Here is a 72089-nt window from a genome sequence, read left to right on the forward strand (position 1 = left end):
GTACTGTTGTGGTATTTTTGCCATCTAATGGTACCTACCATGGCAACAATATTCAACAGCCAATCAAAATCAAGAATTCCATGGAAGTTACCACTGGATGGCAAAGTTACCGGTACTTTAAAAGTTACCATGGCAACTTTGCCATCCAATGGTAACTACCATGGCAACAATACTCAACAGCCAATTAAAATCAAGAATTCCATGGAAGTTACCATTGGATGGCAAAGTTACCATAGTAACTTTTATGCAACGGACCCTGCTGATCTCTCTCCCCTCCCGCCAGTCTCTCTCTCCCTCCGTAGCTCTTGCAGCTCTTCCTGATGATCCTGTCCATCATTTTCTTGCGATTACATTTATTTCTCTATAGAAATTTCACGTATGAAAATACCAATGTGAACCTAGCACAAACAAATGGAAAAAAAAACCGCAACAACAACAAACAGTTACAGAAAGCCAGGAGGGCACAGAGACACACACATACTAAAACAAATATTAGAGTAACATAATAGGTAGGGTCCAAAGGTGTTCCTGAAAAGGTAGGTAGATCAGTGACTGGGTTAATAACACGGAAGTGCACTCCCCGCGCCCGCGCCATTTTTGAACTGAAAGCGCGCTGAGCTGAATGATCCGTCGAGGGACTGTCGCATTACGTAAGTCCTATCAGAAAGAGAGAAAGAAACACATTGCAGTTGTTTGATTGCGTGGCAATTGCCCCGATAGGTGCAACGATAGCTATAAATATCTTGAACTAAGACCTATTTTTCGATATCACCTCTATCAAAACCTGAGCTGAAGACCGTTGAACTTGTCTTGAAGAGGAGTGTCATTACTGTAGTCCCACACGTGTTAATATGTGTTGGTAGTCCCACAAGACACGCTGCTCTGTTTACATTTAGTGTAACTTTTGTTATATCTATGGTCTACAGACTATCTATAGAGTAAGCCCCTAGCCTAGAGATCTAGATAGTCTAGATCCTAGACGTAGACACAGATGTATTGTTAGAGCCTCTCTATAAGCGAGTGCGCTAGTTACGCTAGATTATATTAGGTCTATAGACAAGCGTCAAGACCATCGACCATTCTACACATCCACAACTCACAAACAAGCACGAGTAAATATGATAACTTAGGGTCTATACAAAGCAGTAAAGACCCAAGTGGTGCATGCCATATGATGTTCTAGCCATGCTAGTGTAGGCCTATCAATGATATGATATTACCATTAGTATCAACTATTATCACCGTGACCATCTAATCCAGAAATTGTTTGGCAAAAAGCAGGGATCACTGCCCCCATGCCACGGCCCGGGCCACCCCTGCCATATTTTGTTGAGGGAGGAATGACTCCCACTCCAAGTTATACTGCATAATGTGGGTTTATGGGCCTCATCATCACAGGCACACTGTTTCTCCTGTGAGCTGTGTCATGCCTTGAAACTTGTCTCTCTCTCTTTCTGTATTCTTGGTCTCTGTCACAATGCAGTGCATGTAGGCTGGACCTGTGTTTTATCATTGGCTGCTGAGGGCACCTTATCAAATACTAGACATGTCAAGCAGTCTCCAAAAACTCTGTGGGGGACACCACTCCCTCGCCAGGACATTCCTCACTGCGACAAGCATACCTAGGTGGGTGAAATATGAGACAGTCGAGGCTACAGCCACCCCATCGCTGACAGAGATGAGGCAGTCACTCAAGAGCCACGGTTGCACAGTTTCAACGGGCTACACGTGCCTCAAGACGGCATGTCCCTTCTGCAGTGACCATCCTTCCACATCGGAAAAAACTGCAAAGTCTAGAGAAAAGCTCCTGTATGTGAATATGACCACAGGTAGGGCGCCAGTGATCTGTAATATTTGCAAATGTTTGCAGACACAAGTATATTGGTGCTTAACATGTAGTGAGCAGGCAACTTGCTAAGATTCCCCTAAGTGCCTTCCTTAGAGCAAGAAGGCAACTTCTTCAACTCATGTAAGTTTTTTGAGAGGCAATTTGTTGAATTGAAGAAAACAGCATGAAGGCAGCTTCCCCCAACCTGGCCAGCAGATTTGATCAGGAGTCAAAGGCAACGAAGAGCCTTGTTGAGATTTGCTGAGGTACCTTGTTTATGACAAGAAAATTAGAAAGCAACCAATTTAAACTCGCCAAGGTGCCTGTTTTTAGGACAAGAAGGTAAGAAGATAACTTCTAAATTTGCCCCAGTTCTGTTCACAGCAAGGACAAATTATGGCCAAACTGAAACTTGCTGACATTTGCTTAGGTGCTTTGGAATGAAAATGTCACTCATTAGAACTCGCTCAAGCACATTATTCTTAGTGTAAAAAAAAAGAAAAGAAAATGAGTTCTGGTTCCACTTACTGATGGACATTACTACATGTATATTTCTCTGTAGTAAGGACCTTTTCTGACTTTGATTTGAATTTGTTTGGATGACAAGAAGATTAGCCCATTACATGAGATTAACTCAATATCTGTGAGAGTCTGTGAGTTTTTCCAGTTGCATGCCGTATCTTGCAAATGCAAGCCTCCACCTAACAAAACTGAGCAAGTCTAAATGTAGCAACAACAATTATTAATCATGGAGACAGTATACACATACAGAAAGTTTTGCATTATAGACATGATGTACCGGAAGTGCGAGCTGTATGAAGGGTATGACATTGCCATTAAGATCAGTACTTGTAGTTTAAGCATCTTGTAGATTGAATTTTGTCCCTTGTTTGCGAAGAATTGTCAGTAATGCCAGCAGCAGTGAGATGGCAAAACAACGTAAGTCAAAAACTCATGAAAATTGACTTTAGTCACATACTTCAGCTTATTTTAGTATAATGTAACTCTTGACCAAATCTTGAATTCAGAACCGGTTCCGTTACTGAGATATGACACTCCCTCCCAGTGGAAATTGTTAAAGTTTTGTTGGCAAAACAATGTAAGCGTTGATACGCTTGCCCCTGCTCAACACACGTTGGGCATGGACATGGCAAAACAACGTATCTTATATGCAACACATTGTTTTGCCATCTACATATTTATGCAGTAATAGGCTGCATGCTGCGCGCGGCTACGGAAGTGCACGCATATTGACATTGTAGGACATTATATATGATCGAGACTTACATTGTTTTGACGTACCAATGGCAATAGTGTGGTTATGTTGAGACGGCAAAACAATGTATGTTTTGATTAAATGCAAATTATTTTAGAAATAAAAGGTCTAGTGAAAACAATTTGCATTCACTGTATTACTGATACTACTGGCCCTTCTAGGGTAAGATATGAAGTGTTTAAGGAAAACAGAAGAAGGGCTGTAGGTTTGCGAAACTTCAGACTTGATTTACTGGAAATGATGTTGGATGTAGATACGTTGTTTTGCCATCTCAAGGCCGCCAGGTTGCAGTGTGCCAACAGCTATCAGCTGAGCTGAATATTATCTTTTCAATTGTCCTTTATCTTTCATGTCTCTCAGGCCACAGTCAGTGTCATTGCAGCCAAGTGTGCGGCAGCTGGTCTTACCTCGCCGACAGCCTCGCCATCGCCAAACGACAGACAAAGAAGAAGGGCGCCCTCGCCCTGCCCGAGGAGAAGTCCTGCGACCAGGAGTGGAGGTCGGAGGTTGACGAGGCACGAGCGTTATGGGAGAAGAGCGTCAAGCTTGGCGAACTTCGCAGCGATTCCCTGAGAAACATCAAGAGCAAATTCTCTGCAGAGGTATGCAAGCTGCTGACTTTTGTGTTCTGTAAAGTTTGCAGATAAAAACACACACAACCAAACGGCTGCCAGATAGCTGATTCCAAAATGCACATTAATCTCATGCTCACTGCTATAAATGAATCCAGGGATGAACCAGTCAGCACTATGTACTTGTACATCACCATACCAATTCTGAAGCTTGCACTTTAACATACAGTGCCACTGCATTCAAGTTCACATCATTGAGTAGAGTCAACTTAAGTGTGTAGAAGTCGCATTACGTTTTGACATAGACTTGAAAATTGATCTACTTTGATATTCCCATGTTTACAGAGAAGTGATAGCAATCATGAACTCATTATGCACATTAATTCTTTATGTGCCACGTATCTCTCTATTGACATAAGTTCAGAAAGAGTCAGTTTTATATATGCTATCATTGGGTCATGGTGATTCCACATAAATCTATTTTCAACTTTTGTTTTTATATGACAGTTAAATTTGTTATTTTCTGAGCATAGACTGTACACCCAGCATATTTCACTGTGTTCATATGAATTTTTGGGAGTTGACTTCTACTCACTCATGGCTTGCATTTAACAAATGCTCTGTATATTGTATCCGAAATGTGAAATTCCTAATTCTGCTTCTTGATTTCATTGCTGATTCGTGATTGCACGTCCACTACTGGCAAAATTGTCTTGCAAGCCTCAAATCTTAAAATACTTTGCTTGCAAAATATGTTGCATGATACTGTGTGTGATATATGAATCTATTATTCATATTTCTTTATTACCTCCGCCAAGGGAGGAGGTTATGTTTTCGTTACTGTTGATTTGTGTGTTCGTGTGTTAGTTAGTTTGTCCGTGTGCAAAATAACTCAAAAAGTAGTTAACAGATTTGGATGAAACTTGCAGGAAAGGTTTATACAAGTAACAGATGATTAAATTTTGGTAGTGATCCGAGAATTTTGGGGGAATTTATGAAGGATTTTTGACATTTTGGCAAGTAGGGTCAATGAACTTGGGAGTTCAGGCTGCGCGTATTGAGGTTTGCATGCGCTCATTAAAATGCGTGCTCTCGTTTCTGCTAGAGCGAGGCGCGCCGTGCAGCTGAGGGTTTATGACGTAACAAAGGCTTCTATATTGGGAAATTGGGCGACTTCAGCACACAATGCTATAAGTACGTATGGGTGGAAATCACTGATATCTCTATGGAAGAACAAGATCAGTGGTGGAAATGAGCTGCATGCTTGGCAGAGGTCTGCGCTTTCAGAGTGCTTCTCTAGTCTCTTGATTATTTGCCTATTGTCTTTGTTTAATGCTTTTATCATTCATTTTACAGCCAATATCGTCAGAGATATTTGACAAATTTGGAGTGAGGACAGATGCCAAGCGCAAAACCCTCCTCTTTCCTCAGTATGGTCCAGAGAATCAGTTTAGGGGTGCATGTCTGGTAGAACCGTGCAAACTGGACCCTGATGAGACAGAAGACCAGGAAGTAAAGAGTGTACAGGGTACAGTCATGCCAAGGTGGGTGTTTACACAAGGACAATTTCACAAGGTTTATCACTGTGTTGCTATGTTGATTCATTGCCTTATAAAAGTAATGGTACAAAATGATCATGATGACTTCAAGTAATTGAAATTCACATTATAAAATATGAAGTTTCATGCCCAATTTTCCTTGAGACCATCACTGTATGAAAGCTATACCTTTTCATATCATTCAGGAATAGTAAACTTCGAACAAAGACTGTGAATGAGTTGGAAGAATGCTGTGTTTCTGTAGTAAACCTGTGACCTATTTTAATTTTGCTAAACAGTTGCAACCACCCTGCAACCTAAAGCTATCAATGAACATGCACATTTTTATAATGTGTTGGTGAATTGTTCTGCCTAGTCATTAAATGTTCCTGGCTTTGGATGTATATTGTATTCTAATTTCATATTTACCATTAATACCAATGTTCTTTCTGAAGACCATAAAGCTTGCTGTGTGGCTTGCCTGACGTAGCAATAACAGCTGTACGGAAACTGAATTCCATGGATGTAAAGACTTGATAAGATGAGGTGAATTGAAAAGCTCTTTACAAGGTCCCCAGAAAGAAATGTCCATGTATGGAAACCATCATAATGGAAACCATCGTATGGACCAGTCTGGTCAGAGGACAATCCTAAGAAATTATGACTGGACAAGAACACTTGCTCGGGGTATTGGTATAGTCTAGTGTATTGTTGTGACTTTGAAATCAAAGTACTGGAAACATGGAAACTTTCCTGTGATTGATTTTTGGCTCAAAGCCATTTTAGTGAACTTCACTTGTGTAAATTTTGCAGGAAAAAGTATTTCTTGACCTATTCAAATTGTATATTCAGGAAAATGTTCATGTGCTTTTATTTTTGTGCAAGTTTAAGTATCAAATCATTTCATCTGGACATACTGTTTCGATTCCGAGAATGGTTTCACGTCCTATCCTGAACGCTTCATCAACTCGTCTGAATCTTAACAGTAAGTCCAGATGAATCGATTCAATTTTGTACCTTTATTGAATGTTACCTGGATGAATCAGAACTTACACCAAGTTTAGGTGAGCACAATCTTAGAGAAAAATTTCCACATGATGAGGAGGTGTATGTCTTCCATTCTGAAGTAAGTTGTCATATGGTCTTGAAAACTGTTGGGTATGAAGAGTAGGCATGATGTTGAAATCATTTCATGCTAGACTCATCTCTTCTTCCATTCTGCCCATGATACAGAGACTTTTCTCCCGGTCTCTTCGGCTACCACCTCATCCAGCCGCACTTTGCCGAGGTCATCATAACGTCCAGTGAGCTGGATGCCATGACCGTTAATGAGGTGACTGGTCAGACAGCAATAGCACTGCCCAGAGGGATATCCTACCTACCCCAAGAGGTAAACTACTGATATCATTTGCATGGTCACCATCATCACTACTAGTATCATCTTCATCAACATCTTCAGCATCATCATCCATCATCATCATCATCATCATCATCATCATCATCATTTTCATAATCGTTATGATTACCACTTTTATTATTTTAATTGTCATAAGCATCATCATTATCATTACCATTACAATTACCATTACCGATACCATTACCATTACCATTACCATTATCATTACCATTGCCATTACCATTACCGTTGTTATCATCATCATTATCATTACCACCATCAAAACCACTATAAAACAGAAGCTCATGATTCCTTAAGAATGATGATTAAAGCTCAGATTCTCTGACAAGATTTGTACACACAATGTCCCCTTTTACCCTATTGTAAATCATCCAGCATAACTAATAGCAATACTAAGAAGCCACCCTGGATCTATGAGGTGGTACAGTATATAATGTCTTCTTTATCCAGGGTAGCCTCTTCAGTGTTGCCACTGCTCTACTAGAGGGCCCTGCCATCATTATTATTATCCTAGTGTTGCCAGGTACCCATTTATACACCTGGGTCGAGAGGGACATTGTGGGTAAAAACATCTTGTCCAAGGAGGTAAGCACTGGGCAGGAATCGGACTTGCATACTCCAATTGGGAGTCAGGAGTCTTTTCCGCTATGCCACAACACACCCGCCCCCCCCCCCCCCCCCCCCGCCATATCATAAGTTACATTATTAGCAGCAGTGCCAAAGCCAAAAGTTTATGAAAGGAGCTTGAATACTGGATGTACCGTAAATGAATTAGGGAATTATGTTTTTGAGCTCGTACTGTTGTGCAGCCTAGATATTACACAATCTCTTGTTTTTCTGTGTCCCACAACAGGTTTTGCCGCTTCTCGAGCAGTTTCACAAGATTGTGCTGTGGTTTGGGAATGACATGAGATCGTGGGAAGCAGCCAAGAGCTTTGCCAGAAAGCTCAATCCCAAGCGATGCTACTTTGTAAGGTAGAGTGGACATTATCAATACATGTGCGTTTCCATGCTATGTCAAAGGTGACAAATGTACACAATGGTAATGGTTTCCTCAAGAGTGTTACCTTCAATGAGAAAGCTATTGATTTCACAAATCAGTAATATCAGTCCTACATCTAAATTCACAAAATTTGTCTCCCCTATTTCATTCGGACAGACCCTTGGACTCCCAGCCGAGTCCTCTCCGTGCCCTCAACGAGGGGCGGAGCCTGAAGAATATCCTCCGCCAGGCCACGCCCATGAGTCACAAGTCCATCGTCTCCTTCCGCACCCTCAGGGATGAGGTGTTTGGGGAGCTGACACACGCTGAGCAGGTGGCTGGAGTCAAGGTGGGCATTTACCCTATAGTCACGTCACTTAACATTAAATTCTGAGAGTACCATTACAGAGCGGATAATAGCACCAGATTTGGAGATATGATCCCTCAGGACCTACTCATTGATATTAGATTAGGAGCCTAGTGGAATTTTTTATTTTTATGGTATAAATGCTGAACTTCATATCCAGGAATTTTTGCTTACATAAAACTTGTGCAAATTTTACGAGGAGCCAAGATTTGCGAAAGCAAAATGCCTGCGATTGTACACAATGCATTGAATGTCAGTTGCAATTTGCAAAAGCTTCATAATGTGAAAATAACACTGTTTGCATGTATTCGAGGAAGTACAGTAACAAAAAAGAGGTTCAGATTTGTTGCAAAATTTTTACTTTTTTCTCATTTTTCTCATTTTTTTTTTGGTCATTTCTTGTAAGGCATGTTTGCTGTTTTTTTTCTGAACTGTGATTGCTGCTTTTTTCGTAAAATTACTTGCTTCTCTTATGACTTTCAGATGTTTTTAGAAAGCATCACTAGGGATTTGTCTTTAAATCATTTTCAGTGGAAGCGCTTCCCGCTGCTAAGCAAACATATGAAGGGTCACCGGAGGGGCGAGCTGACTGTCTTCACTGGTCCTACAGGGTCGGGAAAGACCACCTTCATGTCGGAATACTCCCTAGACCTTTGCATGCAGGGGGTGAGTGAGTTACCCTATAAATCTCAAGACAAAACACTATTTCTTAAGGTTCTTTTAAAGGTGCATGGTCCTGGTGTTTTAGTCAAATGCGTACCCGGGCGTACGGCGCAAGTTTCCTATAGAGACCTACGCTATCGACTCCTCTTTAGCGCTTACGCTTTGGTCCACTTCCCCGAGTCCGAAGAAGTCCGATCCACTGTAGTCAGTGGTCCGATCACAGTGCGGCTCATGATTCGGCTGAGGAGGATGACAGCTTTAGCAAACTTCTTTTGTGATGTCATAATAACAAGCACATATGCACGCACCCTGGCATTACTACAGACTGCGCGATGCGCAGAGAAGACAACGAAGGCAATGTTACTTAGCAACACCTACGCACTTTACTCTTGATGACAGCTCAACTTTGGTAATCTTCGTATCAATGCTAACGGTGATCGGCAGTTTCATCAACAGTGCTCTCTACACTACCGGGATTATGCCCCTTTAATAGTGAAATCATGAGCTTTCACCAAGTTGAGTATTTAGCCTTTCCAGAGAAGGGCGTCCCCTTACCAGTTTTGTTGATGATGTTGACTATCAGAATGGTGTTGACTAATGTGGATATTTGTAAAGGAATCGTAGTCATGAGGAAAAATGATGATGAAGAAGATGATGATGATAGTGGTGACGGTGATTATGATGATGGCAATGTTTATTGTGATGATGATAATGATGGTGATGATGGTAACGATTATGAATACGATGATGAAGAAGAAGTTAATGATGGTGATGATTGTGATGATGATGATGATGATGATGTTGATGATATTGATGATGATGATAATGATGGTTTATTTGTTTATGTTGCACATTTTTCTCCCTCATACAGGTTAATACTCTATGGGGCAGCTTTGAAATACAAAATGTACGTCTGGCGAAAATCATGCTGACACAATTTTCTCAGTAAGTAGAGATTTCCTCTTTTGAATTTGTCAACACTCAACTTGTAATGCAGCATTGCCTCCCTATGTGCTGTCCAAATTTCATTGTTTCATTATGGGCAAAATTCATACATATATTTTTTTTTAAATAACGTTGATAAGCATGTTTAAGGGCAACATATCTCACAACGTCTTCAGCAATACACCAACCCCACTGGGCCTAGGTGCAAAGTCCCTCACATTGAAAATTATGTCATTTGTCAGTATGCCCGTGAATAGTCCATGCCTTTAAATCCATATATTTTGAGATGAGACCATTGCTGTCATGTTAGTTAAATCATCGACCTGCCAAATGTTCGTACTTAGAGGGGACAGTCCTGTTTTCAGGTATAGATGTAATATCTTACACTGTAAATTCACGTCAGGGTTCCAATTTTCATGAACATCATTTGATAGTCAAATACAGTTGTATGGGATATTGATGAAAACACCTATTTTAGCGAATATTATTCCCAAAATAGTCCTAATTCATGGGAATCAAGGTCAGCTTGTGTTGAATGATCATCAAAGTCTAACTTTAGAAACAAATAAAAAAGAATCCTATGCTTCTGTCCCTGTGCTTCATCCAGGTGCAGCCTGGAAAAGAACATCGACAAGTTTGACCGCTGGGCGGACAAGTTTGAGCTGCTTCCGCTCTATTTCATGACGTTCCACGGACAGCAAAACCTGAAAACTGTCATCGACGTGAGTTTGAATCTTCTCGATGGCATGTTACGGTACTCAGGTAGTAGATAAATAGTGTTGGAGGTAATGGAATACTATGTTGCTGAGAGGCATTCAATATATGCACATAGTTACATTGGCTGTGGTGTGTTTTAAAGTGATGATCCATTACCATGTTGATACCTTGTCACACTATAATTTGAGTTGTCCAAAATATTCATGTGTTGCATTATAAGAGGGCTGCGCTATAAGAAGTATCCTTTCTGTCAAATGGTTATTGAGATCCGATTCCTAAAAACTTTAAGACTTTTGACATTTACAGGATGAAAGCTTGTATTTCGCCTCCATTAATATCCAATTTGCTACAGGATATTGTTTCCACATCTTTCAAACCCTATTCAACACTAGTTTTTGCTGTTACGGATTATTTCATTTTCAGACTAGCAGTTGTGGGCTGTTAAATGAGTTGCTTTCTTTGCTGACAAAATAGAGTCAATTCTTCTAGAATGTTATTAATACAACTACCAGTAGATAGACGTTTGGATTCTGACTGGTGCATTTCTCTCATAAAAGTTTGATTATGTTATGAATTGCGACTGCTCACATCACTCTTCAGCCTAATTTCACCATAGCATGTAGTCCTCTGAAGGGGTTTAGTAGGTCAGAATGCTACATCAAACTAAAGCTCATGAGAACAACTACTAAATATCTTAGCAAAGAGATCAGGCAGAGTTACATGCCACATGTTTTTGTCATTGAAGGCGATGTCGCACTCGGTCTACGTCCACGACATCGAGCACGTCATCCTGGACAACCTGCAGTTCATGGTCGGCTTCTCTGACCGCCAGACAAGCATGGACCGCTTTGCCATCTACGACAACATCATCGCCGCCTTCCGAAAGTTTGCCACGTACAACAATTGTCATGTGACGGTAGTGATTCATCCAAGGAAGGTGTGTTACCAATTAAAGGGAAAGGATATCTTATCAGCACCCATCTCTTCCTGTTCATTACTGTTTGTTTGTTGGCCATGTGCAAAATAACTCAAAAAGTTGTGCATGGCTTTGGATGAAACTTACAGGAAATGTTGAGAATGACTCAAGGAACAGATGATTAAATTTTGGTAGTGATCTGGAAATTTGTATGGATTTTATGAAGGATTTTCGATATTTTGGCAGGTCGGGTCAATGAACTTCGAGTTCAAGCTGCACATTTTTGAGGTTTTCATATGTGCACTAAAGTGCGTGCTCTGAGTTTCTGCTAGGGCGAAGCGCGCCGTGCGGCTGAGGGTTTATGATGTAACAAAGGCTTCTATATTGAGAAATTGGGCGATTTTTCAGGATGCATACGTATGGGTGGAAATCACTGATCTCCATGGAAGAGCAAGATCATCAGTGGAGAGTAGCTTCTTGGCGGAGGTCTGCACTCTCAGAGTGCTTTTCTTGTTCTCTTTTATAGTTTGTAGACTAAAATCTCAGGATTCATTTTGACCAAGCAAATCCATCAAGAGCCAAATGTGATGACTTAAGGAAAATAATTGTTTGTCTTGTTGGATGTTACTGGAAGATTTGAGAATACAAAAGAGGAAACTTTCGAGTACTGAATTAAAAACTAATTAATTTATGAGGCTCTAGATATGAATATAATTTTGAGGTGGTTTGTTTTCCTGCTGTATGTTCTGTAGATAGGAGGTTATAATTGTTTGAAACAGAGGATTATTTGTTCTTATTAATTGTATTAGTATTGCTAATAGTATACAGAGCTATTCATTGTACAACACCGGTGCACATACAGGAACTTGTTGATATGAAATCATCATTTCAAACATTCTACCATCTCAAAAATAGTAAGGATCAAACACTGTTTGTGTATCCTTCACTGAAATCAAAAGCTACCCTTGGTGACTGTGCATTCATGAACAGTGTATGCTGCCCTGAAATTAAGGAATAATCTCCCTCTGTTGGTAAGGCAAGCAGCTACAGTTAATGAGTTTAAGACCAGGCTAAAAACTCATCTTCTGAAAATGCTCCTTAGGTTTCAATTATGCATGCCATGACTACTATTTTGTAATGTGCAGTAGATTCTGTTATTATGGTAGCTCCACAATATACAAATCTAAATGCCCTTTATTAGCATGATTGTTTAATTATTTTGTCTGGTTTTCAGGAGAAAGAGTCAGATGAGCTCCAGACAGCATCCATCTTTGGCAGCGCCAAGGCCAGCCAGGAGGCTGATAACGTCTTGATTCTCCAGGACAGGCGTCTAACCACTCTCAAGGGGCGCAAGTACATACAGGTGGGCCAGAAGAAGTGGGGGCAGGCAATAAACCGTATTATATGGTCTCCATTAAAGCTGTTTGGTAATTGGTCATAATGTAATCCATGTGACTAATGTAGCGAAGATAGAAATTGTTATAATGGTGAGCAGTGACTTTATGTCAACTTTGTCTGTTGTTATAACATAATACTTCACAGTCCCTTGGAAGTTATATTTTCCCATCAGTACAATATTTTTCTTAGTGCTGCGGGGTTTGGGAAAATATAATCTCGGGGGGGGGGGGGGGGGGGATGTAGCTCCTGTGAGGAAGTTAAATGTTATATTGCACTTCTAATAAGGCAATACATGTACAGTAAAATGTTGGCTCAGTAGGTAGTTAGGCAGGAGCTTGTATTAAAGTTGTAACAATGAGATCTTCAGTTCAAATCCCAACACTTTATATGAATTCAAATAAAGTGTTTAAGCAGCAAGCTGAGTTGATTACTACTTTGCTTGAATATCATAAAATGCAACTTCATGTTCTAGCTGACTTTTTGTTACATGGAACAAGATCAGAAGGTGGCATGTCACATGTTTGTTTGTTTGTTTGTTTGTTTTTAAATAAACCATGATAACCAAATGACTGAGTTGAATCTCCTTAACCTGTTGAAGACTAGTCATGAGTATTCTCTGGCTGGTTTAAGTGGGAAATGCATGTTATAGGAAAATCAATCCGTCTTCAAAGGGTTAAAAAAGACAGCAGCAAACAAACAGATGTGAACATCAAAAGCAGAGATAAATATTGATCGTGTGATGAAACATTTCATTTTCATTCAAACATTGCTTCATACAGGGAGTTAAAACAAACTGATAACAGCAGAAAAACAAGGTAACAATCAAAAGTTAGTTTTAATAGAAATAGTTGATGAGATACAGAATACACAGCTGCAGAAATACTAGTTTGCTTATGAATAGCAGAACAGATTAATTATGGTACAGTAGTTACATATATGTAAATGGTGATAATGACGATATACAATACATTGATTCTTTCCTCAAATAGGTGGTCAAGAATCGTTTTGATGGTGACCTCGGCATTGTACCCCTGACCTTCAACAAGGACACCTTGACCATGTCCTCGCCAGTCAAGACCAAGCAGAAGGTCAAGCGGTCATCAAAGACCGATCGAGGTGATGCGGAGGGAGCGCCCGGCACCAAGACCGAGGGAGACGCGTACGCACTCTTCGAGGGAATGATGTTGAAGAGCAAGACAGAGGATGAGATCGGAATCGGAGAATGAGGCGCGCGTTCATGGCCTCGAGATGGATACTGTGTGGCTCTGCCAACAAATGAGGTGACTCTTACTGCAAGCAAGTTTACCGTCAAGTTGGGTAAGGTGACCTTCAAAGCACACAAGTACATTGAAGATGGAGATTTTCTGCTTAGCCCAGACATAGCAATGAATAATTCAATTCGCTTGTTCCTGCAGAGTTCAGGTTGATATCTAATCTAATTTCTGTGCATTATTTGCTGCTGTGCTAGGCAAGTCCTAGTTGAGTCCAGAGCAAGCTTTCTGGTTCTCAGGACCATCCTGTATTGTATACGTATACTTGCAGTTAGCAAGAATGCTAGTAAACCAGTCATTTTTACTTGGCACGTGTGCTCTCCTCATGCCATATTCCTTTCTAAATCTTTTTTTTTTTTTTTGTTCTCTTGTATTTAAGTCTTGAATAATTGGAATCATGAAGATTATTCAGCTCTGTGGAGCAGCTATTCAACAAGGGGCGTTGTGGCATTGTGGATAAGACTCCCGACTCCCGATCGGAGGACCCGAGTTTGAATCCCGCCCAGCGCTTATGTCCTTTGACAAGATGTTTTACCCACCATGTCCCTCTCGACCCAGGTGTATAAATGGGTACCTGGCAACGCTGGGGTAATAATACATGTAATAGCAGGACCCTCTGGTAGAGCAGTGGCAACACTGAAGAGGTTACCCTGGGTAAATAAGACCTTATTGTTATTATTATTAAGACATATGCTTGCATTTCAATCATAATCATTGATTCCAAGCTCTCCTCTCACTCTTTCTCTCTCCTTCTCTCTCTCTTTTCCTTTTTGTGGTTGTAGAAATCTAAGATTGTGCACACTGTACCTACAGAGGGCGCTGTTGTGTTATCTCAGGGTTTTTCTGTTCTTCTCTGTTGGGTGGCAGCTTCCTTTGTGTTTCTCCCAACTCTTTATGTACTGAACACCTACCAGTAGTTTGGTGCTCAGTTTCTGCCTTCAGAGTCTCCTTTTCTTTTCAGAAGTAGAATCAAACTTCCTTGCATTTTTTTTTCCTTCAACTCTAAGTCATCTTGCTATCTTCTTGCACTCTTTTTAAGGTGATTATTCATCTTGAAATATTTGCTCTTCCTTTTCTGCAACAAAGCGCTCTCTTGCCTTCAGTCAGTTTAAGTTTATCTAATGTATTGGAAAAAGTGATGTGTGTTGAGGGTATGTATATTGACAGTTCTTAACATGTCATACAGTGGACTTGTTTGCAGTCTGTACATATGACCATGTACCCCCCACACACATGCATACATAAAGATACATACAAGAGAGGCTACCATGCTCTGTGTGCCATTTTGTACAAATGTTTGATGGATATTATTTATGCCCGACATCATTACTAAAAGGGATACTGTTAACTACTATCTGTATTGCTAGTAGTGCAACAGACATCATTACGCTACCTATTGGGATAACATGTAACATCCAGTCCCACAGGTAGTGTACATTTCAGGGATAGATTACCGTGTACATAGGACAATGGGGATGACAGTACCGTCATAGCATTACACTAGATGCAACTATAGCAACCATTTGCCATTTGAATTTCTTAATGGTAGTTACAGTTGTTGGAAGGTACTGTAGTAGTAGTGCTTTATGTGATGGAATATGTTATGCTGGGTTGTGTTTCAGAGATGTACTTGTGATTATTATGTTTGTATGGTGTGAATTCTTTGTAAAATAGACATCAGAATGTTTCAGGTGTGGTGTAGCTGTACCTTACTCGAAAATTTTGTTATTATGGAAAAGCCAGCATTTGATGTAAGGATTACTTTTTACAAAGAGATATGTAGAAGTGTGAAGATGCATGATCTATGTCAGGTATTATTAGGTTTTAATTTTTAGGTATTAATTTGAACCATTAAGTTGTAGGGGGGAATAATGAATAATAAATAATGTTCATCTAGGTACACTGGCAACTATGAAATCCTCTGATTTTCTTATATGTAGGACAAAGATTAGGTGGAACTGGTTAAATTCATTATATAGGCAAGAAACACAAATCAGAAAAAAAATGTGCAAATGTTTTCAAATATGGAGGAGAAATAAAACGTGAAATTCAAAAAAGTGTTGCCAATTTTAAGAGTATTTTTTTTTTAAATTCAGCAACCAAGGTGCTTTGAAAATTCTTCCACTAAAACTTACTATTACTTATGAGCAACAAAGAGCTCTTTTTTTTTTACTCAACCCTATGAAATAATAGCAATGAATTATAAAACTCATAATAAAATGATGCGCCAACAAACCAAAGAAATGTGGGTTTTTGAGACTTGATGGGTTCAACATATTTTCATAACAAGACAGAACAATTGATATGTCATATTAGGTTTCTGTATAATTGTTTATGTGTGATTTCAGTTTTAACAAGGGTCCCACCGACACTGTCACTTTGTATGTGTGTGTGTGTGTGTTTTGTTTTTTTCATTCAGTATTACCAGACGTATATGGGTCAGAATTTTGAACGATGTACAATTGAGCCAAAACAAGGCAAAATTTAAAAAGTGGGAAATTCTCCAAATCATTTATCTTATCTGAAAGAGTATAAACCAAGCTTTAATATGAACCCAATTATACTAGGATTTTCCCAGAGGAACAAGTTTTTATTCACCGCGGAAGTTTACCATGTCCATAGCAGCGAACGTCCGTAAAGAATAGTACTGCACATATATTTGAATACCATTTAACATAGTTTGCAAAGATCTGATTCAGTTCAAAATCGTAACGAAATATCTTAAGGGACATGTGTACGTGTTGGCAGAACATAATGGTAGACAACTGATGATTTAACCAAATTCGTCATTTCTGTTGAAATATTGCTCTTCCGCTACACACTTTCTCCACTTTACGCGCATTTTACAGAAACTCAATATTTTGACCTCTTATTTCACTATCCCATACTTTAATCCTCACCCCCAAATAATAACATACCTTTTTAAGATGTATCTGATCTAGGCAGTCTCTATAACCCAACAAACACAGCATAGTTTTCATCACGGAGGTTCGCATATAGCTCACGGACGTTCGGAATGAACAAGATATTGAACAATGCAGCTCTCTTGAGTTGGAAACGAATTCTACTCACAACAAACAGCAATTTCATGTCGAGAACAAACTCCTCTGCAAAATCCTGAATAGATATTACCAATTCTCAATTATAAAAGCTTGTTTATCTTCTTATATTGAGGAATCAAAGAAAACAATTTTTTTCCATCTCTCGTAAATGAACGTATACAAACGTGCGTGTAATCTCAGTGACATAGTCCATCCTTGAGAACGAATATATTTATCAAAATTCTGTTATCAGGAAGTAAAGATTCAGGCCCTAAATTTGTTATCTAAAGTCTACAATGCAACATTTGCTTATAACGAACATGATCACGGCTAAATATGACAAAGAATTAACAGAAAAAACAAAAGAAATGTGCTCCGTTAATATAGAAATACGAAGTTTAGCTGGGGAGGGCAAACGAATACGTTAGGAAGAAATCCCTCTGCGTTTGCTCCCTGTGTTACACACTGTTACCGAGGAAAATTTGTGTTGTTATATTAGTCAGAAATGATATTAGGTTCGATACTGCGAAGTTTGGCCCTAACAAGACACAATAAGTCCATATAACTTGGATGGATGGTTGTGACCTCGATATCGTACATTATGGTTTGTTATAACAAAAATTTTGTAGCGCGTCATTTCGGAGGCTCGTTATTCATACAGGTTGTCAATCCGAAAATTGATAGATTTCGTATAATCATGAACTTTTTTTATTTGGTAAATGATAGGAATCTCCGAAGGTTAATCGAAAGGTTTATTAATATGGAGCATGAAAAATCAGGTTCGCTTATCCAAATGTGGAGACACAAGTTAACAACCAAATCCTCCAAATTTCAAAACCTCATGATAACCGTTTTTCACCTAAACGAATATCATGCCCATTCCACTTTTAGAAGAACGGACCTAAACATAATGAACAATAATATATAACTTTCGGACTAACAAACTTTGGGAGTAAGAACATTTTTAATACGAAACCTCCTGAATTAACTACTAAAAATGTTTTCCCATTTTTGGAATAACAAACCTTTGGACATTCGGAGTAACAAATCTTTGGAAGAGCGAACGTATCAAAGTGCAACCTTAAACCTATTCTTAATCATTACTTTTTTCAGCATGTGTTTTCAAAGTAAGCACAAAAGCACCAAACGAATTGACGATCTCTCTATCTCTTAAATGTAAAATAAAAAACCAAATCTTGGAAAGAATTACAAATTAACATTGCTTTTCATTGATGAGTATAAAAAACACCATGTCATGATAAGCGGAGGATTTGCGTGTTTTTCATCAGACAATAATTGTATACTGCTTTATATTTGTTCGCTTGTGACGGCATTTCGATGAATGAAAAAATAGACCCCCCCCCAAAAAAAAACTATTCCAGAGGAATTTGGTATAACGGGAGTGCACTGGCAATTCTTTTCTCTGTGTGTTGGAGCTCGATCACTCTCTATTTCTTCTCATTTTCATTCAACTGCTTCCACGTCCTTTCGAAACTGTTCTGTTTCTTCTTCAACACATGCCCATTACAGACTTCTTCCGTCATTATCCTGAATGTGATTGCGTAGCACTTTTCGGATTTGTTTTGTTGTGTTGTGTTGTGTTTTTGTTTTCTGTTTTGTCGCAGCATGTTCAGGCTACTTAGGGAATGAGAGAAAATCGTTGTGAAGAGAAAAATAAGAATGAATTAAGGCATTTAATATCATGGCAATTACAGCGAACGTCCGTTATGGAGACAAAACTGGATGTGATCTGTTTGAGACGGGAGGTGCCATACTCAAAAGATAAACACTTGGAGCATCTGTCACTAAAAAGTGGCACTGTTCTTCTTTCTCCTACTACGTAATCCATTGACTTATTCTACCAACGAACATCCGTAAACGTTTTCCGTTTGTTATTACAGGTAAATTTAGTGCTGAATGTTATTCACTTTTGGGTATGAGCGACTAGGAGATTTGGTAATATTTTTAAGTAACAGTAACTTAATGTGCAGTGATATATTTGTAATTATCAGAAATTTCCTTTCTCGGACAGAACGTCCGTGAGCGAAACTTTCAGAACCTGTAACAGTACAAATTGTCTCCAGAACCTCATTAGAAAGAAATTTAAATGCACAGAAATTACAGATTATGCAAAATTCCATTTTCCTATAACTTTGTTTTCAGTGTTAAGCTGTTTTTGTATAATTAGAGGGAAAACAAGCGTAAAATTGTGAGTAAATTTTCAACTGTTTGTTCATCATGATCACATGACGCCTTTAAAATTCTGACACTACTGCTCTAAACTCATTGTTTACTTTGTAAAACTTTATTTGTCGCTATTGGAGCCAAAAGTTTTAAAGAATACAGGACGCTTTTGGGACAAGTCATCCCTATCAGTGGGATTTCGTACGTCACGGACGTTCGCTGGAATTGTCACGGACGTTCGTTCTACTACTAGGGTCATGTTCCAGGACGGATAACTAATCGGCAGAGAGTACCTAGCCTTCCTAACTCTTTCAAAAATTTGAAAAGGTATTGTCTATGCAAATTATAAGAAATTTGACATCCTTACAACATATGTATTGCTCAGAGGGAGATCAGGAGGTGAATTTTCGGAGAAAATATCAATTATTTGCTTGGTTTTCGGTGAATTGCATGGTTCAAAAACTGTGGACGAGCGTCAGTCCGCTCCAAAAATGACAGGCAGCTCCTCGGCTAGAGAGCCATAGGTAAAATTTACCTTCGCCATCAAAGCAAGATGGTGTCCCACTCGAAAACGTTTTAATAATCACGGACGTACTGTTTTTCTCGGAGGTTCGTCTAAAATTACAATTTCGGTTCCTATTTGACAAAGGATGGACAGAAACTCAAAACAAACATATTATCGTGTGGGTATATCTTAGTTGATTACGACTCAGAACAATATCGCCAATAACATTTCATGAGCTACGATCTTTATTAGAAAATAGCGGAAGCACGTCCGTGACTAAAACTGAGTATAATTTTGCATGAAAGAATGTTACGTCCCATGTACAGCCAGCAGACGTACAATTTTTGCAGAATATGTTCATTAGGTGGAACACCAAATTTTCTTATACATTACAGTTGGGACAACAAAGTAGAATTTGCAGCAGCGATAGAAATAAAAGCATCACGGACGTTCGTCTGTTTAGGACTTTGATATTTCAATTGTTCTCTGTAATTTTATACGTGCTCATAAAGTTCTTATAATTTTGTGGTACATGCCCATGATATGTCAGATCCAAAACATGGTCCGATATTAGATGCCACGTACCATAAAAAAGGCACATCATTAGTTTGAAAAACAAAAATTATTGTGAAAATAGCGTTTTTACCGTATTTTTCCGCTTTAAGTCCTTGTCAAATGAAAATTATTAGTCAAAAGTCAACCAAACCATACATTTCCTGAAAGGAAATTTACCAATCTTTGAGATGACAAGAAAAAATCTGGTTTCTTAGATCATCCCGGCGTGTTCTGTGGGAAAGAATGTCATAAGGTGCGAAAATTGGCAATTGTACATAGTTCAAAATTCTCACCCATATATATCCAGACAGACACAGTATCTATTAATTAGTTTATTGTTGTTATAGCCTATATATGCCAAATAAAACATCTCTTTGTAATGTAGCATAGTGAATATATCTTCAATATTTCTAGAATATGTTTAGGAGGGTTCCATGACATTTCGTCGCTGGGGTGACAAGACCTTGTATCTGCAATTCTGGTGAAAATGACTTTTTTTGCATTAATGGTCAGATAATCACTTAAGTGATATCCTGTCCAAATCCTAGTATCTTACCCCCAAAAACGAAGCCACCATGGCATGTCAAAGGAATGTCTATCCCATTGGATACAGTGCTTTGGCTGCCATGTTTTTTAGCTCTCCTGAACATTTGCCATTTTGTAGATACGAGGTCTTGTCGCCCCAGCGACGATTTGCTCCTGCGATAATTGCTCCCATGAAATATCTGCATGCTAAGCCAAACATAAATCATACCCACAAACATAACCCTATCCCTAATCCTTATCCTCACATCAAACCAAACCTCGAACCCTGTCACAACCCTAACCCTAGCCCTAAGAGCTTGGAGAAAATGAGACCGGAGCAACTGTCACAGGAGCAAATGTTGTGTCACCATGTATGGGATTTATCCCTCATTTGAAAAGTATTGTTCACAGAAGGTCAAATTTGGTCCTATGTGAACTCTTTATGACATCTATAATCTTGTCACATTCAAGGCATAATCATTGTAATGTAACCTTCCCCAGACTAAATGGACTTGAATGTTACCAGGGTGAGCTGATGACAGCTTATAGAATTGAAAGGACATGAAGGAGGTGCAAAATTATGATTTCACTTGTCAGTACCATGTTCTGAGAAAGTAAGAACCTGAATTGATAAGTGTTGTTGAAAACCAAAGTCTCTTTTGATGATATTTGGTGAAAATTGGAGGACATTTTAAATGGGTGCTGGCAAATGGTAAGCTGGAACCACAAATGCTCTATTTGGCAAATTGAGGTATTAATCCTCATGCACTAGCTCACACAACAATTACACAACAGTGACCACCATGATGACCACAATTGCTACCATTGCTACCACCGTCACCACCACCACAATCATCACCACTATCACCACCATCACCACCCTCGTCACCGCAACTATCACCACCACCATCAACACCAACATCATCACCACTACCACCACCATCACCACCATCACTATCACTATCTTCATCACCACCACCACCATCACTACCACCATCACCACCATCACCATCACCTTCACCCACCACCACCACCATCACCACCATCACTGTCATAGTCACGACCACTATCACCACCACCACCATCACCACCACCACCACCACCACCACCATCACCACCATCACCATCACCGTCACCACCATCACCATCACCATCACCCACCACTACCACCACCATCACCATCACTGTCATAGTCACAACCACTATCACCACCACCACAACCACCGTCTCATCACTACCACCACTGTCACCACCATCACTATCTTCGCCACCATCACCATCACCACCATCGCCATCACCATCACCACCACCATCACCACCACCATCACCATCACCACCACCACTGTCACCACCATCACTATCATCATCACAGCTACCGTCGCTATCATCACCACCATCACCATCACCATCAACACCACCACCACCACTCTCATCTTTTTCGCCTTCATCACCACTCTGCTACATAATGGACAGAACTAGCCAAACAGTGTTATGGACGATTTTGGCACATTCCTCAATCTGTTTAATAAACGGCAGATATTCCTTGCTATTGTCTGCTGAAGTACTTTAATATACCTCCCCCCCCCCCCCATTTGTATATAATTATTCATATCGTATGTTAGAGATGGTATGATGTAGATGATTTGCTTCTCTCGCACGAGCAGGCAAACAAAATGTTTGATCACCCAGGTATAATTTGCTATCCACAAGTAGATATTCATATTTATTCTTTTTTTTTTCTTGTCAGTTTGAGTCATGTTTTTTGATGATCTCTGAACTCTATCGAGCTGCCAAACGTTTGTGCAATGTTTTTGTCTTAACTCATTTGACAGATTTGTGAAGGGAATTATATTCCTTGCAAATTGGTTTATCATCACTGCTTGCAATTTGTCAGAAACTAGTTTAGGATAATTTTTGTCATCACTTCAGCCAGTTTAAAGAACTCGAAACCAATTGAAGCTTCTGTGTTTAACAAGATGAATATTTTTCATTCATTTTATGAAGGTGGCTGTGTTACACTGTACTAAGGTGATGTAAAGTATATTGGTCATAATTTAATTGTCGAACGTGCTTCTTCTGTACTAATCATGTTTATCATAATGCTTCCATTAAATACTGTTTTTTTATATTATGCTGCTGAGTTGGCTTCATTCTAAAGTATATTCTAAGTGCAGTACGGAATGGATTTATGGCCACTAGCCATATTCGCTGAAACTGTATTTGTTGGTAGTTGAATGGGCGTGAACGGGGTGTGTGTCTAAAGTTGCATTTGAGGAATGTGATGTACGATGATCGAATAGGTGGATTTTTGATTTGCAAGGCAAGCATGTTTGTCAGTGGGTGTGTTGTGTATATTTGAACACTGTAGGAGGTATGAGGCTAGAAGTATTTACATAGTATACGGGTTTTTGAATGTGTGTGTGTGTGTGTGTGTGTGTGTGTGTGTGTGCATGTGTGTGTGTGTTTGTCCTAAGCATCCTATAGCATTCCCAGTGAAGACAGAAAATACACTGCATTCATCACTTTGGGAAAAGATATATATATATATTTTAGCATCATTTCTTTGTAGATGTCGCTGTTACACGCTTAGTAAATAATCTATGAATAATCAAAAGGCTGCCTACACCCACGTGATTCTCCTTACACTGGTACTTAACACAAACTCAGACACATGTCAGAGTTCAAGTTAACTTCAGTAAATTCACTTGATTTAAAGGGATAGTATACACTTTTTGTAGTATTAGTTGAGGTGAGCATTCAGCTTTTTAACGTTTTGCGAGATATTCAGAAACCACTCTATGAAATTTTAAAGAGCACACAATTCTATAAAGGGGAATTGAAAGTTTATTTGATGAAAATCGGTTTTGAAATGGCTGAGATATCCAAAAACAAGGTGAAATAAAGAGGTCCTAATAAAAAAGGTGGGACCCACCTTTCATTAGGACCGCTTTGTTTTGCTTTGTACTAGAATATCTCAGCCATTTCAAAATCAATTTTCATCAAATAAACTTTTAATTCCTCTTAGAATAATTGTATCCTATTTAATATTTCATATCAGAGCTTTTTAATTATCTCACAAAAAGTTAAACGTGAATCCCCATCTCAATCAAAACTTGACCATCCCTACAATATGAAACAGAGAAGATTCGTGTTTGCAGGTCAATGAAAAAAATTGTGAGGCAATGCCCGCTATCACGTTAAAACAGTAATTTGCGTTTGGTTTGCGACTTACGTCAGTGTTTCGTGAAAAAGCGTGAAAGTTTAAATTCGGAAACTTTTTTTTTCTAATCGTATTTCCAATTTTGATAAAACTTATATTAGTATACGTGTAATAATTTGCTTTATTTCGTTAAGTTCATGAATTCTTCCTTGCCCATGGAGGGTGATTTTAGAAATTCTAAAAAAGTAGGACGGGCAGAGAATGTTTGAACATGTTTCCAAGTGAATGAAAATAAAGTTGTAATTAGAGGTCGAGCTGTCAAACTAAAATTTCAATTTTAAGTTAGCATGTCTCTCTACGAGACTCCACCCTTTCTAGGTTTCTACATGCCTCCTTGTTTTTGATATTTTTTTTTCACTGAGTATACTTTTATTGTACATCTGTCTTTTTTCAAAACAATCATATTAGTCTTACTAATATCACGATAGTGGCTACGGCTCTTAGCACCTATCCGATTTCGGTAAAATTTCCACAGAACGAGGCACCACAGCATTTCATTTCATTTCATTTCATCCACACAACGTGTTGTATTTGCAACGTCCATCCATGACAATGTAAAGTAACACATTAATTATAAGTTCAGTAAACAGAGACTAAAATAACATTTACATGACACAAATTCAGAATTGAAATCATTGTTAAGTACATTACATTTTATTCATAATGGGGGGATAAAATTGTGTGCGATGAGAACCTACATAACTAAGAATCAGGAGTAAATGCTCAAAACTGATTTTACAATATGACACCACCGACTCAATACCTCGCCTCCTTCCCCAAAGCGAGTTAATGCTTTTTTTTTTTTTTTTTGCTCTGAAAATTAGTGAAATATGCTTCCAGAAATCTTTCACAGGACACCGTATCATCCCACAAGACCGACAACCACGAGTCATACAGCCCACGAGTTCGACAGATACAACACGGAACTTAATGTGTCGATCTCGTGGACCTTGTTAGCTTAGTGTCGAACGCATGGGCTGTATGACTCAAGAGCTGTATAACTCATTGACTGTATGACTCGTGAGCTCTATGACTTGTGGGCTGTATGACTCGTGGGTGTCGGTCTCGTGACGTGCACCCATATTTTCAAACGTCATGAGACACAGATTTTGCATTCTGCTTATTTCATTTCTACCCTTGATATGATACTAAGCGCCACGCCCTCTTAAAGCGACATCATACAGTGGAGTTGGGTGTACATGTCATGAAATATTATATCAACTTTTTCTTACACGCACCAAAATAAATGGTTGTGATTGACCAATTATCCACTGGTTTGCTCATCATACGTTTCTATATATTCATAATTGCATTATGTCCGAGATTATGTCTTGAATTATCACATTGCACATGAATTAAACTTGGTCTGTTCTGCATTTCTTTTCCCTTTACCGTTTAATTGAAACATTTCCATACTAGAAAAAAAAAAAACACACACCTAATAAAGATTCTTGTAGAAAGTGACAGCAACGAATTCAGTGAAATTCCACTATTTGTTTCAACATCAACAGCACTAGATTTGGCATTTTGTGCGTTTGGACAATGATGTAGCCTATACACAATAATGACGTAACATTAATGACACAACATCGATTGACAAATCATCAAATTTGTCTGAATATATAACATTTCAGGTAACTTTTTGTCAGTTTTTCTTTCTAATTTTTACTGACTCTTCCCTGAAAAAGTAGAGTATGCTAAATAGTTGTGCGTTTGGAAGCGTATATATGGACGTTGATGCAGCCTATAGTAGTACTGTATACATGTAGTTGACGATGACATAACATTGATGAAACAATGGACAGAATGATAATACGGTAATACATAGAAGAAATTAAACTATGCATGTCAATTGTTGAGGGCGCTGTCATGAGCTGACGCCACTATCGCTCCGTGAGGGATTTTGGACTTTTTTCACCTTTTTCCATCCATTTGTTTCACGATTTCAGTTTGCTGCACTGGAGTAACAGAATTTGTCAGACTTTGTGTGTAAACTGTGTCACATTTGAAGTACATTATCTCATGTTCGAAATGTCTTCTTGCCAACTGCTTGCCATCACGACTCTCATGTTACTGTTGTGCGGGAGTACGCTGAACCACTTGCCCGACGTTTCAGTGCAACCAATGGTGAGCCACAGTCATCACACGGTGGCGGCCATGATGGAGCGCTCACAAAGAGTAAGTTCAACTCAGAGTATTTACAAATACACACTTGCGGAACTCTACAGACTAAGAACCTCAGCCAAATTACAACTGCCTAGAGATTTCTACTTTGCTGCTCATGAATGTGGCATTTATAGACGTCGTGGAAGACGTGGAGGTACCCATACCAGACGAAAAATTTGTGTCTTGAACAATTGTCACCGTGCACATGCTCACCGGCCGAAATTATCCCTTCATAGGACACAAAATCTCACACCTGTTCGATTGAGCAGTAAGACAGTTGGCCACACTCTTCCATCTTTCTATTTATGTAACGCTCAATCATTGCTTAACAAACTTGATGACCTATATATCACTGCTTCCACCCTACGTGCAGACGTCATAGCCGTCAGCGAGACATGGTTCACACACGATTTGCCATCAGAATTTGTTTCGTTACCGGACTATGAATTATTTTCAAAATGTAGACAAGCTCGACAAGGCGGCGGTGTGGCCCTTTACATCAAACGTGAACTAAACCCCATGGCTGTTTCGTTCATCCACCCCCCTGAACCCCTGGAAGTGCTGTGGTTACAAATTAAGCCCTGCCGTCTACCGCGAGAAATATCTTCCATATTTGTCACCATCATCTACTACCCGCAACCGGACAGAGAAATGGCTGCCCAGTTGATCGATCATATGCAAATTGCGGTGGACCAAATACTGACCAAACACCCAGACGCAGCTATTGTCATGCTTGGTGATTTTAATCAACTGGATTTGAACCCATTTCTCTGCGACGTGAACTTTCGACAAGTTGTTGATAAACCAACAAGAGGTGAGCGCATTCTTGACAAGATCGTCACAAATGTTCACGCCAGGTACAATGATCCGCACATTCTCGCACCTCTTGGACGAAGCGATCACTCGAGCGTTTGGTGGACCTCTCGCGAGCCAACCCCTCCCTCAAACAGCTCACAAACACGGATGACACGTCCAATGAAAGACAGCAGCATCAGAGCTTTCGGTCAATGGATCTCTAACCATGACTGGGAGGAGATAAACACTGATGACAGCGTATCTGAACAATGCGCCAATTTCTACGCTACGCTGCACACTGCCATTGAGAAACACTTCCCCATGCGCAGAGTCAAGTTGCACCCAACAGACAAAGACTGGATGACACCTAAGATCAAAGCGATGATTAAGACCAGACAAAAAGCATTCAGCTGTCGCAACACTGCTGTCTACAAACACTACAGAAATAAAGTCTCCCGAGAAATAGCCACTGCGAAAAGCACTTTCTACTCGACAAAAATTCAAAACTTGAAAACTAGCAACCCAGCTGCGTGGTATCGTGGTATACGTTCGATGACGTCAGGTAAAATCCAGCCAACTCGAATCACTGTACCTGATGTCGACTCAGAGAACTATATCGAGATCTCTCAACGCATCAATGAACGATTTGCCTCATATTCTGCAGACCTCATACCAATTAACCCCAGCCGACTTCCAGCGTATCTACCATCTCGTCACCCTGTGCCACTCATACAACCATGGGAGGTGTATCGCGAACTCAAATCGATCAAACAATCGCGATCCGGTGGACCAGATGGTATTTCGGCCCGTCTCATCAAAGAATTTGCTTATGAACTGAGTTGTCCCTTGACCAAGGTTCTCAACTGCGCATTTGGCAAAGGCATATTTCCTGACGTCTGGAAGAGAGCAATCATTACCCCTGTGCCGAAAACATCGCCAGCAACAATCGACGGTATTAGACCGATCTCTCTCACAGACCACTTTGCCAAACTAGCAGAGGGCTTCATCGCAAAATGGACCCTAGATGACATGAAACCATCCCTTGACAGCCATCAATTTGGGAATCGGCGAGGCATGTCGACATCTCATTGCCTAGTGAGTCTTCTACATGAGCTCTACCTCAACGCTGACAAGCCTAAATCTTCATCTACAATAGTCCTCACCGACTTCGCAAAGGCGTTCGATCACATCGATCATGGTATCGCGATACAAAAGCTTCTAGCAATGAATGTCCGCCCATGTGTAGTGCAATTGATAGCTAATTTTCTAAGTGACCGGAAGCAGTGTGTCCGATACTTCCAACAGTTATCGGAATGGATTTCACCACATGGAGGTGTGCCTCAGGGGACTAAGCTCGGTCCCATTATCTTCTTGGCCATGATTAACAATGCCTGTCTCGACGACCCAGAATCCAGTCCTGCCCTGAGTATCTACAAATATGTCGATGACCTAACGCTCGTCGAATGTCGCCAAAGCGAACAAAGACCTGTCATCCAAGAAGCCGTCGATGATCTCTGTGAATGGTCTCGTATGAATAACATGGATCTAAATCCAAAGAAGTGTGTCACAATGGAGTTTTGTTTCTCGCGGAACCACCCCGACCCCCCACTCGTTTGTATCAACAACGAAGTCCTTCGCCAACTGGATTGTGTGAAACTACTCGGTGTCCATATCCAGAAAGATCTCAAGTGGCATACCCACATTTTGGAAATGTTGAAAAACGCCAATCGCAAACTCTACATGCTACGGCTACTCAAAAAGTTTGCGCTCCCACTGTGTGACCTATTAACTATATACACGTGTTATGTCAGGCCAGTGATGGAGTACGCTACTCCCGTTTGGAACGCCGGCATCACAAAGGATCAAGCTACCAAGCTAGAGTCCGTGCAGAAGCGAGCCCTCCGAATCCTACTTGGTTCGCAGTATACGTCCTATGACGAGGCTCTCCTCCTCGTAAACCTATACCTACCCTAGCTCACCGCCGTACTACATTGTCCCGCAAATTTGCCTTGAAACTTTCTGCTCCTACCTCAGGTCTTCGCCATCTACTCCCAACTCGAAATCCCGGCATACGGACAACGAGACACACCCAGCCTATCCCCCAACTTAGATTCCGAACAAATAGACTCCGAGATTCCGCAATACCATATTTTGTTACTCTCATCAACCAGCCGTAATTATGTCTTTAACCAATCGTTAACCGACTCTGAAATAATTGTATCAAAGATTTTGCAGTATATTGCTTTATTTTCTGTCACCCCATAGCATGTGTATTTAAATGCACTGATCATTATTATGCATGTGTTACACCGCTGTTCGCATGCTCAGGGCACAAGCAAACTATTATGTCGTACTTGTGGGTGTACGTGTGTGTCTGTGTTGTATACTGCTTGGGTATAATTATGCGTATATACCTGTATGTTCGGAAAAGTATAATATGCGTATGTATATGCCTTGTGTACAGCACATTATGTCCTGTATGTGTGGGTGTGAATGTGTTTGAGCGTGTATAATGGGTATGTGTGCCTGTGTGCATGAACTACTATTTGCCTGTTTGTACGTATGTATGTACCAGATCGAACACATTTATACTTGCATTATTATAGATGAGTGGGTACGAGTACAAGTTCATATAAATTGAAATACTCACGGTAGGAGTGGCTCTGTTTGGTTGTATTATTATTACCGCAACGCGAACTGAATGGATTTAATCACGGAATTTACTATGTCCATTTATGTGTTTGTAATTTTTTTTTCTCCTTAGGAGTGATTGCAAGTGATTTCAAGCTTCTGATGCAATGTAACATGTGCAATTTGAAGTTAACATATTGAAGATGAATCTGATATATTTTTTGAAGATACTGTGAAGTTTTTACAGCTTTGTTTATAGACTCAACACACTGTTGTTGTTTTTTTTTGCCGCTCTCATGTACTTCTGTATTATATATTCACATCCGAAATCATTTACCCTTTATTTGTGTGCGTTTGTGTGTGTATGTGTGAATGTGTGTGTCTGTGTGTGTTTGCGTTTGTGTACGTGTGTATATGTGTGTTGGCGTGGGTGCGTGTGCGTGTGTGTGTTGTGAGGGTATGTGTGTGCATCTTAGTGTTTCACTTGTCACATGATTGGTTTATGCCATATTTCAAAGCACGCGGAATAACTGGAGCGCTAATATTTATCACTTGGTTCAGGTTATATTTTAGTACACCATGTAATAGCAACAAATGTAACCGATACTCATAAGTGAGGCAATAATTTTTATACTTTTGATATGGTCAGTGATAAATAAGTAATTGATATTTTTATTCATGTTGATTGTTGCCGTTTAAGGAGGTATTCTTACAGCGTGAAGCAAACTTATTATTTTCTCACAGTTTTATCTGTGAATATAATATGTACGAGTGTATATGTGTGTGGGCGTGAATGCGTGTGTGTGTGTGTGTGTGTTGTGAGGGTATGTGTGTGCATCCTAGTGTTTCACTTGTCACTTGATTGGTTTATGCAACAATTCAAAGCACACGGTATACAGAATAACAGGAGTGTTGATATTATCATTTGGTTCAGGTTATATTTTAGTACACCATGTAATAGCAACCCATGTACCCGATACTCATAAGTGATGCAATAATTTTTATATTTTTGATATGGTCAATGATAAATAAGTGATTGATATTTTTATTCATGTTGATTGTTGCCGTTTAAGTATTTATTCTTACAGCGTGAAGTAAACTTATTATTTCCTCACAGATTTATCTATGAATATGATATGTACAAGTGTATATGATCATTATATATTGTTTCCATGCAATAATGACTTTTTATATTTCATTGTGTATACAGTTGTACTACTCCGCAATTCAGCCATTTGGCTGCCATGGCAGTATTATGAATAAACCTGATTGAATTGAATTGAATTGAAAAAAGCATGGCACGCCATTAGCGATGGCAAAGGGCCACTAGAGATTGGCCACGAAATTTTCAAAAGGTTATTTTTGGTAGTCCGATCGGGCAACTAAGATTCAAAATGGATTTGTATGTGTCTGTGTTATTTCGGTCAATACATGTATCTTTCTTTTTCAGGCCACCAAAATTTCACATTAAAAGAATTTAGTGGCCCGAATAGGCCACAAGAGAAAAAAAAAGTTTATAAGCGTCGAGCCCTGCCTCAAGTATGTAAGATATACCGTCTTGACCTAAAGATCAGTCTGTATTTTATCATTGGGGATAATATCATGTTCCGCGGAGACTACGTCTGGCTTCACGGAATCGGAGGAGAACCCTAAAAGTAAAATAAGAAAAAAAGATTACGAAACTCCTTGGGACAGACGATTTTTTTTCTCTCTAGTAGTATACATGATCACATCACAGGAAGTGTCACTAAGTTCTACTTGGCCAAAGTCATCTTAAGTTTTCTCAGGCGCGAGTCGACGCTATCCCAGCCAAAGTAGCATGTTTCCAGATGAACCTGCGAGGGCGCTGTGTCCCTGTAGGCCTCTCGCCCGTGAAGGATGCGGCGGTTGTCGAAGATTAGAACGTCGCCTGGTCCGGAGCGGGGGCGGGAAGGAGAGAGAGAGGAGTACAGAAACAGAGAAGGAGCGAGGGAGGGAGAAACAAGGGTTACAGCTCGTTATTCCGAAGGTTCGTTTTTTCCGAATTTCATTTTCGGATTAACAAATCTTCGGAGTAACGAACCTTCGGAATAACGCCACAAATGTTCGGATTAACGAACCCTTTTTCATTTTCGGATTAACGAACCTCTAGGTATAGGGAATTTGTGTGTTTCGGATTAACGAACCTTCGGAATAACGAACCTTCGGAATAACGAACAGCACCCGAAAGGGTTGGGGGGGGGGGGGGGGGGGGGCGGAGAGAGAAGGTCAACGACTTGTCCTGCTCCAGCTAGCTCATGATTATTCAAGTTCAGTGTCCTGTTAGTAGTAATTGGCCATACAGTCCAATATCAACTGAATGGGAAGCGTGAGATCAAAATACACAAAATGGGTGGCAATTATTGCTGTGTTCAGTGAACATGTTCTAGACTTATTACACCAGTGTGTCCGTTATCTGACGCTTCCCAGTTCTGGGAGAGAAGGATATGAGGAAGAAGAAACGAACCATTAGATATCAGCAAATCTCGTTCATGCTTTAGTTTACGTCGTCCCAGATATTCCTTTGGGAACTGCCTGACAAAGATACAACATTTACGACTGTTGCCGATACAAATTGCAGAAACAACATTGACAAGGAAAGATAAACCGCGTTTCCCCTAACGAAAGTCATTGCCGCTTCTGCGAGCTGAGATTGACGACAGACGGCTCGCTGCAGGGGATCCGACGACTTCGTCACGTCACATGGTTTTAAGTGAAAAACACACAAACCATTATTCGTTATGATCAGTTCTATCCAATGGACGCAGCCATAAACTTTGCACGGTCACCTTGTCACGGTAACACTTTATAACTGCAGTTTTCATATTTCAAGATAATGTGTGTAGTCCTTTCATTATAGTATAACGTGAGGAGCCTAGATTTTCTGTCCGCCTTATCAATTTTCTTGTCTGAAGCATTATTAATAACAGCACACATTTGACGAACATAACTTTTTGTGCCCTTTTCTTTCATGAAATTTGAAAGCTCCTTCTCCTTTCAAATTACGGTATACAAAATCTTCTTTTCAGGTGTCTATCTTATATTAGTAATGACATCCGGGCTCCATTCCCTGTTTTTTTGTTTGTTTGTTTGTTTGTTGTTGGTTTTTTTTTTTTTGCGGAACAAAAGATAGAGACGTGGATACGGAAATAAACAAAATTACGCAATTTTCCTGCTCGCGCTGAAGGCAATAGTCTGATAAACGCGTTCCATGTACTTTTACGTCAGTGTTTCAGTTACAGATCAGCGGTTTAATGCTCTATGCATTACAAAACTCTATGGTCCTATAATTAGGTTACCTGGTCGAAGTGTGTGTCTGCAGGCCCGTTTCTCTTCGTACATCAGATTGTGGAAGGACTTCATAGCCCGATAGGTGGCGTCTACTTCCCCCACCGGTAGCCGCATGACGGACGTCTTCCAAAAGTCACAGCAGATGATTTTTGCCAACGACCTGTCCTGGTTCAATCTGATAACAAAAGCCTCACGTTTCACCATCCGTAATTGCTTTGCTCTTAAGGGGAGACTCTACCTAACGTTTTGATGGATTTAAAACGAACACGGTACGGACAAGAAAAAGAACACTGGAATATTCATAGAAATCGGACTAAAGACTATCACTTTTATTCAGTTTTTGTATACTCGTATGTATATTCATTATTTTCGTCGGTGTCGGGTAGAATGACATTTTGCGTGAATGACATGAGGTATTATTTTACTGTAGCACACCTCTCTCATTTGTTTGAACTCCAGAGAATAAAATGTTTTAAAGTTGATCATCAAGTGAAGTGAACAAAAAAAAAGTACTTGTTGTGACGTCACTACATCTGTACGATAATAAGTTTGTTGCTGAGAATACATATAATCTCATGCGTTCCCTTCTGCAAAACGGAAACTACTTAAGATTTGCGGTTACCATCATAAGTATGTTACCTGTCTACATGGTCGGTGCCGGGAAAATGACACAGGTTATTATGACAGACATTAAGATGCCACAGAGGTAAAAAGATGTCTACAAATGTAACAATGTCACAGGTGATTGATGTTAGCAGTAAGATGTTATAGGAAACGTAATTCAAGTATTACATTAATTTATTTTATATAATGTATAACGTTGAACCCCTATGCATTTTCAACAAAACGAGGTATAAGGCAAGGTTACGGACGCGCACTCACGTGATCGGGGCGTGGCGCGAGTAGTGGTAGTGTCGGTCGTTCACCACCCATCCCTTGACCCGCGATTCCCAGCACGGCACGGTGAGGCGATCGAAGGCGTCGGGGTCGAGTTGCTTGAGGTCGAGGGCTGCCTTGAATCCGTCGACGAAGAAGTATTCTCCGCCGTCGCCCTTGATTTGATCGATGCAATGGAGCAGAAAGATCTGGCAAGCAGATTATAGGAACAAATTTTACATCTCGTGTTTATATTCGTCTCTTGGGGCTATCGACAAACAAAGACACTTTATCAATGCTTTGGATCATAGTTATAAGCGGGGCTCGTCATATAATAGGCGGTGCCCCGCGGGGGCATTAAAAAAAAATAATGTCGAGCCACCAAATTTTCCACATGGAAAGAGTTATCTTTCAGTGGCTGGCCCGATCGGGCAACTAAGATTCAAAATTAATTGTTATACATCCCTGTATTTCCATTGATTTCAGACCTCAAAATATCCAAATGAGAGAGAGAGAGAGAGAGAGAGAGAGAGAGAGAGAGAGAGAGAGCGAGAGGGAGAGAGAGAGAGAGAGAGAGAGAAAAAGAAGAGTTTGTGTCAAGCCCAGTTCATGTAAGTATAATATTTGTTCCTGCTAGTATAAGAGTGTGACGATGGAAAAGTGCCTGCATCAGGGTGTCTGTGGGCTTGCATTTATAGTCAGCGTCTTGTTTACTCGTACTAACTCATTCATTTATCATTTATTTTTAAAGGTAATCATCTACTTAATACCTCTCTATTTTCATCTCTCTTTCTCTGTCTATATCATTCTTTTGTTTTTATGTGTGTGTATGTGCGTGTGTGTCTTTCCGTTCACTGATTCATTAATTTATCTTTATTGGCCCACTACTTAATTAATTCAATATTTCTTTTTCATTCAACTGTTTTTGTGTCTTGTATATGCTTCTATACTGCCTGTCCATCTGTCTTTTTTTCTATTCAACTTGTCAAAGACTTGTTTGTTGTATTCGCTAGTTTCTTACGCCTGGAGGGTCTTGACAAAAGCTGTAGTCGGTGTGTAGGGGCCGATATTCCAGGCCGTACGACGGATGGCCGAAGGCCCATTCCTCTTTCCCATAGATATTCGACGTAGTTCTATTAAAAATATGAAGAGAAGGCAAGTTTCAGAAGGAGATGACGATCTTCAGAAAAAAAAAAACCAAACCCACACATATCACACCCAAAACTCAAACGAATAGGATTTCGAGCCAATCCGGATGGCTATAAACATGACACGTAATTCTATTGTGTAAACTGAAATTCACATGTAAGTCGAATGATTTTCGAGGTTTTGAGACGACATCGACTGTATATCACTTGTATCATAATATGGGTGAACTATTTCATCCGATAACTACAGCATAATTCAAATTATACCTGCATCTGGAACAGGTATACACACTTTAGATAGGCAGTTTAGTTAAGTTAAATGAATTCGTGGCCATCATTATAGAAAAGACACATAGTGACGGGGCGTTGGTGGTGGAAGAGGAGCTCAAAGAAAGAAGTGGAGGTCGGAGGAAAGGAATAAACAAGACGGCCGGATTGAAGAGGGGAGAAAGATGAAGCGGAGTTTAGAGGAAGAGGGGGTGGAGTAGGAAGCTGAAAAGGAGAAGGCAGAGGAGGAGGAGGATGATGAGCAAGAGGAAGAGAAAAAGGAAGAGGGGAAGGAGGAGGAGGAGGAGGCAGGGAATGAGGAGGATGAAGATTGGGAGGAAAAAGAAGAGGAGAAGGATGGGGAAGACAATGAAGGGGAGGAGGAAGAGGAGGAGGAGGAGGAAGGGGGAGGAGGAGGACGGGGATGAAGAGGATGAAGATGAGGATGAGTAAGAAGAGGAGAAGGACGATGAGGACAAAGGAAGGGGGAGGAGGAAGAAGAGGAGGAGGATGAAGGGGAGGAGGAACTGGAGGAGGAGGAGGAGGAAGGGGAGGAAGAAGAGGAGGAGGAAGAGGAGGAGGTGGAAGAAGAGGAGGAGGTGGAAGAAGAGGAGAAGGACGACGAGGACAAGGAAGGGGAGGAGGAAGAGGAGGAGACAGAGGATCAAGGACAATTAAATAAGAGGAGGAGGGAGAGGAGGATGAAGAGGAGGAGTGAATGAAGAGATGGGGAATGGAGACAAAGGAGGATTACGAGGAGAAGGGTTAAGGGAGGGAGAAGGAGTGGTAGAAAGGGATGGGGAGGCCTCACCCATACGATGTAACAGTGAGGTATCCAATCCTCTCGCTGAGTTTACTGACGTATCCCTTCTCGGGCGGCGTCCCACTGATGACTGCCACGCCCACTGTTTTCAGCTGGACCAACATGTCATATAGATTCGTGTCGGACTCGACAATATCTGATGACATCAAAATTTGGGAAGCAGAAATGGCTAATTTCACAAATCTATTACTGAGTATATTGTTAACCTCTCTTTTACAATCTGTAGCTCCAAACATAACCTCCACTCGTGCTTTCTTGTTCCAAGAAATAATAATTAGAATGATAATGCTGTCACATGCTGGCATCTTGTGTGTGTCTGTCGTTCTCCTCCTTATTTCCGTGTTTGCTCTTATTTTGTAATTCTTCCTTTTCCGATAAGGTGGACCGGATTTAATTCAAACAACCACCATGAATATTTCGTTAGTACATCCTTGCCAAAATTTAGTTTTCTCGCGCCCTTGTGTGTAAAATGGGCCTTCTAAAGTTCAACTTTGAAGTGGGAACAGATGTGGTTTTGTGGACGAAGTCCGTAAATATTGGTCGTGGACAGACGCTTCGGTGTACGACCTACTTTTTATATAATCTACTGTGTTTATATCTATCTAATAGCTTTAGGCCTGTACTCACCAGAGTAGTTAAATGTGCGTATGCGCATACTTTCTGCCTCCCATAATTCCGGTTCGATGGATCGGACAGGTTCTCCTTCGGATCGATCGAAACGATTGCAGAACAGCCATTTGCTGGAGTACTGACTGCGGTGATCGTCGCTCCACCTGATCGATAGTGATCGGCCATCATCGCCGATGACCGCATCCTTGATATCGATATCTATGTCAAAATCCTGCAACAGTCAAGAATGGCTCATTAATAGTTTGACTTTTATACACCTACAATCGCGTTAAAAGACGCAAAAAGAATGAAGTAATAAAAAAAATATTGCATAATATTTTCTTGCAGTTTATACGGGGATTATAGTGTATAAACTATAGGAGTACACCTAAAACCTCGCTTTTCAACCTGTGGACTGTACAGCTTGTGCAGATGTTGCTCAAAAGATGAAACTAACAAATTCACATTCGATGTCAATATTGGGCCTCGGAAATAACCAATTGTCGAAGCCAAAGTGGGACTCGGTTGAATAAAGGTTGAAAAGAGCGGCATTGAGAGTACGGATTGTTACATACGTCTACGCAGGACACAGACATGCATATAGGCCAATTACAAAGCACAGATATAATTCATCTATGTAATACATGCACCGTATACACAAAGGTCATTATGTATAATGCATATGCATACTAAAATGATTATAGGCCTATGATATATATTCATCTACAGTCCCATTGTTCATTTACATGCATGAATAGATTAATGCGTCAAAAGATGAAGCATCGATTTGCATTCCCAAAGTATACTGTTGTTTCTGATATTTCATGATTAGGGCTCCATCCGTATAATCATCTTTTTCTCATTATTATGGTATTCCCCGCGTTCATTTTACCAGTCGTTATCATCACTGAAGAGTAACACTTCTGTGCATATACGTTTATAGAAAGCCACGTTTTCATTGGTTTTATCATCGGGGATTTCATCATGCACTTTTGGTGTGATCAAAAATGATGAGAGAGAGAGAGAGAGAGAGAGAGAGAGAGAGAGAGGGAGAGAGAGCGGGAGAGATGATGTATAAAAATAGGCAACATTCATGCCACTGTGTCTACAAAAATATCCCCTTTCATAGCGAGTCGTTCCATTCCACATGGCACCGACATTCTTTGCGCTTTGTCAATATGTACAGTGGATAGATACTCTTACAGTTTACAATGACAACCCATCATCTATTTTCTTCTTATCGTTCCTTTTTTTGGGGGGGGGGGGGGGGGGGGGGGATGGTGCCCGGTCGTTAGTGTACTAATGGCCGATACCATACGTTCACTTGTTACACGCTCAGCTATACATCGCCTGATTTTAGTACAAAATCTGTAATGCATTGTAATTCTGTTGGCGGTTCAGTTAGCTTGGAGCTGGTGCTGGCCAGCTGGGAATCTTCTACACACAGCTGTCGCGGAATTCAAACCATTTTCACCATTTTTATAAAACAAGTAATGCACATTACTTGGTCGGGCGTTAAGCGGCGTTCCCACTATTGTGCGACATGTTACGAACACCACGATTAGCCATTCGTAACTGATCGTGGAAGTTTTGTTCAACTCATCTGAAATTTCACGTTTGGATACGAGGTGATGCGAGTCGATACGCGTAAGAGGCACGCTTGGATGCGATACAGTCACCATTGACCTATTTCAGGCAATACGATCTGTCATGATTTGATTTTCCGTTCAAAATACGATCAGATAGAATTGTCCCGATTGAGTCCATGATTGGTACCGATCTAAGACGATCATTACGATCGGGATCCCCGATCTGGTACGTGCAGCTACGTTCTGACACGTTCCAACACAACTACCGCGAACCAATGCGGTCTGCGATGTTGAGGTAAAGCGGGGTTCCCACTATCACGATTGGCGCCACGATAGAAATCGTGGTCTTAATCGTGCAGCAAGCGGGATGATCTTATCAGATTGTATCAGATCTTAAGGTCAATCGTGGTAATCGCGTTAATCGTAGGAAAATTTTGGACGGTTCAAAAATTTTCTACGATTATCACGATTAGTTTTTGATCGTGATCGTCGCATCAGATCGTCTAGGATCGTATCCAAACGCAGCAAATCTCTTCTAATCGTGCTTCTTAATCGTGTTGATCGGGATCGACTTTTTCACTTTACTTCCGCTTATCATTATTATTATTTTTTGCCCATTTGCCCTTATTTTACTCATAAATTGATTTATTTTGTATTCTGATAGGTGGTAGCCTGCATCTTTAGATTATTATTTCCAAACGGTAAATTGTATGACAGTGTGGGGTTTAATTGTCGTAATTTTTAAGGTACATTATCAAAATCTTTTTTTTAAAATGATTTCATAAAATGAAAGTTGTATTACAGATTTTTAGATGTTTTCATACATTATGTTAATGATGTTTTTATTAGAACTAATGGGTTGCTATTGCAGACACAGGATAACAGAATATGGGATAACTTTTGTTACGAAAACAAAAAATGAGCAAAAATAAACTGGCAATTGTATGTCTGCACGTATTGACTAACGTCAGTACAAAGATGAGAATAATTTAATGAATCGTACTTGAATGGGTACATATAAAAGGCAAATGGTTATTTTTTAAAAGTATATTACATAGTGTTGTTGTTGTTGTTTTTTTTTGGGGGGGGGTGAGTATCCTGCTGTTTGTGTATTGTGCATAGTAATTAAGAGTTGTTTCATCAGCCGTCGTTTGACCCCATTACATCTATTTTGACACTTTTCAATGTCTTTTTTTGTACGTTTGGTAGAGCATAATTTTAGAGGAAAATGGTTATTTTCAACTCTCATTATTACTGCAGATGTAAAAGTGACCATTGTCGTGGATGTGAGATCACTCGTATGATTATGACAATGAAGATCACTCTTATTATTTTTCACAGTTAGTTATTCAATAAGTGTAGCAATATACCCCTGCGAAATAATTTTGCGTAAAACCTCCTTTTTTGTTAAAAAGTGACATCATTTTGATTAGGGAGTCACTTTTCTGTTATGTGTGTGTATCAGTTATGTTAAACATTGTTAAGTAAAACACTAAATCAAGCCGAATAAACCAAACTTTGAATAACCCATGAGATAACTACATTTTGAAATAAAAAGCCATATGATACATACACTTTGCGAATATGAAATCGAACACATAAGCAACACTATCCATTCGGAAAATTTTCTTATATCGAGCGTATTTATCACATAATACTATGTTACATAACATTCAAAACGATCCCATCCTCTTTCTTAGCGCTCATTTCATTAATAAAAAATTATTTTCTTCATGTATTGGAGAGAAAGGTCATTTTGTCTTGCTGGTGTTTTTTTTTTTTTCTGGGGAAGAGGGGCAATCATCTGATCTTATGTATTTGGGTTCGTTGTTTCATTCTTTTTTGTTAGGGGGAGGGTGAGCATGTCGATTTAATAATCTATTAATTTCTTTACGTTTAATATCAGACGAGGGAATAACTAAGGTTATGGCTGGCCTAGGTGCTGCTTTCTCTCTGATAACATAATCGTCATTAGCAATACTGCAAAGGTTACGTTGTCATCATCGTCAACCTGTCAAGCCTTGCCATCATCAATGGTTGTGGATAAAATTAATAGGCCTAATCACTCTGCATAATTTAAGGGAAACAATGAAATCCATCGTCAGCCAGACTATAATAGGTCCTATTCCCATTCGGGTCCAATCGCGCCTTAAATGGGGGTCGCTTCTGATCCCGATCGTAAAAGATATCGTATCTTATCTCAGCAGCCCGTATTGGTTCGCGATATTCGTATTCGAACGTATCAGTACGTTGCTGCACGTACCAGATTGGGGATCCTGATCGTAATGGTCATGTTAGATCGGTACCAATCGTGAACTCATTAAGGACAGGCCTGTCAGATCGTATTTGAACGGCAGACCAGATCGTGACAGATCGTATCGCTTGAAATAGACCAATCGTGACCATATCGCATCCAAGCGTACCAACACGTATTGACTCGCATAACCTCGTATCCAAACGTGAAATTTCAGACGAGTTCAACAAATTTTCCACGATCACTTACGAATGTCTAATCGTGGCGTTCGTAATGGATCGCACGATAGTGGGAACCCCGCTTAAGATGCGATATCTTTCACGATCTTGATCGAATGTGCATGACCACCATTTGAGCTACGATTTGACCCTGACAGGGAATATCATAGCCCAGGCTGACAATGGACTTCATTGTTTCCTCACCTTTTGCAGAGTGATTACAATCCACAACCATTGATGATAGCAAGGGTTGACAGGTTGAGGATGATGACAACATGACATTTGCAGTTTTGCAAACTACTAAATACGTCATTATTACGTGTTATTATATATTATTAACAGCAGAGAGGAAGAAGGCAAGCAGCACCCATACCTGATACAACCTCAGATAGCTCCTCTCAACCTAGAGAAATTGATAGATTATCCAATCCTTGACATGCTCACCCTCCCCCCAAACAAAATACCCCAAATAGATCAGATCACAAATTGTTTGTTTGTTTGTTTGTTTGTTTGTTTATTTTAATTTTTAGTCATGGGGTTAAAAGCCGTCAATCAGCCAAGAGGCTGTTTTTCAGAGAAGCCGTGAACAAAGTATTTGACATAAACAGAACAAATCAAAGATACACAACGAAACAAAATCAAATCAAACATAGAGGTGATGCGAATATCAAAAAAAGGGGAAAAACACAACGAAACAAAGACTAAACATACTCTAAAATCAATATCAATATAACAAAGTACAAAGTAAAATTAATTGTGTTAATCGTAGAAAATTTTTGAACGGTCCAAAAGTTTTCTACGATTAACGTGATTGCTTTGATTGACCTCAAGATCTTATAATGATCTGATATACGAACTGATAAGATCGCCACGATTGCTCCACGATTAAGACCACAATTTCAATCGTGGCGCCAGTCGTGATAGTGAGAACGCCGCATGAGTTAACTTATCAATCCTTCATACAATATGTAACTTTTGAACAATCCAAAACAAACCCGGCTTCGCCTTCTGCGTTTCCGACTGTTCCAAACTTGCTAAAGTTACTGTCGGGTGGATATTCTTATCTATCGCTCTCTGTAATGTGCATTATTGATTTTAATATACTACGTCTGGGCGAAAAATATCGTTTCGTCGTATAGTAGGCCTATCTTTTATTTTTTATTTCTTTTTTACAAGTAAATGTTTTCCATCGGGAGAATATCCAAATATTTTTTGCCCAGTTATAAGGATGGAACAATTTGGTTTATCATCACACGATAATTCTAACGTTATCGCTGACCGACACTTAACTGGCCCTTATCATACTCAGTACAACCCCGGTTGGACGAATACAAAAGAACCCCCCCCCCCAAAAAAAAAAAAAATAAAATAAAATAAAATAAAATATGATAATAATAAAGAAAAAAAATATATATATATCACCCCAAAACAAACAGAACAAAACCAAACAAATTAGAAGTAGGGGACTACTTGACCTGATGAGATTTTTCTTCCCTTCTTTCTTATACTTTTTTTTTTTTTGGTCCAACCTCAACAATGCACATACTTGACCTGCACTCTTCCGTGCCTCCTTTTATCTGATAACAAGAGACTAATAGCGGTTATTACGTCATAAATGAGAAGACTTTGCACGTTAAAACGCTACTGGTCCGTTACACCTTATCTACACAGCAGCGCATTTTAAACACGCGTGTATGGCGCGCCATTTGCCCAATAATTCCGAAAAACTTAGTTTATCGCCGAAAAACTTAGTTTATCAGTCGATAAACTAAGTTTTTCGAGAGAAACTCTGTTTATCGAGCGATAAACTAAGTTTTTCGATAAACTCTATTTATCAAGCGAAAAACGTAGTTTATCAACTGAAAAACTAAGCGAAAAACTAAGTTTATCGTGATAAACTTAGTTTTTCGCTCGATAAACAGAGTTTCTCTCGAAAAACTTTGTTTATCGACTGATAAACTAAGTTTTTCGGCGATAAACTCAGTTTATCACGATAAACTCAGTTTATCACGATAAACTATGTTTTTCAGTCGATAAACTTAGTTTATCAACCAATAGACATAGTTTTTCGGAGATAAACTCCGTTTATCGCGATAAACTAAGTTTATCGATAATCAGAGTTATTCAAGAAGAAAAAGATATTTTGGAAACTGATTTTATAATAGGAAGGAAAACAATTGATATTAGCAATTTAAGATCAAAGCAAATGTATTTGCAATTTCTTAAGGAAAAAAAAGTGCAGTATCGTTTTTTGATAGAATTAATCAAAATTATGGGTTTTCTGTTAAGGAGATATAAAATATATTTTTAAGGCCAAGACGATGTACATTAGATAGCCGATTTAGAGAGTTTCAGTTTAAACTGGTGCATGGTATTGTTTATACAAATCACCATCTTTTCAGGTTTCGTTTTCCTGCAAGTAACCTATGCTCTTTTTGTGAAAAAGAAGAAGAAACATACAAAAATTTATTTTACACTTGTGAGCATGTGAAATTAATCTGGGAATTATGTGAAGAAATGATAGAGGATGTTGATTTAAAAAATTGTACTTGGGAAGAAATTCTGTTTGGGTGGAAGGAGGATAATAGGCGAAAACATCAGTTGTTAAATCATATTTTAATTTTGGTTAAATGTTTGATTTTCAAAGATAGAGAATATGGAAAGCCGCCTACATAATAAAATTAAATAAAAAATAGTATTTTAGAGGATAGATTTGAGGAAAAGAAATAAGCATCAATGAGGGGAACTTTAACCATTCATTTCAGTAAATGGGAAAATTTGAAAATAAGTATGGAAGGACCCGGAGCCAGATGTCCACGGGAAGGGGGGAAGGGAGGGGAAGGGTAATTGGGAGAGGGAGGGGGAGGGGGAGGGGGAGGGGGTGATTAAAGGGAATATCGATTCCATTTGGTTGTATATCGATTTTATTTGGGGGTATATAATAGAAATTGTATATACAGTGTATGATGAAAATATGCATAAAAAGGGAGTTTATAGATTAAAACATATATTAGAAAATAATGGTGAATTGAAATGTGATAGATATTTTAGAGATTTAGGTTTAGGAGTTAAAGATATTTTTTTTTTCTTAAGATGTATTTATGAAAATATACCGATGGGTTGGAGGAGAAATATGAAAGAAAAAGAAAAAGATATTTTGGAAACTGATTTTATTATAGGAGGGAAAACAATTGATATTAGCAATTTAAGATCAAAACAAATGTATTTGCAATTTCTTAAGGAAAAAGAAAGTGCAGTATCGATTTTTGATTGAATTAATCAAAATTATGGGTTTTCTGTTAAGGAGATATAAAATATATTTTTAAGGCCAAGACAATGTACATTAAATAGCCGATTAAGAGAGTTTCAGTTTAAACTGGTGCATGGTATTGTTTATACAAATCACCATCTTTTCAGGTTTCGTTTTACTGCATGTAACTTATGCTCTTTTTGTGAAAAAGAAGAAGAAACATACAAACATTTATTTTACACTTGTGAGCATGTGAAATTAATCTGGGAATTATGTGAAGAAATGATAGAGGATGTTGATTTAAAAATTGTACTTGGGAAGAAATTCTGTTTGGGTGGAAGGAGGATAATAGGCGAAAACATCAGTTGTTAAATCATATTTTAATTTTGGTTAAATGTTTGATTTTTAAAAATAGAGAATATGGAAAGCCGCCTACATAATAAGATAACAAATAATATTTTAGAGGATAGATTTGAGGAAAAGAAATTAACATCAATGAGGGGAACTTTAACCATTCATTTTAGTAAATGGGAAAATTTGAAAATAAGTATGGAAGGACCCGGAGCCAGATGTCCACGGGGAAGGGGGGAAGGGAGGGGAAGGGTAGTTGGGAGAGGGAGGGGGGAGGGGGAGGGGAGGGGATGATTAAAGGGAATATCGATTCCATTTGGTTGTATATCGATTTTATTTGGGTGCATATTGATGTGTTAAATATTCTTTTTTTTCCTTATGAAGCACTGTTATGATGAAAGTACAGCTCCATTTGATATAAATAGTCTTTTTTTATGAATGCACTGTCATGCTAAAAGGACAGCTCCATTTGATTTTAATGAAAGTAAGTAAGCAGTGTATGTTGTCGTTTTGTTTTTGTTTTTTTTTTCGGTGCATTGTATATTCTTTACGAATGCACTGTTTCTGCTGGAAGTACAGCTTGGCTTGATTTCATTATAATTGTGTTTTGTTGAATCGTGGATTCTGTAATACATGTGATTCGATTTATTATGAAATTGTATTGAATATGGAATCAATAAAAGATTATGGAAAAAAATCAAGATTTGTCAGTAGTGGGCGCCTTGAGCTTTGAATAGTGTTGCCAGAGTAGAGCCGTACGGCTCTGAGCGTTGCCACTGCTCGTGGTTGTGTATAGGACCAGTTCATAGAGGATATACCGCATCCCATTGAGGCTTGACAAAGTGCACTTTGTGTTGGTTTGCGTTAACGTTTCACGTGGGATGCCGTCGTGACTACTGGGTACTGTAGTCGCAAGTCTGCGGCTAGTGCGTGGCACTGCGTGCCAAACTCCACGTCCTAATCCTGCAGCTATTTTCGACCGTACTAGCGCCCCCTTTCGCCACAGCTGAAATAACTATGATTATCGATAAACTTAGTTTTTCGCTTGATAAACAGAGTTTATCGTTAAACTTAGTTTTTCGATAATTTTAGTTTAACGAGCAAAAAACTTAGTTTATCGATAAACTCTGTTTATCAAGTGAAAAACTTAGTTTATCAAGCGATAAACTAGGTTTATCGAGAAACTCTGTTTATCGAGCGAAAAACTCAGTTTTTCGCTCGAAACTAGGTTTATCGTGATAAACTTAGTTTTTCAGTCGATAAGCAGAGTTTCTCTCGAAAAACTGAGTTTATCGACTGATAAACAAAGTTTTTCGGCGATAAACTGAGTTTATCGGAATTATTGGGCAAATGGCGCGCCATATGCGTTTACAGAAACGGAGATACATTATTTCCTACCGTATACGTTTCTGTTGGACTCAGGTGTGTATGCTAAGTGTATATTCTTTATATCCAAGCGAATCATGCGAATATCCATGTGAGGAAGATGTTCCTCATCTGTCTGTTTCTCTCTCTCTCTCTCTCTTCTTGTTCTCCTTTTTCTTTCATGAGACCACCATTGTATCAGTACTTCTCAGATACATCATAAATTCCCCGTGCTGAAACATTGGCAGTATGCCTATAGTGTCACGCAGGAAACTTATAACCCTCATAAAAAAGAAGGAAAATAGTATTTATACTATTCACATACGTTCAACAACAATGGCATCAAAAGAATAAGCTTTCAACGCTGTTGACATCATCAGTTTAAAACAGAGGCGGTGTGTCACTCAGGTCCCATAGAAAGAGCACTTAGAACTGATAAAGAGTAAAGATCGTACTCATTTTTATTTGGCTATGAAAACAGAAGAAATGAAAAGGACGAGTGTGAAACAAAGTTAGACTCTGGTCAAGATAAAACAACCATTAGAAAAGGCCCTGTCAGCTCTCCATGGAGTGTGTATCACCAACTTTAAAGGTCTCTTTGTAGCCGGTTGATCCTGTGATTATGCAACACACACACAGAAAATAACAAACAAGCAAACATACAAACAAGATTGGGCAAAAAGGAGAGAGAAAACACAGATATGGAATTAAACAATAAAAGCTTCGTATATCTCCAATGTTCACTAAAATAAAGATACGGGACAGTTTTGATATAAAACTCATATCACGACTGGACTGACCATTAATTCACCTTAAACTCAGACAGCCTTGTTTGGAATCCCGCGTGAAAGCACTTCGGACACCTGCAGTGGTCACGCAGCCACACATAAGGGTAGTCCTGACTGGCGCCGCCGAGGCCTTCGTCCCAGAACACAGTCAGGCTCCGTGCGATCGTTGTCGACCTGGCGACCACTCGCGTAATCGATGTCGACGTTTTCCCTGCGTTGTCATAGTCGTCGCGAGGCCAGGAGGCATGGAGCACGGACTCGTCCTCGAACGCTTGCGGCACAATACTCGACGAATCCACCATTTTCTGCTGACTCAGCAGTCAGTGCGATCGAAGGCCTAGTTTATAATATGCAGCGCAGTAACCAGTTCTAAAGACTATTTTGTACGGAGGTCACAGAAAGGCAAATAAAGTGAGCGTGTCTGCGGTCTTCAATTAAATCTGCAGAGCTGATTTTATGGACACTCCACGTGATAACCAAGGGTTATTGATGCGTGACAATAACACCCAATTCAAAGCATTGGGAAGACAGAATCCTATACAGCTGTCCGCATGCTATCCATTGGGAACCCGCATATAGGAGGTTTTCGGGGGTTCCCGGTGGCGGTAGTCTCACACAACGTTTGGCTCGGATATAGGCCCGAAACCCAAACCCGATGAGAAATTTGGATTGAGTGAAAGCAGCAACATTAGTAGAACACATCAGTGAAAGTTTGAGGAAAATCGGACAATCGATGCAAAAGTTAAGGGGGGGGGGGGCGCAAGGGCGGTCTGGCAACACCTTTCTCGACCGCTATGATATTTTGTCGGTTTAAAAAAAATATTTTTATCATGTACACCCATATAGTACTTTCTTCTGGAAAAGTTCATGTGAATAGAACCCGTCGGTTTATTCGGGGGTGGGGGTCCCAGGGAGACGAACTCGCCCTCATGGATCAGGCTAAGTGGGGTAAATTGAGCAGTTAGCAGGTTGTTGGCCTATATGATATGCTTGTAAAAACTTCAGCCATTCTGAACGCGTGAAGAAAGAAGTACTGTCTGGAGGTGTTGTAGAGGCCCTTGCTTTAATACTAATTTGCGCTTTCATGTTTTATAGTGGCCGGGCACGACCCCGTTGGGGCATTTCATGACGCTCGTGTCAGATATCTTATAAGCTACTGAAATCCTTCCATCTGATTAGCTGGGAACAAATTTGTCGGACAAAGCGCTTCATGAAACGCCCCCAGATCATTCTGTGTTTGTTGTCCAATTTATAAAACATGATGCCCTATAGATGGTTCACGGTTTGTGACTCGAGGAAAATAGAACGGTCTCAAAGGAATTATGATGGGAAAAGTAAAGGTAATTGTTCAATCCATTTGCCGCGGGTCCTCTACGATGATCTTGTTCCTGACAGGAACAAGAGACTTTTTAAATCTTGTAATCAATTTAATGCAGCTTCAAATTACACGGGTGATACATGACTGTATCCTATTATGGGGTCATTCCCCGAGCTAGACATGGATCCACGAGCCATAGGCACTGCCCACGAGCAATAGACATCCACGAGCCATAGACACGACCCACGAGCTCCACATCCACGAGCCATAGACACGGCCCACGAGCTATAGACATCCACGAGCCATAGGGTTCACCCACGAGCCATACAGCCCACAAGTCATACAGCCTATGAGCTAGACACCAAGGAAAGCAGATCCATGAGCTAGTGGCTGAATAAGACAGGGTCAAGAGCTATAGACACAATAGGCTGTTGAGCTTGACACTATAACAAGATTCATGAGCTCGACGCTAGGTAAAAAAAAAAAGAAAAAGAGAAGGTCCATAAACTCGGCACTATGCCCGCGCCGTTGGCTTGATATATGTATAATGTCGAGCTCGTGCGCGAACTCGTGGGCATCATTTGCCTAGTGTCTACAGCTCGTGGACTGTATAGCTCGTGGACTGTATAGCTCGTTGGCTGTGTTCACTTCTAGTGTCAATAGCTTGATGACTGTACTCGGTACTCCCGAGCTGTATGACTCGTAATGGGCTGTTTTGACTCGTGGGCTGTATGTCTCGTGGGCTGTATAACTCGTGACTGTCCAGCTCGTAACGTACAAGGCTTGCACAAGAATACCAAGATATAACAGCACATTGCATACATCAGTCGCTATGAAAGATTATAATACTTAATAGTCTAATTTTACTATGTTTTCACACGAATGGGTAATTTTTTCGCAGTGGTCATAATCATCCACCCAACATCAGGTAAGCCTGTCCTACCACGCACATTTCAATTCGTTGAAATCACTTAACATGCATTTTAGGTATATAACTTTTCGGATAGAATTAAGCATCAAATTCAATACATTGGTTAACGGTCAATCCTAATCGTTCTTGCTGTTTATGTCGATAAGGAGTTTGAGCTCTTAAATGACATTTTCTTTAACGTTATACGGTAGCATTAAAACCGACGAATGGTACATAACCAAATAGTTCGCACTGCCTCCCTTTGAAAAAAGGCCTCTCGACTCCAGAAAAGACTAGTGATCGAGTTGATCGGGAAAGCCGAGACAAACAAACAAAACAACGAGAGTTTCATTAGTTAAAACAAGAAGAAGAAGAAGAAGAAGAAGGGAGAAGAAGAAGAAGGGAGAGAGAGATCCGGATTAACTGAGTTTCACGTGTCTTCACACAAATGCATGTAGTATCATCGGTCGCAATCACAGCGGCGGATCCAGGAATTCGGGGGGGGGGGGGGAATTTATCTGGTGCTACTTCCGGGTTTAATCAGATGACAAGCAACACAGTAAACGGGGTGGGGGTCTTCCGTGCCGTTTCTAGTGCCACTTCCGGGTTTCATCAGCTAAAATCAAAGGGGGGGGGGGGGGGGGAGGGGTACGCCCCTCCTAGATCCGCCACTGCAATCAGGCGTGCACTAATTTGAGTGCTGATTGGCACAGAAAACCCCATAGCACTGGGACGCACTGTCCAAAGTCCCTGGCATTGAAAGGGTTCAGCCGATACGTTACATCATAGCTCGGTATTATAATCGCCTCAGAAATTTGCTCTCCCCGACAAAGATTCTTGGCGGGCGCCAGTTATATCTCCCTGGCTATAGGTATTATTATCAAAATCCTTCCATCATGCGCCTATTGATTATTAGCGATTTTGATGTTCAGCAAGTCGCATTTTATAGCCATTTTATAGATATTTCTTAGATCTATCGCAGCTCCGCATTAAAGATATTGAAATTGATTCGAGAAAATATCAAGAATGCGTATTTTCCCAAGTGTGATTTGATACGAGTAACCACCCACTACTCACATAAATAGGATGATTTAAAGACTTAAATAGGATGATTTAAAGACTGAACTTTACCCGTTATTCCAGTATTCAATTCAGAGAGTTTCATTCATTTAGTACATCTTCATTTTTCAAGATAATCTTTCTCCATTCGTCAACAACGAAGACAAGAACGACTTTATTAATTTAACCAATGATTAAGATTCAAAACGATAAATATTGCTAATGTCAGCAATTCTTGTCTCTTTTGTTGTATTTTCCTCAGGATTATACGTCATACTCAGGGACGAATCCAGGAATTCCGTAAAGAGGGGCGCGTTTACAAAATGAAAAAAAGGGGGGGGGGTGCACGCACCCCTCTTCCCATTTTTTTTTTAAATTTCATTTGTTTCAACCAAAAAAAGAAAGGGGGGGGGGTGGGTGGGGGCGTGCGCCCGGTGCGGTCCTTCCTGGATCCGCTACTGATATTTTTACACATTTTATTAGTCCTGCGACATAGTGTTGTCCTTCATCGGCGTTTTGCCCATGCGTCCTGATGCCCAAATACAACCAGTAACTATAATTATAATGATTATTATAACCTCTATTCGGCCGGAAACTATTTTACTATCATCCTCATGCAGTCCTCTTCATTTACTTGACTTCTTAAACGTCCACTGGTTTCATTCATTTCAATAACTTTGCACTGCAGTTTACTTATCGAAATCTTTTCTTTTCTTTTTCTTTTTTAGTCGAAGACGTGGATGCCGATTTGTTTCGATGGACATTTTCTTTTCGACTGTGAATGGTTCACCTAGAGAGATGACACATGCTCTTGGTTAAACATCTTTTACTAATATTTCCATTAGTTAATTGCATCTTCTTTCATTTTGTTTTATTCTTTCATTTCATATCTTTTTATTTGCATTCATTTTCATTTCATTTCATTTCATTGACTTCTATTTCATCTTATTCAATGATCCAACACCATTTTCATTGCACGATACTTTCCATCTTCTTTAGCCGGAGACGCTACCCCTGTTAAAGAAGATCGACAGTATTTACTATGATTACATATCTTTATTTAATATCTATAATCGAATCTCTAAGTTGAAGATGTGGTTACTTGCTGCTGATCACCTATATCACTGATTTACAAAAAGATCTCAAGCTGTAAAATTAGTTTACATCTCTATTGGAGTCCGATTTGCTGAAACCTCTCCACAATTTGTGTTTGCTTTGCTTTTTATCTTTGTTTTGTTAAAGGCAAGCTGCAGCCGAACCATACGTGTACACTTGCGCTTTAAAGGCATAATTTACCATTTGCAGATGAAACAAAAGCCAAGCTTTAGTGATCAAAATACATTGTAGTTCTAAAATGTGATTTGCCAAAATTGCAAAAATGTTAATCAGTATAATCAATGTTAAGTACTGTTGTTAAATATACAAAATGTGAACAATAGTTATCATGAAAATGTTTCTACGCTAAACCATCAACAGTTATGGTTTATTTAGGAAAATAGTGATATCTCCTTATGCTTTATTGCAAAATGTTTACGTGGTAGGAAGTTTTGTGATATAAGTGACATACAAAATAATATGCATCAAAAGTGATATCTCGAATATTTTTTAAATCACTGCTCCCATTGGTAAACAGTACCTTTAACTACGTCATTGAGCTCTGGAGGGATCCTGTGAGGTGATTGGAGGATTCCAAACTCTCATGTGATCAGACATCACTTAACCTTTGTCATTCTCCAACCCTAGATCCTTGTAGCACTAATGCCTTCCCATGTCACTGTACTACAAGACCAAGGCGTATATGAGGCATCGTTGCAGACTGTACTGTCGCTTTCCATCAATCCTTCAATCATTGTGTTTGCGCACGGCGTTCCAGTTCGCGAGAGGTTAATGGGAATTTCAATGTGTGTGTGAAGTAATGAAAAGAGTTTATTGTTATAAACATCGACACTTCGCCAGAATGTCGGTGAAAAGGGAAAGCCCATGGACACAACGTCATCTTCGCATGTAATGTTTCGCAGAGACGAGAAGTTCGTAGCCGAAGACGCAAATGTCCTTTTCTGAAATCTAAAAGTGCAAACCATGCAGCTACGGTGGAATATAACAGCTTATCAATTTGTATGCAACTATGAGGGAAAACTGTTATTTTGCCTCTGAAAACATTGTGCATTTTTCTTCAAAATGTGGAAGGCATGAAAGAGATGTGTGGAGCGTCTCCGTGGCTGCTTCGGCGTTTTCAGACATCCAGGGTCTAATCCGCTTCAAAGTGAGTCGAGATAATGCAGACTTGTATTTCACCCGATCACGCGGCAGCAGTTTATGATTTATTGAACTCTCTCTTTGCCTTTGATATACAGCGACTAACGTGGTGTATTTTTTGACCAGGTTGGATTGCTTCGTGGATTTATCATTGCCGTGATCATCAGATAAGAAGGCCTAAGACATTGTCTAAGAAGTCTGGGACCGTTTTCTGATTCGATCTGGAAAGATAGCGTTGGATAAGTGCGCGTGATATGATAGGAGATGAACTTACAACATTATCTGAAGAATAGTTTCGGACATATTAAATTCATGTGTTTGCATACTCACTCTGTTTCTGTTTATCTCCTTAAATCCGTATTTCGAGTCCATTATTTAATGCCCATTGCTCTCTGGATGTAGGCCTACCTTACATTCAATCCCTTGACTTTCTTTTCTCAAAAATATATGTCTTTTTCTATCTCTCAAACTATGCTCTCGCTACTTTCTAGATCCCTCTCCCGCACATATTCACCCAAACCCGCAATCCCTCCTTTGAAAATCAAGCAAAATTAAGGTGAAGAAGTCGAAATATATCCTAATAAATTGGGAACTCGCTAATCTCATCACATTCTACCAGCTTACAGTGATATAAAGATTGTAAAGATGAGAGAGACGAAGCAACATTCTTCCTTGATCGCGTCTGCATTCACGGGAGCAAAGCCGACATCCATCGCCTCCCCTTTCTAATCCCAAAAAGCAAAAGAATGTGATTATAACATTCAAATCGGAATCGGAGTCATGGGGAGCAGAAAACCCTTGGTAGTGGTTCTGATGATAGCCCTGTCGTGTCTGCTTGTTCTCGCATCCACGTCCTTTCTCTACTGCAAGTCGGCGTCCTCGTGGAGCTGCGGCGAGTATCGGTTGAGGGGATGCCCCCAAGTTCCTCCTCCTAAGCCCATTATGGAAACTGCTCCATGGAGTGCCACGCCCAAAGCAGCGAGAAACTCATCGAATCCTCGAATCCACATCCCGTCAAGACAAAGGGGAAGGGAAACACGTGAGTCGCATTTCAACGTAATTATAATCATTTCGGGCTTTTTTTTCTTTTCGATCCTCTCTTCATTCAACACAAGTCTATATGTTGTCCCTTTCATGACTATGTTGTCCATTGTATTTGAGCTCCATTAAGGGTATTCAGTTGTGATACTGAATTTGTTGGTTCGATGTATATTCATACACGATCAATATTCGATAAATGAAAAAAAAAAAGATGACAAGCGATGTAAGCAATCATATCATCTTCCACGAGGTGTAGATTAAAAGAGAACACGCATATAAAATCAAAGTTGTAGGCCTGCTTGGCCAGAATTCCGTGGATAGCAGTGCCACACACGATGCCTCTCTGAACGTGCTCACCTCATACTTATACACACTAAAAAAATCCGGGTCAGAACTGACCCGGAACTGGGTCCGTTGGGGTCACACACCGTTCCGAGTCAGAAATGACAAGGAATGGGGTCAGATATGACCCCATTCCTTGTCATTAATTGGGTCAGGGTGACCCCATTCCGGGTCTTCATGACCAAATTCCATGTCATTTTGACCCGGAACGGTGTGTGACCCCAACGGACCCAGTTCCGGGTCGTGTGACCAAAACGGACCCAGTTCCGGGTCAATTCTGACCCGGGATTTTATAGAGTGCACATTCATTCAAATTTGTATGATTGTAACTGATGTAATTATGTAATGTATAATATGCAAAGATAGACATACTAGGCCTATATGTGTGATGTAAGCTACCCTATTAAACCTATCTTTAGGCCTATGGTTAGAGTAGAGTGGATATAGCGAATATAATTTTGAATGATTTATACGACGTTGCGAAGCATCCGTGTTTCCCGCATTGTTGTTATTGGCAATGTTATCATCCGTTTCATTAGTTTCATTTACATATATGTTTTGTTCTCTTCGATACACTTTTTAACATCAAACAGGGAGGCCGGTTCCGTTCTCAAAGTGCAAGCGCGCCTCAGTGCGACCGCATAACACCCTACCCTTGGCCGCCCTCAACAGCTACCCGGGCTCGGGGAACACCTGGCTTCGCTACCTCATCGAGCGGGCTACCGGAATTTCCACGGGGAGCATCTACTGCGACAAGGCCCTGAAAAAGGGAGGTAAGTATAAAAAATGTAACTCCATACTGTGGCAAGGGGGTATTAGACAGGCGATATCTATATTCCATAATTCCACCCTCATCTTGTTTCCAAATACATTCGAATATATTCGGTTCTACAAAACGCTGAACATAAATTTTAGGGGCCTAGTAGCTAGGTTAATAAATAGACTGTAGTTTTCATAGAAACAGCTAATTGAAATAACTATAGAATTTTTATTCAATCTAAAATATTGAATATGTATGACTTTTTTTTTGGACTGCGAATGTTTAAGTACACCCCCCCCCCCCCCCCCCCCCCCCGCCTCCGACCAAATTAATTGGTGAATTCACCTTTTGGCTGCAACTACGAACCAGATTGTGATGTAGCTGTTCAAAGCATCGGTTATGCAGCATGCCCGCAAATATGATTCCCCTCGAAATGCATGTATACAAAACTTCATTCTTCGATGATGTAGAAATAATGCTCTAATCGTCGTGGTGTATCCTTGTTTTGCAACATATCATCTTTCAAGCATGACAGAAAGTAAATGTGATGTTCAATATTTGTATCTCCGCGAGCAGGCTTCGTTGGGGAGTGCAAACGGGCCACCTGTGGGTGCACGGTGGTGGTGAAGATTCATCTCATCGAGGGGAGATTCAAAGCGTATCCATGGCAACGGGGAATATTGTTGATGAGGAACCCTTACGACGCCCTCATTGCAGAGTACAACCGCCTGAAGGGACGCGGGCATGTAAAGCACGCCCCCAGAACAACATTCTTGAATTCTGGTGAGTGACATTATTACAGCCCCTTCACCAAAAATAATGAAAAAAAAAATGTGTGAAGGAGAAACGTTCTTGCAAAATAGGTTTCATTGTTCGAGTTTTTTTTTTCTTTTTGACTGTTCCATTAATTGAGTGGTCTCATCCCCTTTTATGACTGGTCCATTTAACTGGTTCATTTTTCACAAGAGTGAAAACACCAACCACTGCAGTTTAGCACCGATTCTGACGTCTGATTTATTTCGCCCTGTTATTGCGATATGAAAACTTTTATCTCATATAGATGTGATATTTTCAGGCAGATTTAAAGCAGAACGACGGAGGACTGTCCTCATATGAAAGTAACATTGCCCAGTTGGGGAAAACATGCTAGAAACTGTACTTGATATTCAGACAGTTATAAAGGCATAATTATTGAGAAGATTTAAAAGTATTGGAGAAAATAGAGAATTATAAAAAAGCAAAAAAAGAAAAAAAGAAAAAAGAAAAGAAGTTGCAACAAAATTGCAGCTCCTGTAGAAGCAACCGCGAAACAACCAGTGAACCTAATCAACTCTGAGCGCTTAAAGCGATTGTTGCGGTGTCTATCATAAATACAGCTGACAATGTTGAACAAAAGAGCCTCCTATTGCTTATTCCTTGGTTGCTTCATTCTCTACACAGACTGGGAAAAGTTCTGCTCTGGGCACATCAGACTGTGGAGCAAAATCTTGGAGGACGCGCTTCAAGTCTTCGGCACTAACATTCTGGTTGTTCACTTTGAGGATCTTGTATCGGACCTGGACACGCAGCTCCTAGAAATCGTGAATTTCTTGGGCATTGACGAAGCTATCGTGACAGAAAGGCTCCGCTGCACCCTCGATCATCCAGAGGGTAAGTTCAAGAGGAAAGGCGCGAAACTCGACTTCGACCCGTACAGCGCGGAGCAGAAATCGGCCATTGATAATGCGATCGGACGCGCTATCGACCGTCTGCGCGACGCGAACCTGAAATTGCCGCCATATGCCGCGAATTTCACTTTATGACGACAGCTGCCCTGCACACGGTATTTTCGTGCACCGAACTAGAACGTGAATATGCCCGAATTTATAGACTTGTATCAGCGATAAATCGGACAAATAAGATCGGGTAAATAATAGGAGGAGAGCGCCTGTATATTGGATTTCAATGGAATTTTCCCAGATTGTCAACGAATTTCAAGCGTCATGGTATTCTCGACAGGAATTAAAGCTGTTGCCTTGGATGTTGAGGTTAGTTTACAAGACATTTGACTCGAAAAAGATAGACTAGTTTAGTTGGAAAGGCTGTAAGTATATCATGGCGTTGATGCCACAAAATTGACGTTACGAAAAAATGTGACATTATCTTTGATATCCATGCAAAGGATTGGAAACACGGGAGATGCACTGTTTCAGATTGAAATACATCAAACACTGTCAAAGGAAAGGGGAAAAAGCGAATGTACATGTATGATAGATCATGAAGCTTAATACATAACTTGACATAATCAATTCATTGTCGACACTTTGCTTAAATAAGCAGGCAACCTCGTGCGATGTTGGACAACAGGACGATTAACTCCTGTCCGTCATTTTGATTGAAAAAGAAGAAGAGAGGAATGACAAAGAACAGTCGTGTGACTGTGACGTCATTACTGTTTCTCACCAGCAGCCAACCAATCAGAAACTTCTGAGCCACTATATTCCGAAGTATAAAGTACCGTCTTGTGTAGGGTTATATTGAAGGCCTACGTGGGGTAAATCCTGTTGGGTTTTTTTTCCTAAGTCAGAAGCTTGTGATCACATTCTCATGGGCAATTTTGGACCAATCACAACGAAAGAGTAAAAATTTGGTTATGAGCACAACATTGAGAATTTGATCACACTCAGATCAAGATTTGGAAAGTTAAGAAATTGTGAAGTTTACCAAACATTCTCAAACAGCTGATATGAATATGCAAATGAGTGAGCTGGTGATGCCATCACCTCACAATTATTTTGTTTGTTTAAAACAAAACTAACTAAAATTTACTTTTTCTGCTTAAAAATGTATAACAATGTTACATCCCCCCTGATTAATGATCATACATGTACTGCATTAGCAGTTGAGACTGTTGTGTAGTTGCATAAAAAATTCAAATGTCAAGACATGTGTAGATCCTGCAAACTCTATGGCAAATTGTAAGGCGACCATCAACTCACTCATATCAGTACATTCATTTTACAGTAACTGTTTACAAAAGAACTGTTGTACAAGATTATTAGCAAATTATTATTAGATTATTACAGTAACTGTCCCAAAAAAGAAATGTTTTATACGATTATTAGCAAATTATTATTAGATTATTCGCAAAACCTCAACATGCCATAACTTCCCGATTTTGTTACCTATTTTAGTTTAATTTGCTTTTTTTTTTTTTTTTTTTTTTTTACTGCTTCAATTCAAAAACGTATTCTTTCTCTCAGATTTCTACTAGTCCGGAATTGCTCTTGAATGTATTTGTCAACTTACACTAGTATTCACTAACCCTCCAACACGCTACTGCTGAAATAAGACCAGTATGGAATCACCGTTTGTATTACATAATTTATTTATTGGCAATACTGTACTTACGAGATTAAGTCACGTAAATACACGACTTTGTCATATCAAAAAAGCATGGCGTCCTGGCAAAAGAGTTATTCACACAACAGAAGACAAGACAAAAAAGAAAGGAACAATTATCACGTGACATCTAGCCATTACAAAAAGGGCAATAATGAAAAACATGTAAACATTGTTCCATTTACAAAATAATGTGTTCCTCTTTGAACCTTGATGTGAGAGACTCAACTAAGCCCCTTCAAAAGTTGAATATTTGAGAGTACATCATTATTTATGCAATTTTGTCGAATACACTTTGTATAGACAAGAAACTCAGTTTTTTTTTTCCACTGCAAAGTTTTAAGTATGAGCTGTCCATGTTGCCATTTGTTCCATTTCAATTTCTCTCTCATTGACATCTTGTGTTTACTTACAAAAATGTAGTGTGAATTTGGTGAAACCGAGCCCTATATCCTACAGTGCCCTCCTGCCGATTCTTCGGGTAAAAATACAGACACACGCACATCTAATTTCTGTTGAATAACATGTTCACATAATCTATTATGCTGGAAGATTGAAAGGTCAATAAAGTGGAAACTCAGTAGAACAACACCTCGGGACCAAGACAATTTCTATTTTATATCAGATATTTTATAATCTTAGTAGTCAATAAACAGTACAAAACAAAGGGAATATATTCATCGTGACCGAAGAAATTAGTTTGTTATATCAGGTATTTTGTTATATATCAGATCTTTTTATATCAAGTTTCCACCATATCACTAATAGCTGCATAATCGTCAATCTAAATGTCAAATAAAACTCTGTTTCTCCTATGACAGTGTGATAACATAACTTTGTTTTGACGACTTGTTTGAGTCCTAAATCTCCATTTTTGCAGCTTTATTCTATCTGTGGTTTCCTCGCTACGTCTCATGCAGCATGTTAAGGCTTCGCAAGTACAGTCAACCTTGCTTACATTATGTCGACCTCACATAAGTCGAGTAATCGCCGAAGTCGAGGATCTTTTCAAGTCCTCTTCTCTTTATATTCTACTGATTTTAATCCCTCATAAGTCAAGTTTTCTCCAAGTCGAAGCTATTTCTTCAGTCCAAATAGATTCGACTTGGGCAAGGTTGACGGTATATTATCTGCATGACCAAACAGTCTTAATTAAAGAACCCACAATTTATGATCTCACAATGTTTTTTCATTGACATGTCTCCATGGTGGCCTTTACGTATGACTTAAGTGTAAAAGCATAAAAAATGTTGAAATTCAAGGACTACTTATTTACCGTACTTTTTAAAGGACCAATTTTATTTACGAGGTCAAGACTTGATCTTTCTTACAAAAGAAAACTGAACCATTCTGGTAGTGTTCGGAGCATAAGAGTTGCAAGAAAAAAAAAGTGATCAGAGAATATCATTCTTTATCTACGCTCCTTGTATTCATTCACACATTAACTTTACATTGATTTTCGAGAACTGCATAAATTATTAGGCATGTTTCGAGGGCTTTTCGAAGAAGACCCCCCCCCCCCCCCCCCCCCCCGAAAAAAAAAAGAGAACTATTAAGTAGACACAGATTGATTTCAAGCACTTTTTAAACTCACGTATGACCTCTGGTATGAATTTTGCGTGTCTCGTGCCAATACTCTAGCCTCTAAGCACAATACAGCCTCTTTTTCTGGTGCAGCAAGGGTATCATTATTTTGATGGAAAGATGCAGACTCTACACCACATAAAAAGAAATGTCTGGGACTATATAATACTCGCTATAGGATTTGCTGGCAGAGCACTGTCTGATGCCAACAGACAGGCAAGTGTAATTGCAACAACTTATCTGTAATCAATGAAAGCAATTACAATGAATGTGGGCATGGAATAACATTTGACCATGATTCAAAGATGAAACAGATGTCATAAAGATAATAAAATAACTGTCTGTGTGTTGTCAAAAGCAAAAGCTTTATTTTGAGTGAATTCATTAGTTCTGATGGCTGCAATGTACATGTGCATTTCGACGAGGGGCCAATAAAGATAGGCAAGTACCTCTCATAGTAGCCAGGATAGTACCTTTTAACAATGCAAATTAAATCTAACCCCAAGTCGTTGCGTTATTTTGTCTATACTTCCCTCACTCTTGCTGTTGCTATTCCACTCTTTTCCTTTAAATCTTTATCCCTCTGTTGTTCCTCATCTTGTTTGATGTTGCCTCCCTATTCATCCTTATCCTTCAATAAGTTGCCCCCCCCCCCCCCCCATGGTCCTCAGGATCATCACTGACCCTCCTCTGCCTTTTGTCTGTCCACCCTCCTTTAATCCCCCTCCCTTTACCTGTTGGGCTCCTTGCCTGTGACCTCCAACCCTCCCTTTTTGTTTTCTTTGTTCTGTGTCCCTAGCCCTACCCAGACTGTTCTTGTTGTGTGTAGTCCTTACAATATGTGATTGCTGTCCCTGCCTGTTTGCCATTTTGCCTCTGACGAAGATTCTGCTAGGATCGAAAGCTCAGGCCCCTTTTGACTCCAACTTGTCGATGCTTGTGAATGAAGGTGGGACTTGGTGGTTCATTTCACTCCACAAAGTTTTCTCTCGCAGTTTAAGTACATTCTTTAAATTCTCCTACATCATTCTTCCTTCTCTGGTAAAATTTGACCAGATACTATCCACACTACCAGTCCTTGGTCAGAAAAAATGTAGCACCTACCAACACGAAGAAAATTTGACCACCTTTTATCAATCAGATCATGCTTTTATCAGTGACTGGACAGTAGCATTTCTTCCTCCATGTCTTATAGTATAAAATCAAGGCATATTCAGAGTATGAGTTATGAGGCACAAGAGTTTCCATACTCGTACCATATGTCAAAAAACAAACAAACAAAAACTTACATCGGGAGCCTCCTCAGCGATGACTTTAAAAATAGTGAATCAATTAAAACACAATTTTAGGGGCATGAAACTATGTATAACTCATTAAAAAATCTTACACAAAACCCCAAAGGATTTGCTTCAGTGGTCAAAGAGAAGTGAGAGTCTTTTTAGAGCATGTCAGGAATCCCTTCCCTCCAAGTTCTGTCCATCGTATTCACATTAATATGCAGTTCCAAGAGCATCCAAGTGCTATGTTTGAAAGAAACCGACCCATGACATGCTTTACAAAGATCCATATTTCTCTGTGACCACTGAAGCACTCTGAATGGGGTTTTCCGCAAAATATAGGTAAGATGTTATATTCTGAGACCCTGAAATAGCATTCAGACAGTTTAATCTTATTAAAAATTATCAAGCGGATATCCGATTGTATTTAATTTTTTTTTTTTTGGGGGGGGGGGTGGGGTGGACATACGGTATACTGTTATCTATTCCATTTATATAGAGGCATCAAATTATAAAGCTTACAATATTGAGAACTACTGCATTTCATGCATGTACAGGTAATAACTTTGGAGACAGGCTACAATCAACAACTTGTATGTTCATATTTTCCATATTTCATATCCGAAACTCTGCACATGTAGTTCAATATGAAGAACAATAATCATATGATGAAAACCCCCTCACTAAACCTTGCTCAACTATCCTGCTCAAAGTTATCTATCAAAACACATTTTTTTTTTCCCATTTCCAGTACAGTTGAAGTTAATTTCCTTTGTACAAGAGTCAATAGCCTTCAGGAGTTTCAATATTGGTATACACATATTTGCAGTTCATCGAAAGCACCATCTGTAAGCGATGTTGCATGTTCTGCCCCTCAGTGTCAAAAGGATGCAAATTCACAAGGATTTTTGCATTCTATCCACGCATCAAAGAACTATGATATCTAAAATTGTTGTAGTCTTATATTCCAGTAACGGCAGTAGCGAAGCTTGAAGAATTCATAGCTTTTGAATGGAATGTCCAATTTTCCTAAAACTTCACCGATGTGTTGTGCTAATGTATCTGCATACACTCAATCCGCATATAAGGGTTTCATTCTCACTTCTTGCCAAAGAAGACTTTGACAGTTTCTATTGTTTCAAGTTTGAATGATAACGGCGCTACTGCAATAAGTTTTGCAAAAGGTGGAGGTGGTACTTGGGCCATCCTTTTTGTTTTACAAGAGTGGCTAAGAACTAATGTACAGCAAAAATGTTCGGAGTCAGACCACCAGCACCCATGTGCTTGCAAGTTAAATGTTACCAAATGAAACTGAGAGTGCTTCATATTTTTGCACAGATTTTTCTTTCTGATTTTTTTCTTTCTTACTTCTAATGTATGAGGGGTCCTGGTACATTGCACTAAAGTAGGTGTTGCCAAAAAATCTGACCTTTAAAGTATCACAGGTTGTGTACAAATGTATTCTCAGAATAGCACTGGTCAAAGTCTCTATTTACAGTTTCCAGTGTAAAGTTCAAAGCATAAGAGTGCATCAATCTTAATTCTGGCAGGCAAACAAAAATTAAAAAAATTCTGGCATCACAGAAGACAAGGGCATACTCCTTTTCTCCAAATAAAGAGGATCTGAGTTGATATGTCAAAACACTTTAAAGCCCAGATTTGATGAGACACGGTAAGAGGAATTCAGTGTACCATGATCCATCACGCTTCTGTACAAATCGCCACTCAACCCTTGGGAAATGAGGGTCCACAGTCCCATATCTTTAATTTCAAGTTGGCAGAAATGACTAAGTCATCCTAAAGACATGATAATGAATGATCAACGGGAATGACGATGATAATAAAAATGACAATAGCAGCAGTAATCGATATACTAATGATATTATCATCACCTTATAATTGACATTATTTGTAGTATAATCATCATCATGACTATCTTGACTGCAACAACCATGACGGAAGTTCTTCCCTAATACCAAAACCTACTCACACAAATGATTGCTTAGAGCTTACTACTTTGGGTGGAAATTCCTACTTTGTCGTCCATCACAAGTTAAAAACAAAATCCTGCCTAACACTGCTCTCAATTTTGATTTTGATTTGATTTCTGAATTTTTTTTTGTCATACATAAATGAAATACAATGTATATTGGGGGCAAAAATAGATGATATTGAATAATTTCGTCTTTAACAGTGAACTTTTGAAAGAATCCCATGCGTAATTATCAGTCAGTCTTCTTGCAGAGTTTATCAAAACTACATCTCAATTCAAGTCCCAGAGCAGTATTGACCGCTTCTCAATCTTGCCAATCGAACAATATCTTCAACTTCTAACAGCCCAAAGTATTTTACCACAGCTTTGCAACATTTAAAGGCCTGGCCATAAAAGAAGTACTCTTATTCCATATATCAGTAACAAAAATGCATAGCATTGTAAAAAACTAACAATACACAATTGAGAACCCAAAGTTGACTGTAAGTGTCGAGTTACACTCCTGAAATCAAGGCAAAGCTGCCAATGTTGTAGCACGCCTTCTACTATCCATATTTTTTTCTCCCTATATGACACTAATAGGATATGTCTTGGTTCTCTTTCCGCATATAACAGTACAATGCAATATATGCATTCAAATTCATAAATTCAGTTCTTTGTAAATGCGACATAATTTCAGGACAATATTCTCTGCATCCTTCTCCACTTCCTCATCCACCTTTCTCCTATGCACTCAAAAACTCTCACTGGATCCTCCACTGTGTTATCCCTGGAAGATTGATTGCAATTATTCGTCTCACTCTTAACTATCTTCTCTCTCTCTCTCTCTCTCTCTCTCTCATTAATATTTCAAATTGTGACTACATTGCATTTTTAGCCTTTTTTCTTTCTTCTTCTTCTTTTTGATCTTCACCAGGGCAAAGATGCAACCATATTGGTATTAAAATTTACGACTGGAAGTTTCTTCCATGCAAAATTTTAATCTGAAAAAAATTGGGTAATAGATTATTGGACAAATCTGTCACTTTTCAATGCACCCTGTTCACTGTTCATCCCTCAATCCTGCAGGGCAGTAAGGGCTTACACTGAGCAGCCACCCAAGTGGAAGTCAATAATGTTCACACAATTAAAGGACAAGTCCACCTTCATATACATAAGGATTGAGAGAATGCAGCAATATTAGTAGAACACATCAGGGAAAGTTTGAGGAAAATTGGACAAGCCGTTCAAAAGTTACGAATATTTTAAGCATCGGCGCAGTCACTGCTGGAAGAGACGACTATTACAGTGTATTGATGTCACATGCATACAACTCTATAAGGAAAATAAAAAGAGAATCTCACAAAACTTTACTTTTTGAATAAAGTGCATAGTTCTTTGACTTGCTACTGACGTATTTTAAGGGTAATATTATTCCCTCTGCCTTCTGAAAGACAGAAGTCGAGTGTTCCTTTGTTATGCAAGAAAAATTGAAATATGTTGAATTTTCTTTATCCTTTCTTTATATCGTTGTACTCATGTGACATCACAAGCTATAGTAGTCTGTTCATCCAGCCGTGACTGAGCAGAAATTTCAAAAATTCATAACTTTTTAACGAATTGTCCGATTTTCCTCAAACTCTCACTGATGTGTTCTACTAATATTGCTGCATTCACTAAACCCACATGTCTATGAAGGTGAACTTGTCCTTTAAGTGGCATTTTGACTGCCCTGATCAGGATAGAATTAAACGGCAAAAGATTGTCACTCACAGGTACAATGCCAAAATTTCTCCATGGCATAACTCCCTCCTATATCAAAAGGGTAGTTGATACTACAGCATACACATGGATTGTTTGCTTAGTCTCATTGTAAGACCTACATAAAAGCTTTTTCTTACATGAACTCGGCTCACTCCACGCATTGAATCAAGCTATGCTGAAGAATCAGGTGCAAGTTTCTTCACTTTGTCTCCCTCTACAAATTAAATTTGCTGATCTGTAAATTAACAAACATGTTGGAAAAAAAGGTACCAGTGGGACTCGAACCTGTCATCTACTGCTTTCCGGGCAGCGACACTACCACCAGGCTGTCCCTGGTTGCCGGCAGTGACACGATAAACATGGAACAAAAACCCAAGCTCCGAATTTCCGACATTGTGATGTTAAGCAATCCAAGGTGGACAAGGCATATCAAATGAAAGAAAGATATTATTCAGAGGGTGAAGATTCAGGTGTGAGTTTCTTCACTTTGTCTCTTCTACAAATTCTTTTTTTTTAAAATTCTATTTCTTCATTTTCTATTTAATGCTGAAGATCTTTGTGCCAATCTCTCTCTGTCTCTCATCCAATATCAATCTAAACTCCTTTCTCTCGCTCTCCCTTTTTGACGAAAGCCTTCGCTTTATTTTTTGCACTGTCTCTACTGTATGCTTCCCTGCACAGTTCTACAATCTATTGCCCGGTTTCAATGCCACACGTGATGTGGCAGACATCATTACACATTCTATAAATCATCATCCAGTCATCCTCACACTTATATAAAAATTTATCATCACAATTTTATACAAAAGAAATCAGCAATTTCCACAACTAGAGGATTTTTTTTTCCTTTTCTGTAAAACGAGTATAAAAGATGCACCCATGCCAGGTCGCAGGGTGGCAGAGACTCGCTTGGTCCATTTTTTTCGACCCAGTTCTGTCGGCAGCAGTGAGAAGAAAGAAGGCGAGGGGTTTCTTGAATTGGTCTTCAACCTGCAGTCACCTGGCAAGCTTCTGCAGTTTCAAGAATATGGCACAGAGACACTGGAGTCTGAACGATTCAGACTAGCAGCCAGTGTTCGAGAGGAACAGTTCATCAGATTTTCATAGAGACCATTCCGGACGTTCGTATGAAAACAAATAAGCAAACAAAAACGATGGATGAACGGTAACAATACGTTCCCGCTTCCGATCTCGTTTGGTCATCTCTCTACCCCACTTCTCTCTCTCCCCCGTCACTGCCCCCATAAAACGGCTGCCACCTCCCGTTGCCTATGACCCCGCCCATCTCACATGTGGGGGGTGTTGGAGCCGTCCCTCGAGCTGAGCAAGTCCACCAGGCTGAGGTCCTCCGACATCATCCCGCCGGCCCCGCCCGCCGCCTGGCCGGGCTGGCCCAGGGTGCCCTGGGGGCGGACCATGGCCCCGCCTTGCTGCATCATCATCATCTGTTGCTGCTGTTGTTGTTGAGTTTGTTGCTGCTGCTGCTGAGGGTGGCCCTGTTGCTGCCACTGCATGGGTTGCTGCTGGCCTGGTGGCCCCTGGGGAAAAAAAAAATCAAAACATTGACGGGAAACATAGAGATCTTGGTGTCAAATGCAGCACAAAGATACGTAACTTTTCCTCCCAGCGTGACGGTAACCGAACAGTAACAACAACAATAATTAAAGAATAATGCACCAAGTCACACGACTTTGATGCAGCCTCACACAATGGCAGGGATTCAGTTGAGAGATAATTATGGCAAATCTCTCCCACATGATTCTAAGTCCCCATGACTATACTACAATTTATACTCTAAAGTACATTGCAGGGTGAATACACCACACCACAGAGCTTTTTCCTTTTTTTTTTTTTTATAATAGTGCTATAGCAGCTTAATAGTATTCCCACTTCAAAGATTCCAATTTGTTTGTGTAAATAATATTTCTGAAGAAATCAAATCCATCTGTAGGCTATAGATCAAAATACTACTGGAACTTTCACTGTAAATTCTAGCACAAATTATGAAGTCCTGATCAATGTCTTGTGTGTCATATAAGAACTGTTATGTGACAAAACACTCACAATATGTCTGAGCTGCGGGTTGTTGCTTGCCAGCTGCTGGCTCTGGGCAGGAGTCGGGTGTCGGCCCGCCCCGGCCCCCATGCCTTGCTGTCCCCTGGGCTGGCCCATGTGGGGCATGCGGGGCTGCAGGCCACCAGCGGCACCGGCGCCGGGGGCACCGCCAGCCCCCGCCATTCCCGCCGCGGTGGCCATGCCCGGCGCACCCCCTGCCGCCGCCCCCGGGGCTCCCGGCTGGCTGAACTTGGCCTGGTTGAGTTGGACCTCGAGCTGCTTGGCCGCCTGAAGCTGCTGTGTTAGTTTGTTGATCATGGCCTGGGGGGGGGGGGGGGAGATCAAGGACAGTAGAAAGAGAACAGTTTGATAACCACCATGCCTTCATCCTATCTCCTTTGACATTCAGGGGCCTGTTGCATAAATTCTTTTACCTGAGCAATACTCAGGAGGGACTGAAAACTCACATATATGATTTGGCCATTGACTTTAACACAGGACAAAACTCTGTTAGAAACCTGAGTTTTCTCATGTAAAAAGTTTTATGCAACAGGCACCAGGTCATGTCAGTATTCTTGGGAATTCACAAGAATTCAGAAGTACAGTTGAACTTTGCTTTAAAGAGGTCTGACACAAGAAGCCCTCTTTATTACGAGGCGAATTTGCAAGTCCTAATTGGCTTTTATATTTCTTTTTATTTTGTACCCTGTTTGTGAGAAATCTGAGCCCTGTTGTATTTAAGTTAAGATAAAACATAAGTCAGAAAATCAAACATATGTCTCTGAGTACTCAATTCTGATTGGCTAATACCTGACTTACGTTTGACTTTCTGATCTGTTTGATTGCATCTGATTATGCAACAGGGCAATGCTTGTTAGAACAAGGTTCCCCTGCAGTTAAATCTATTTCACAACTACTTGAAAGAGTACACAATGTTAAGGGTAGAAAAAACTAATATCACAAATTTTCTCAGTGAATAAAATACAATCAGTACAAAGTATTGGAGATATAATTGTCATCAGTTATAACTACAGAAACAAAAACACCCCATTTGTTTGTCGTACAACCAAATTAACAGCTACGAGTATGTGTTTAAGTTCTGTTTCATAATGTTTACATAATTCCTATCTCCACTGAAGTGAGTCATCTGCCACACAAAGTAAATATTCAGACATTTCCTTTCACCCTAGTAATTTCTATTTACAGTGAAGTGCATCATTTGCCATCCAAAGACACCTTCAGATCTATCACTATACTTTCCTGACTTTCCTTTCACCATAAATCACAAATATGTATTGACATCATATTTAACCCTTTGGATGATAACTTGTTTTAATGCACAATAGAGGGCGCCATAAAGCAAATGTCTGTATTGTTCTGAAGAGTAACGAAGTGATGAGGTCACAGACTTTTGTTACAGCACGGGGTGGAACCAGGAGCGAGTATAAACACTCGGGCTATGCAGGTGAGGCTGTTTCAAATCAGTTTCCATGGCGATGAATCATTATGACATCACACTTGGGTTCTCTACTGGGGCAATATTCCACCAGCTTGCATCCGTACCAACGGAAACATCGCAAACTTTGATGAACATACAATGTAGACATGATGCCAGTAGAAACAACCCGTTTTCACAGCCAAAAATCATCACACGCCGAGCATCCATTAATGAAGATGGAGATGTCCCAGCGCAAACTCTTTCGGAGAAGTCGCGGCGTAATCACAACCACGTCTGCAGCGAGTGATCGGCAGGTGTGTTAGACCTGCAGAGCCCCCTCCTTCCCTCTTCATCTCTTCCTTCTCCTCTGACAATCCAAAATATCACAAATATTTGGAAGTTTGTCTTTGGAAAAAGAGAGAAGGGGCCAAATGTCACAAGACAGTGAATTATCACAAAAAACATCTGGGCCAAAGTTTGTGGGTAACCTACAGAAAAATGTCATCAGAAAATATCGCCAGAAAATTGCAGACCCACAATGTGATTTTTCCTATTAAACTCCATGCAAAGTTTGGCATTTTGCAGTGAAAAAAGCTCACTTCAGTAAAATCATGATATTTGTTATGTGTCTTCCATGCGACGTTTGGACTCCCCCACGATTTAATTCACCCATGATTCAATGGGTTCATTGCAGTTATGATATCTTATGAGAACAGACCGAGGAGCACCAATGAAGTCGAGGTATCAAGAAAAAACAAAAATCAGATCAAAGACCAGTTTGGCGTCAGCAGAGATTATCTCCTGCCTGCCCAGCTCCCATCGGTATATGACGTAATTGTTCACCAAGCCAATGTCGAGATATGCATTTCAGCTGATAAAAAAAGGCCATGGAAAAAAAAGTCAGAAAAACTTGCTTATGACCTATACATAAAAACTGCCATCACAGCAAATTGGAGACAGACAGACAGACAGACACTCGGATAAACAGATGGCCGGATGGATGAATAGAAGGACAGACTGATAAACCGACCTATTTATATATGTGTATGTTGTGAGTATGGAAATTGATGAGATAGGAGTATGTATGTATGAAATGAATGGGCGCATTGCTGCAGTGCAATTGGACTTTGAGTTGCCATGGAGACGATGGAAATCTGGCGTAATAGAATGAGAAGTGAGACCAAGGCAATGTGTCAGAATGATTTGATTACAATTGATGCATCGGTGGTAGATATTAATATTTCATGAGCGCATGCACATATTATGGTCATTAGTATTCCCAGCTCTTCCCATCGCTGCGACACTCTCGCGCGCCTGGGATGCTGCGCCCTCTCAGACATATAAAATGCTCCCATCTACGTTCGGCACAGGGAGGGGCAGATTAAAGTAGAGCCGGTGTCTTAGCCACGCCTTGTCTATATCACATTGTTTCACCTTGCCAGGGTACCAGATGCCAGCCCTAGGGGTCTATGTATCAAGGGTTTATTGCCATTTGGTCTAATATCAAATGGTCTGCTTTCCAGTTCATCCAACACAACTACGGCTAAACTCATTCGGTCTAATATCAATTTCCTCTAACTCCCATTTCGTCTAATCCTCACTTGGTCTAATGTCCAGTTTGGCTTATTATCATATCGTCTAATGACCAGATGGTCGAATTGCAATTTTGACTCCTTGGATTTTTTTTTGCCATTTTGTCTCATAAACTTTGGGTATTAGATGAAATGGGCAAGGCCCATCTGGAAGTAGACTAACTGGTAATGAGGCTAAGTGGCAATTGGACTAAATGGTCATTAGACGAATTTGTTATTTTAAATTTTTCTTCTTATTTTAAATCTGGGTCTCTAATGAAAGATCAACCTTTCCATTTGATCTTAGACTTCTTCCTAAGACCAACTTGAAAAAGGTTACGCTCTGATTCTGAATGGGTCATGTGCTGGCTAATACAGGTTCCTGTAATTCACAGTGGTGTAGCTATTAGGAACCCAATTCTGATTCCCCAGGCCCTGGTTGGAAACACCTGTTTTATGAGACTACACACGGCAAGCAACTTTGATGACCTGCAACCTTTAGGCGCAGGCTGCCGTCACGACGACTGACTGATGGGAAAAAACATAAAGATTCATTCTTACAGGCACATTGGTGGTTCTATGCAACTGTAAAAGCAGTTGCATACCACAAGCAATATTCCTATATTTTGAGCAATATTTTCATTGAGCAGATTTGTTTTACAAATGACATTAACGCCACTCGCCAGTTAGTGTTAAAGGGTGTTTACTGTCGATATCCAAACAAACTACCGATATGGTTAACAGACACAACCTCAAGGGCATAGGTGTAATGACAAGTGTTGGTGAGTATTGCACAGGATGTTTTCTCGGGCAAACTGGTGGGGTCCCTCTCCTGATCTATCTGCTTCTTGGAGAAGGAACCTTTTTCTGGAAGTGGGAGGCGGCTGCTGGGGCGGAGCTTGTTGCTGGTGCTGCTCGTGGGTGGGGGGGGGGGGGGAGTACAGTGATAGAGACCAGGTAATGAGAGGGAGAGAGGAGGAGGAGGGGGTGGAGAGATAAAGAGGAGGAGGAGGAAGGGGAGGAGGAGAAGAGGAAGAGGAAGAGGAAGGGAAAGTAAGGATGAGGAGGAGGGGGATGAGGAAGAAGAGCAAGAGGAAAATTAAGAGGAGAGGAGGAGGAGGAGGAGGAGAAGATGGAGGCAAGGAAGAGGAGGAGGAAGTGGAGGAAGAGAAAGAGGAGGTAGAGGAGGAAGAGAAAGAGAACCGGAGGAAGGAGAAGAGGAGGAGGAGGAGGGAGGAGAAGAGCAGGAAGAGAAGGTGGAAGCGAAGGAAGAGAAGAGGAGAGAGAGAGGAGGAAGAGGAGAGGGGAAGAGAAGAAGGAGAGAGGAGAAGGAGGAGGAGGAAGAGAAGAAGAGAAAGAGGAAGAAGAGAGGAAGAGGGAAAGAGGGATGAAGAGAAGAGAAGAGGAAGAAGAAGAGAGATGGGGAAAGAGAGAAGAAGAGAAGAGGAGGAAGGAGGTGAAGAAGAGGAGAAGGAAAAGAGGAAGAGAGAAGAGGAGGAAGTAGAGAGAGGAAACACGGAGGAAAATAGGAAAGGAGGAGAAGAAGGAAAGAAGGAGGAGGCGTGGGGTCCGTTGAGTTTGGGAGTATTGGATGAGATGGACACACACGTGAGTGAAAGAGATGAAGTGAAAGATAAATATTGAGCATGAATGAGATGATAGTGATGTGTGAGGATAGAGGAGTTTGGGAAGCAAATGACAGAAAAGGTAGAGAAAGAGAAAAATTATGAAATTTTTGGAATGTATGCAGAAAAACAAGAGGAAACAGGTACATGACCAAACATATCATGACGGAATAAAGAAAGAGCGAGAGAGAGAAAGAAAGAAGAAAGACAGAAAGAAGAAGCAGAAAGAGATAAGATTGACAGAAGGACATGACAGACAGAAAGAGAGTGATATTGCATGGAACGCACAACTAATGGATGGGAGCAGGACCACAATAACATAAACATATTAGTTTAAAACAAAACAAAAACACCATTCAAGTAGAAGGGAGAGAGCAGAACCATATAACATATAAAAAGAAAGATAGAAAGAGAGAGAGAGACAGAGGAATAGTAAGTATACAGAAAGAAAAGTTGCAGAAATTTGGGCAGAGTGAGGAAGGGATCAGAATAATGAGCAAGAAAAAAAAAAGGAAAAATGTTAATGAAATGAGACACCACAAATGGCGTAGTGTGTTTACCTTTTGCACATTAAAGTTTTTAGAATATCAAATTAGCAATCTGCTGAGGAGATATCCTACGAAAAGGTGACTTTGATACTTTCAGTGCGTTCAAAGAAACACACACTAATAAGCTTCAGTGGATAGGATTTTAAAAAATATTTAAAAAATGTGAAATGTTGACATTTTCACAAGTCTCTATGAAAGAGCCATATCTGTCACCACGACATGTAAATATTTGCAAATTGATATCTATGTAAAGGGGGGGTGTTGTTGTAAATGGTGAATCCCTTAAAAAACAACAAAAACATACCTTCCAAGTTCCAGCCCATAAGAAGGATGTAAGATGATGAAAGTTGTTATCTATTTATCTATCTATCACTATTTTATATTCTATATATTATTATTATTATTTTTTGAATGATAACGTCACTGTCAATGTTTGGTGAAAACCTGGGAAAGAAAGATTCTTGATTTTCCTTTAAGGAGTGATTATAATCACATTTTTACTGTTTGATTTGTTAAATCTTATGATGGTGAACTCAATCAAGATATGGGGTGGAGTTTATCTTTTACTCTATTGACACTATCTATGAGCTTAGATTCTGAATGTTAAAGAGTGGGAGAGTAAATTAGCAATTATCTATTTCAGGAAATTCAGCTTAAAAAAGAATGCCTCTGGCAACACTTCATGGCAGAGGCACAAGAATGCCTGAAGTATACTTTTACTCTTGGTATCTTTTCCATTTTTTTCTTCTCTGAAAACTTAGCATTCATTAGTGACAATAATATTCTTTCCTCAACAGTAAGTGCCTGTTTATTTATGACATGCCCGTGT

General features: G+C 39.8%; 4 protein-coding genes across 4 annotated transcripts in view; 2 read left to right on the top strand and 2 right to left on the bottom strand.

Annotated features, from left to right (window-relative positions):
* The first annotated feature begins 1546 nt into the window (after window positions 1-1546).
* Window positions 1547-13949, top strand: LOC139714187 (twinkle mtDNA helicase-like). Its single transcript, XM_071625904.1, has 12 exons — window positions 1547-1829; window positions 3465-3706; window positions 5033-5220; window positions 6448-6604; window positions 7485-7606; window positions 7791-7962; window positions 8512-8646; window positions 9515-9588; window positions 10196-10310; window positions 11051-11242; window positions 12456-12584; window positions 13609-13949. Exons 1-12 carry the CDS (start codon window positions 1547-1549, stop codon window positions 13843-13845), a joined length of 2046 nt encoding a protein of 681 aa, XP_071482005.1. The 3' UTR covers window positions 13846-13949.
* A 17317-nt stretch (window positions 13950-31266) lies between these two features.
* On the bottom strand, window positions 31267-46661 carry LOC139714192 (gamma-butyrobetaine dioxygenase-like). The gene is made up of 7 exons (XM_071625908.1): window positions 46383-46661; window positions 36563-36776; window positions 35924-36071; window positions 34719-34830; window positions 33704-33906; window positions 32830-32996; window positions 31267-31421 (listed from the first exon to the last, which is right to left on the bottom strand). Exons 1-7 carry the CDS (start codon window positions 46659-46661, stop codon window positions 31267-31269), a joined length of 1278 nt encoding a protein of 425 aa, XP_071482009.1.
* A 5297-nt stretch (window positions 46662-51958) lies between these two features.
* LOC139714195 (sialate:O-sulfotransferase 2-like) lies at window positions 51959-56427 on the top strand. The gene is made up of 4 exons (XM_071625911.1): window positions 51959-52941; window positions 53879-54058; window positions 54622-54828; window positions 55486-56427. Exons 1-4 carry the CDS (start codon window positions 52683-52685, stop codon window positions 55845-55847), a joined length of 1008 nt encoding a protein of 335 aa, XP_071482012.1. The 5' UTR covers window positions 51959-52682; the 3' UTR covers window positions 55848-56427.
* An 8108-nt stretch (window positions 56428-64535) lies between these two features.
* The window catches only part of LOC139714193 (uncharacterized), a 27144-nt gene continuing 19590 nt past the window's right edge, over window positions 64536-72089 (bottom strand). Inside the window, exons 10-11 of the mRNA XM_071625909.1 lie at window positions 66088-66399; window positions 64536-65561 (exon numbers count right to left, since the gene is read on the bottom strand). Of these exons, the coding sequence (XP_071482010.1) occupies window positions 65310-65561; window positions 66088-66399 (564 nt within the window). The 3' untranslated portion in view covers window positions 64536-65309. The remainder of the gene's footprint in view (window positions 65562-66087; window positions 66400-72089) is intronic.

This window comes from Diadema antillarum, unplaced genomic scaffold, assembly GCF_040938485.1.
Source record: "Diadema antillarum isolate AM-2024a unplaced genomic scaffold, OU_Dant_1.0 seq00002187_RagTag, whole genome shotgun sequence".
NCBI classification, from domain to species: domain Eukaryota; kingdom Metazoa; phylum Echinodermata; class Echinoidea; order Diadematoida; family Diadematidae; genus Diadema; species Diadema antillarum.

Excerpts from the sequence above, each read along its gene's own strand:
- LOC139714187 (XM_071625904.1), top strand. The coding sequence starts at position 1,547 with ATGTCAAGCAGTCTCCAAAAACTCTGTGGGGGACACCACTCCCTCGCC. Across the intron at positions 7,607-7,790 it reads AAGCGATGCTACTTTGTAAG|ACCCTTGGACTCCCAGCCGA; the intron begins GTAGAGTGGACA and ends TCATTCGGACAG. Across the intron at positions 10,311-11,050 it reads ACCTGAAAACTGTCATCGAC|GCGATGTCGCACTCGGTCTA; the intron begins GTGAGTTTGAAT and ends TTGTCATTGAAG.
- LOC139714195 (XM_071625911.1), top strand. The coding sequence starts at position 52,683 with ATGGGGAGCAGAAAACCCTTGGTAGTGGTTCTGATGATAGCCCTGTCG. Across the intron at positions 52,942-53,878 it reads ACAAAGGGGAAGGGAAACAC|GGAGGCCGGTTCCGTTCTCA; the intron begins GTGAGTCGCATT and ends AACATCAAACAG. Across the intron at positions 54,059-54,621 it reads CAAGGCCCTGAAAAAGGGAG|GCTTCGTTGGGGAGTGCAAA; the intron begins GTAAGTATAAAA and ends CTCCGCGAGCAG.
- LOC139714192 (XM_071625908.1), bottom strand. The coding sequence starts at position 46,661 with ATGGTGGATTCGTCGAGTATTGTGCCGCAAGCGTTCGAGGACGAGTCC. Across the intron at positions 36,777-46,382 it reads CAAGGCTGTCTGAGTTTAAG|GATTTTGACATAGATATCGA; the intron begins GTGAATTAATGG and ends TGACTGTTGCAG. Across the intron at positions 34,831-35,923 it reads CTCACTGTTACATCGTATGG|AACTACGTCGAATATCTATG; the intron begins GTGAGGCCTCCC and ends TATTTTTAATAG.